The following is a 72,089-nucleotide window of genomic DNA, read 5'->3' as shown; positions in this document are numbered from 1 at the left end:
TCCATCTGCCATGTACAGATTGTCCTGATGGTAACCCTGCCATGTCCAGATGTGATGACTGTGGCGTCTTCCTGTGCCAAGAATGTCTAAATGCTCACAACAGAGTTCAGTCAATGCGACATCACCAAACTGTCAGTTTTAAGGAAATGAAAGAACAACCAGGTAAAAGTTTCAATCGTCTCCATAAGTGTGCACAACACGACCAACCTCTACAGTTCTACTGCTATACTTGTGAGAAGATCGTCTGTGTGTCCTGCACTGTAGTAGAACACAAAGAAGGGAAGGGACACAACGTCGTGTCCGTGGATGAAGCACACGAAGAAAAGGCAAAGTCCATTGACGATATATTAGTCAAGCTGAGGGAGAAGGCAGAGAAACTTGAGGAAATAAAACAAAGCCTCAAGGAAAGACATTCAAACATACAGGTGTCAAAACGGTCTGCCGTGGGTGACATCAACAAAGCCTTTGACGAATTGATCAATGAAATACAGCAGAGGAGAGGCATTCTGTTGTCAGATGTTGAAGAGAGATCCAGCAAGATTCTGAAGCCTACACAAGAGGAACAGGATTCCACCAGTAATATTCTAGCAAAAGTGACATCATCTACCGAGTTCACACGACAGATGCGCAGTGAAGCTGACAAGATAGAGGATCTACAAATGATGGGGTCTTCAGCTGCCACCTTGAGCTCCATGTTGGAGATGTCGCCAAAGGTGTCACTTAGAAGAGCTGGTGTCAGCTTTGCTTCAACTTGCTTCAGTAAAATTACCCCCTTGTTGAAGATGGCCGGCCTCGTCAAATCAGTTGTCTTTTCACCAATAGAGACTCCAAATGGAAATACATCCTTGAATGATGCAATGACTATTGAACACGAGTATGTGCTACAAGGTAATCAGTCTGTACTTTAATGTAATTCAAGTATTTTCTTAAAGACACTTGCTCTATTTTGATATTTTTGTGCATTTTGTTTCATAACTGTGCAGACATGTGACGGTTATAAACTATTCCCATATAACTGTGAACCACATGGTAATATTGGTACGTCATGTCTATTGATACTGATGTCACCCTAACACATTTGTGTCCACAGCTGCATATATGACCGGGCAGCCGTTGGGAGTAAAAGGATCGCTCGCATGTGAGTTCACCCTAAGGTTGCTTTATTGATGTGGAGAGCATCACGAAGTGCAGTACAACTGTTCACTGCAATGAAGTTCTCTCCTCACTAATTTAAGTTACTTGAATAGTTACTGTAATGTCAAATGATTCTGTATATAGATGTTTCTTTCTAAAACCTGTCACAATTTTACAACATTGAATGGTGTCTTCAAAAAGTCATGGTACACTGAAGTTGTAAATAAAAGCGACAACACCATTTCCATGATCATAAGAAACCTCTGCTAAAAGCAGACCTGTTATGTGATTCCGACAATATCACAACCATGTGTTTATGAATCACTATTTTTACGTGTCGATTCCCAAATTGAAACAGTGTGTTAACCCAGAAATATGTATTTAAAAGAACTCAGTGTCAAACCAACAAACAACAAATGGTATGCAATCAACAAGTGTATTACAACATTGAGTAGGTTTACAAATCAATACAAATTACTTCATAGCAATTACAATGACAGTACACAATATGGTGGTCGTACAATATTCAATGACAGTATATAAAATTATGACAGTGGTGAGTATCAAATACAAAATTACAGTGGTGATAGCAAAGGTCAGTGATAATAGTATAATCACCCATCGGCGACAGTGGTCAAGCTTCTGGGATGGCCTAGGCAGGGAATCCGGGGTGATGAGTGATCTTCACACGAAAGCTGGACTTGATGTAATGAAATGTGTGAGAGATACCAGAGGCACGCTCTTCCCCCTGATATCCCGTCTGACTAGCTACTGGAAATTTCCACACAGTGTCATCACAACATAGAATATTCTACTTGTTTACACTTTCTCACAATCCACGGTTTTCCGGCAGTTTACACATCACATGAGCATCTAAATATAATAACTTTCTCACTGATGCGTACATTAAATAGTACTACATTCATGACAACTAATCACTGTCCACAACGCACAATCTTTTATTGTGAGTTTTTTTCAACAGTTCAATAGTTTAAAGCCCTAAAGAACCTTAATACAAAATACAGTCCATTGAGTCTTCTTCTCATCTGTTGACCCGCCAGATCTGTTTGATAACATTTTACGCTAATTGGTTATCTGTCCCTTGGAGAGTCTTTCTGCAACTGCTTCACGTCCCTTTGGATGGTTGATCTGCCATAGACTGCTTGTGAATCAATAGCGTGTCCCAGTGTCCTCAGACCTACGTTGGAGACATAGTGAGAAGCTTCTTAATTAGCACTTCCTTGGCAGAATCTCCGCACCAACCTGTTTCTCCATAAAGTCTCCTGGCAAATCCGCAAAGGCTGCATTTTCTCCTTGCTGTACCCGCTCCAACCATTCTTCCAGCGATTCATCCGAGGCCTGATGAAAAGCTGCAGTAGATCATCTTCCAAACAGCCTTTCGTGTTTCTGGATCGCTTCATGGAAGCTGATGTACTCATCCTTCTCTAGAAACAAGGGGCGGTCGGGTAACCTGGAGGTTTAAGCGTTCGCTCGTCACGCCGAAGACCCGGGTTCGATTCCCGACTTGGGTACAATGTGTGAAGCCCATTTCTAGTGTACCCCGCCGTGATATTGCTGTAAAGTTGCTTTAAGCGGCGTAAAACCATACTCACTCACTCACTAGAAACAAGGGGAAGAAGTCAGCTGCTTCACCCATGAGACAGTAACACAGCATATCCAGCATATCCTCATTCTATTGCTGGGAGTGGTTGAAGCAGTGAAATTTCACGGAAAACAAGTGTTGCAAATCATTCGTCTGTGCCTTTTGGATCTTCATTAAGATAAACGATTTCTCAAGCAACGGTTGAAATCCCCCAAAATTGTCCGAAATGCAGACAGGATGTGTATAATCCACCTGTGTTTGTTAGAGCACTGATCCATAAGGCTTCATCCATAATAGTCTTTGTACCCCAGAGATCCACTAGCGCATTGACAGGCATTACAGGCATGACCATCATCTTCGACATTCCAAGGATGATCCTCTTTGGTATTATCATTCTGGTGGTGCCCATGGGTATGTGAGCGACATGGTGTTGCCATTATCATAGGATCTGGATTCCATCTGGACAGAAGAAGGTTCTCCACAACAGACCCAATGCTAGAGATTTTATTATCCTCCAGCAGTTCATCTCCAGGCACAAGGCTTTTCTGATGAGTGAGTTTGATTTTACGCCGCTTTTAGCAATATTCCAGCAATATCACGGCGGGGGACACAAGAAATGGGCTTCACACATCGTACCCATGTCGGCAATCGAACCCGGGTCTTCGGCGTGACGAGCGAACGCTTTAACCACAAGGCAACCCCACCGCCCAACTTTTTCTGATGACAAATACAGAGACCTTGATGCGAAGGTCTCCTGGGTGGATGAGTTTACACGTTTACCAAACCCTGGGCAGAGTTACCATGAATTGGCTGATGTTGTTTGGCCTGCCCCCAACCGTTCTCCATACCTAGGTATTAGAGCATGTCTCTGCTGGATATTCATCTGAGCTCTTTGGAGGACCAGAGGGTCAATCCCCTCAGTAGTGAGCTTTGTCCTAGAACTCCGATTGGACACATCCGTACAATGTAACTCAGATTGAGTGGTTGGCGTGGGTGCATCAGAGAGACGGCCAGTTCCAGGATTGTTAGGGCTATTGGTTTCCAGGTTGGCTTACACCCAGAGAAAACTGCCATTTCCTTGCTGAAATCCTGAGGTGAGGTTAGGTGAGATGGGAGATGAGGTTAACGTCGCGGCCAAGATTATTGCACCTATTTATCGACATGCATGCACGTATGTGTGCGTGGTTGATTGTACTACTCCAGCCAGTTTTATTGTTCTAGCTCACTGAGATACCATGCCGCAGTTTAACATGAATACCCAACTCAGACGCAGTATACTGGAGGGTAGATTAGTGTCTCGCATGCGAAACGAAATGAACAGCTGGCAGTCGTCTCTGACGCCTTTGCAGAGTTGCGTCCTTTGTGTACGCTACTAACATCCCTGAGACCTACATCCCTTCGGGCTTTCCTCCCACAACTAGAATACTGTTAAAAGCGTAATAAAACCCAAATCACTCACTGACTCATTTCATTACAAAGCATATGTTTCTAGGAATCGGAATTTGTCGTATGTTCCGACTTCACATTCATAACTAATTACTACACCCCTGCTGAAGTCAGTCTATCTGATACTAAATGTTGTCCTTCAATTGTCTAAATATGGCAGGTAGACTTTCGTTTTATTAAACTAATATTTTTTTCTGATTTACCGACATGTTATACTTTAACCCATGTAGTTTTATCCTTAATATTCACGAAAACCATAGCAATATATATATTACACTTCCATCCAACATTACGCTGACACGCCGTGATATGACTGGTCTACTGTTAAAACGGTGTTAAACCCAGTTCACACACGAATATAACATTTAGTATAGGTGTTTGTATACACGGAAACGCATTCACCTGATACGAACGATGTGTCTTCTCCCCAGGTGTGGATCTGGAATGGGACTCCAGTATTGCAAGTGAAGATCTGACGGTTTCGGGGCCAGTTGTCACCAATGACAAACAAGAACATCTTCCACCAAGGACAGGATGCCGACTACTTTCACCTCGCACTGTCCTGACATCAACACCTCTGGTCATCAGGCCAGGACAGACCATCATGTTTGGCATGGAGGTCACATACTCTGTCACAACACCAGAGGATAACAATAAACTTATCTTCGAAGCAGCTTTGACTGACAGCCCTGTTGATACTTACAACGTGCTGACAACTGGATTGAGGGCAAATTTGGAAACATGCGAGGATCATAATGGAATATGTCTAAAGGTGGACTACAAGGGACAATGTCTGTCCCATGACAACCTGACACTGAACGAGAGTGGTACAACTTACAGCCTGGGTTTGGGATTTGTTCTTGAAGAGGAAACACATACAGTCCATGTCTGGGACCGTATTCAAGAGAAACTCGTCACATCTGTAACTCCCTTCCCGTTTGTTAAACCTCTCTGGGTCATGATTGATTTTGGATCTTATCCTAACACCCAGTTAACCTGTCAATTATCATAACTAAAGGAAGAAACATGCACGGCGCAATCGAACGCTTGATCCACAAGAGAAATAAGAGACAGAGAAATAACACTTCGTCATTAATGTGACCATTGTATGTCAATTAAACCATAATGAATTGTTTGATAGGCATTACTTGGAAGTTGACGTATGACCAAGTAGACACAATATTTTAATAACAACTTCTTTAATACTGTAAAGGCGACGATTCGGTATAGATCCGGTATAAGGATCTATACTGAAACGTCGCCTTTACAGTATTAAAGAAATTGTTATCCCTAAATTGGGTCTACTTTGTAAGCCATAATGGTGTCCACGTAAACAAGGTTGTATGTATAGCAGTACATTCATGCAAATCACTGTCTTGAGTCCGGTAAGCTCATGAACAAATTTGGACATCAATAAGATGATCAATCATTTCGTCATTGATGTAGCCATTATAGGAAACGAGTAAATATGAAACGTCACAACTTCTGACATGGTTTCAGTTGTCAGTGAATAGCGGTACGTTAGCGCCCATTAGTGTGTTCATTATTTGATGTTGAAACACTTATTGTCTTTTTATGGGGTTCCAGGTTAGATTTGGTCTCTTGCGACCTATGTTGGTCGTAAGAAGCGATTTAATGGATCGGGTTGTCAGGCTCGGTGACTTGATTGATGGCATGTCACGTACCCCGCCGCCGTGGTATGTTGCTCATAATATCAACCACTGGGCTGTCTGGTCCACACTCGATTATATACCAGGAATATTGCTAAGTGCGGCGTTAAACAACTAACACACAAGTTTTGGGAGTTCACAAATGTTCAACCCATGTTGGGTTTTTTCATAGTGTTGACTGCTTGTAAAGTAATTCCATTGTTAGTTTACAGTGTCCATCTTGCAGCATATGAAACTGATGTCACAAGTATCTGGCTATGATAATTTTGGACAAATACAAACGCTGCCAATGTGTTCAAAGTTTTCTTTTGGTATAAATCGACATGTGTTGTATACATTCAGACTCTTTATGAAAAGTATTAAGTATATTTTAAGGCGCCACATATTCCACTATTTGTATTAACAAAATGGCTGCAATAATGAGGCCGATATTTCTTGCGAGATAATTTCTGAAGATATTGTACGTACGCTTTAATGACGATTGAAGCAATACAAACTTGAACCGTACAACATTTGTCGCTATTTCTACATGTGTGGTAGTATCATCATATGTATTATTCTTAATGTTGACATACATTCTTTTAACGTTTACAGTAGATTTAGAGATTGGACATCAATTTTTATAGTGTGATTATAGAAGTTTTGTCAGTTATGTTTATTTCACGGTGTTTTGACGCGGTGTTGAGGTGTTTGTTTGCCTTTTCAAGACAGCACACAGGGCTTGAATCCTCGAAGAAATGTCAGTTTGTTTTTATTTTGGAAGGTCTTTGACCCGGCGTTGCTGTGCATCATTTTTTTTAAATATAGTTTTAAATGCCTCTCGTCAAGGTTTTTCTTCGTTGCTTCGGTTTCACCAGCATTTGCTTAGTTTAATTTTAAACATATTCTCATGAAAAGGATTGGGTACAAGTTATCACAACTTAGAACGCCCTGTCCCATAGATTTACATGTATGCTTATTTACAATTAATAAATCAAATGACAGAAAGGAAAGAAAAGAAATAGAGAAACGTATATACATCCACATCAAACCTTTTACTTTATATCTGTATGTACATTCCTTCACATGATAAGGTAAAATTGCATTACCAACTAGCATCAGGTCAATATTTACATCACAAGTATCTTTCACAATTAACAATAGTGAGTGCATCAATTCGTTTCTAGCTGATTTAAATAAAGGACATTCAATGAAAAAAGTATATGAATTTTTACAGCGGCTTTCACATCGTCATTTTGGATCCACGTTTAAACCTTTTCTAAATAAGTCATTATTTAATTTACTATCATCACCGGCATTTGTTCTAAAGGGCAGTTCCTGAGTAAACCCTGATGCTTTGTGTACACACTAGTAAACTGCTGAAAGTGCAATTTTCCATGCAGGACTTTTATAAGTTTATATTCTTTGCGTTTCCAAAGCAGCAAGTCGCGTGGGGGGGGGGGGGGGGGGGGGGGAAAGCATACATCTAAGGCGCACGCCAGAAACCTTTGATTTTGGGTTCGAATCCAGGTTCGCCCGGATTATGTTTCTAGATTTTTCAGCACCATACCCGTGCTCGTGGGTTTCACCGAAGTGGTAAACGTCTGAGACCTGCATCACTTCGGGGCTTTCCTCCAACATTAAGCCGACTCGCCGTGATATAACTGGAATACTGTTAAACGCTGCATTAAACCCAACTCACTCACTCACTCATGTGGAATTTAAGGTTGGATCCATTTCCGGTATATAACTCATAGGCTGTTAAATATTTATTGTGCAATTTTGTATACACATTCAACAGTGATCAACTTGTTCTTTAGTTTATTATTTTGGTGTGGGTTTTTTTCACTTCTGCGGATGTAGATAGATGATATCATGGAATGTTCAAAGAAATCATAACTATTTTGAGCTTTTGTCAATAAAACACCTAGCCAGCTTAGTTTGGTTGTTGAAAGATTTCGCCAAAAGGAAAGGATTCTGTTGATTGTATTATATGAGCATCTATTTTCTTAGTTGAATTTATATTTTGAAAAGAAAAGAACATGAAATAAACAACTAATGTACATCCATACTATCATCTTTTATTATAGTCAATATATCTATGCTTATCAATTGTGTGGAATACAATATAAAATGTTGGTTTTTAGTTTTGTGTTATTTCGGCTCGTGGAAAGTTTGAAATAGATTGTGTGACATTAATGATTACTGATTACATTGTCGTTGAGTCGGTGAGTAGTCTTACAATGAGTGAGTGAGTGAGTTAAGATTTTAAGTCACATCGGCAATATTTCAGCCATATCGTGACTTTCAAAAGTTATATATAATAAATACATGTAAACCATAAAAACCTGTCGACAAGGGACAGTAAAATAACTAGACTTATCACAGATTAGTATGTAAAACTAGCAGGGAACCATAAAAATACATCACTAGACAGGACAATACATTATAAAATGGGCTATAGATCGCCAGCAACTGAAGGTAGATCACCATACTCGGGACCATGGGGACTTACAGTACCTTTGCTACCTGCATGGACCCCAGCAGGATTTACATCATCCCTTCAGCTGTTGGCGACGATTAGGGAATGTAGCTGTATTTAAAAGAACATATATTCTACGATTAAAACTATGATAGGAATAACAGACGTCGAATGATATGGACTTACTATGCCCTCTCAGGGGGACAATAATTTTACAGTACTTTAACCCCCGTCAAGGGCACAGCCATTAACAATCTCAGTTCACAATTAGACACTATCAAATTAAGAAACAATTATGTACATCAAAATTTATTTATCAGTTCAATTTCTTTTAAAAAGTTAATTATTAAATGAGACGAAACATTATTAAAAAGATCCATTATTGAAGTTGCACTGAAATATTTATCCCTTGTGATGGAAAAATCAATACAGTCAAGCAGAACATGCTTGACCGTGATTCTCTCATCACAAGGGATACAAAATGGAGGATCCTCGCTTTTTAAAATATATTCGTGTGTATACCTGCTATGGCCAATACGACATCGTCGCATAATGACCTCTTCAAATCTGGACTGACAGCCCAAGTGAGTGTAACCAATATTTGGTTTAATTACATGTCATTTATTGATACCGACTTGGGAGTCCCACTTCTTTTGCATAAGATCACAAATATAAGATCTGATTACAGGTTTAAAATCAGTGTATGGGATCAGAAGTGGTGTCACAGATTTGTTGAGTGCTGCTTTAGCAGCAGCATCAGCCATTGAGTTGCCTTTGATGCCCACATGACTGGGCAACCAACAAAAGACGATGTCGTATTGGCCAGTAGCAAGTTCATTAAATAATTCAATAATTTTGATTAAAAGTGGATGTTGACATGAGATGTTATGGATAGCCTGCAGGCAAGAAAGAGAATCGGAAAATAGGATAAACTTCTGATATTTTGACTGTTTACTGATATATTGTAAAGCTGTTAAAATGGCATTGGCCTCAGCTGTGAAAATAGAACTATTGTCGGGTAATCTGGAGGAGATAGTCCTGGATCCAATGACAGTGGCGCTAGCAACAGCGCCACTATCCTTGGATCCGTCAGTAAATATAGATTTGTAAGTATTATATGTGTTTCTTAATTCATTATATTTTTGTTGATAAATAAGTTGATTTGTTTCCGATTTCTTTAATTTAGTTAATGTCAGATCCACCTCTGGCTTTACCAACTGCCAAGGTGGAGAAGACAAAAGCTGCGTGGGGGCTATAGCATCAAGATTAATTTTAGCGGCAGAAATATCAGATTGAAGTCTTATTCCAAGTGGGGGGAGAACCGATGATTTTTTATTATAGAGATTTTCATAAAGGGGGTGAAAAACACAGTCATATGCTGGATTCGAGTTATTAGAGCGTAATTTAGTGACATATTGTAAGGATAATTTAATTCGGCGTTGTTTGAGGGATGGTTCATCAGCCTCAATGTACAGACTGTCAATAGGAGAAGTTCGGAAAGATCCAAGACAGAGTCTCAGACCTTGATGGTGGATAGAGTCCAAAAGTTTAAGATTACTTTTGCAGGCTCCACCATAGATGATGGAGCCATAATCAAGTTTAGAGCGAATAAGTGCTCTGTACAGTTGAAGGAGGGTTTTCTGATCCCCTCCCCACTTGGAATTTGAAACAACTTTTAGGAGATCAAGGGCCTTCAGGCATTTATTTTTCAAATATTTTATGTGAGGTAAAAACGTTAAATGGTGGTCAAAAATAAGACCCAAGAACTTAGCCTCTTTTACTACTTTTATCGGAGTGCTATCTAAAATTAAATCAGGGTCTTTATGGGGTTTGTATTTCCTACAAAAGTGGATACAATTTGTTTTGGATTTTGAAAATTTAAAACCATTTTCTAAACACCATTTATTTATCTTATTTAGACATAATTGTAATTGTCTTTCGATAGTATGCATGTTTTTACCACGACATGATATGTTAAAATCATCCACGAATAAAGATCCATCAATGGAGTCATTTAAAACCTTAGAGAGACTATTTATCTTAATACTAAATAGTGTAACAGACAAAATACTGCCCTGTGGGACACCCTGATCCTGATGATAATGATCAGACAGGGTTGAGCCCACGCGGACTTGAAATTGTCTGTCAGTTAAAAATCTGGATATGAATCGAGGCAAACGGCCTCTCAATCCAAAATCATGTAAATCTTTTAAAATCCCGTGTTTCCAGGTAGTGTCATACGCCTTTTCCAAGTCGAAAAAGATAGACACTGCATGCTGGTTATTAATTATTGCATTTTTTACAAATGACTCTAACCGAACTAAATGGTCAACAGTACTTCGATTCTTTCTAAAACCACACTGAATATTTGTAAGTAAATTATTAGATTCCAAGTACCATGTTAATCTATTGTTGACCATACGTTCCATGGTTTTGCAAACGCAGCTGGTCAGTGAAATGGGTCTATAATTTGATGGATCAGTGTGATCCCGTCCAGGTTTTGGTATGGGTACAACTATGGCATCACGCCAGGAAGAAGGAAACTCACCTGAAGTCCAGATATCATCAAAAATTAACAGAAGGGTTTCTAGACACGGTTCTGGTAAATGCTTCAGGAGTTGATAGTGTATACCATCAGCTCCTGTAGCAGTATCGTGAGCCTGATCAAGAGCAGTATGAAGCTCATGGATTGAAAATACTTCATTATAATCTTCCCCATTATCTGATTTAAAATTAATAGTTTTCTTTTCCTGCTGTTTTTGGTATATTTGGAATTTAGGTACATAGTTCGAGGAGGAAGAATGTTTTGCTAACGTTTCACCAAGTTTATTTGCAATATCCGATTTGTTAGTTAATAGGTCATCCCCATTCTTAAGATGGTGGACGCTAGATTTCGAACCCTTACCTTTAATTTTCTGTATCATATTCCATACCTTAGACATGGGCGTTCGTGAATTTATTTTTGAAACATAATCACGCCAAGATTGGCGTTTATTATGTTTAAAAGTACGCCTGGCTTTAGCATTTGAAATTTTAAAATGATTCAAATTATGGACCATCGGATGGCGACGGAAATAACGCTCAGCCTTTTACCGTGCCTTCCTAGCTTGCCTGCAGTCATTGTTAAACCATGGTTTACGGATGTGTGGATTTACAGAGGACTTTGGAATACAATCATCAGCTATTTTGTACAGTTCATCAGTGAACACCGTAATAGAATCAGGAACATCAACAAAAAGATCAGTATGTAATTTGCTCGTACAAAGTAATTTGAACAAAGGCCAGTTAGCCTTTGTGAAGTTCCATCGTGATGATGGAGGAACATCAGTTGGAATTATTGTTTGAAGAATAGTCGGGAAATGGTCACTTCCACAAAGGTCGTCGTGGACTGACCATTCGAATTCATTCAACAGATCGGAGTTGGTAAGTGATAAATCAAGAGAAGAATAAGTGCCTGTTCCAGGATGGAAATAAGTTTTAGAGTTATCATTAAAGATGCATAAATCGTTGTTCGAAATGAAATCTTCTAATAGCTTACCTTTACTGTTCGTGTCAGCACAACCCCAAAGTGAATTATGCCCATTCAAATCGCCCATAATGATACAGGGCTTGGGGAGCTGGTCATAGAGTGCCTGAAGATCAGTTTGGTGAAGAGTAGAAGATGGAGGTACATAAAGCGAACACAATGTGAAAACAATGTTGAGGCTTAAACGGACTGCAACAGCTTGAAGTGGAGTATTAAGTGGAACAGGGCTATGTATGACACCCTGCCTCACCAACACTGACGATCCTCCATTAGCCCTAGGTCCTGGAGGAGAAAAGAAGTTATATGCATCATATTGCCTCAAGTTGATTTGATCATTATCTTTAAAATACGTTTCTTGTAAACAAAATGCTGATGGTTTAAAATCCTGTATCAATAACTGTAAATCATTAAAATTATTCTTTAGTCCCCTGCAATTCCACTGAATAAGAGTATTGGAGCCATTCATGGAGGCTCAACTGGAGTTCTTGAGTGAGAGGGAGGTCCACTCCCACGAACCGGGAGTGAGGGACTGACCTCCATCGCTAGAGGCTCAAATGGATTATGAACCTCTACTGTGGTGTCAGCAAGAGAAGGCAAATCCAAGTGCTGGAGAGCCCTTATCTTTTTTAACTTCTTTTTTTCCGTTTTAGTCAGATGGGCTTCGCCCTGAATGTTTTTGGTGACTTTCACATGGCTGGGTTCTGATGGAGGTACCGTTTTCTGAGTTTGCAGAAGCTGAGGTGCTGATGTTAAATGGTCTGTCTGGGAAGCTGAAGTAGACTTCATAGATTGAGATGTCTGTGCATCGTCGATGGTAAACTGGTCATCTTTTACCCAAGAGATCAAAGTCTGGCAGGATGTAGAGGCTGTAGTAATTTTGAGAACTGGCGGCGGAGAAGAGACTGCAGCTGAATAAGTGATATTTGCGGGTGATTTTGATGGAAGTTGTACCAATTGTTTGGCAGCAGAATAAGAAATATTTTGCGTGTGCTTCAGTTTTAAGATCTGTGATTCTGATACGAACACTGGACATGATTTGGATGAGGCCACATGCTCCCCATCGCAGTTGGCACACTTGACATCATCTGTGCACTCGGAACCTTCGTGAATTCCACTGCAACGGAAGCATCTGGCCTTGCGAGTGCAAGTTTTTGCCCCGTGTCCAAACTGTTGACACTTGTAACACCGGAGAGGATTTGGAACATAAACCTCCACTCCGATGTTAAAGTAACCGGCTTTAATAGAATTTGGTATTTTAGCAAGACAAAAAGTAAAAAGATATGTGTTAGTTGGGATAAATTTTCCATCTTCTGATTTTCTACTGAACCGCTTAACAGCAGTGACCCCTTGATGTTTCAATTCAGCAGCAATCTCTTCTTCTGCCATGTCAGAAAGACAGCGTGCGCGGTCCCTGACAATGCCTCTACTTGAATTTAGTGTCCTGTGCACCGAAACAACAACCTGGGTGTTAACAAACTGCTGTAGACCCAGCAGATTGACAGATTGTTGTCTCCGTGCACATTCCACAAGGATGGAACCAGAACGAAGACGTGTAACATTGGTAACTTCTCCACAGGCACTTTGAATGCCTTTCGAGATAGCGAAAGGATTTAGTTTTAAAGGATTGCCATCAGCAGATGCGATGACAATGAATCTCGGCCAAGAATCTGCAATCTCAGTTGATGTTTCTTCTTCGTCAGACGTTAAAGAATCGACATGACGACGTTTATTTGTTTTGAAAGAACCAGATAGATTGTGGTGAGCCATGGTGTTATGTAGTGATTCAGCACCCCTGCTCCCCACCCGCCATCGAGTGTCAACAAGGACGATGTCACAGTGGAAGCCAACCTGCAACACCAGGGATACAGAGGTGCTATACTCCAGAAAATATAGACTTGAAAAGCTATGAGATCAAAAAGAATAAGCGTCAGGCTGGTTCGGCCCATAACACTTTCCCCAAGAAACACAGAATTCAGAGGTCTCTATCTCCAGATTGGCCCATGAGCCACCGCCTTCTGGCAATACGACTCTAGGCAAACAGGAACAAAACAATGATTTTGACAACAAAGTTTAGCGTGCAATTATATTCTTAATAATATAGCCATGTATTTCATGCTAGGGCATGACGTGACCAGCCGATTGATAGAATCGGGCCAATTCTACCACCCGTCTAGGCGAAGTAAGGGTCGAAGTGGTGTGTTGGGCAAAAGGAACACTTGTTCCTGGCTCCAATGCCCTCAACCACCAGAATCCCGTCCTCCGCCGACACAGGGGCGCAACCCACGGCAAACGGGTTGCCCAATTTGGTCGCCTTTTACGACCAGCAATGGGGTGCTGTGGACAAATTCTAGCCCGAGTCCACACGGGGGAAGAGCTATTAGCGTTACCCAGCACTCACCACGGGGAGGTTGCTCTTCACGAGTGCCAGTCTTACAATGAGTTTAGAAATACTATTAAAGAATATTGTAATACACTCACACACTCGACCCGTGACGACTCTTCAGCAAGAGGCGACTAACGGGATCAGGTGGTCAGGCTCGCTGACTTGGTTGATGCATGTCATCGTGTCCCAACTGCGTGGATCAATGCTCATGATGTCAGTCACTGGATTGTCTGTCCAGATTCGAGTATTTACAGACCCGCAACATATAGATGGAATATTGCTGAGTGCTCACTCACTCACTCACCGTACCTGTAAGTGAAAAACAACAGACAGACACTTGTCGGTTTGTACTCTCCGTGTTTATGCAGACTAGGGCCCTGGAAATGTTCCATTACAAAAATGAAAAATACATTCACCTACGACACATTGTACCACACAGAAACAAAGGGACATAATGCACATGTAAACGGGGAGGTTGAGCTTGTTGATATGTTAACATATTGTCATGGTTATGAAAAGTTCTTTCTGAAACGATAAACCAAAATTTGGAGCATCATTGAGGGTCGCGTATCTTGGTATACCTTACTTTGAGTAGAGTGTGTCATGTTATTCCACACCATGGAGTGTAATATAGCATGTTAAACCACAAATTCAGCGTCGCGTATCTTGCTATACGTTACTTTAAGTAGAGTGCCTCATGTTATGCCACAAAATGGAGTGCAATATATCATGTTAAACCACAAATAAATTTAGCAGTCAAATACCTAGAATATTGCTGAGTGTGGCTTTAAACAACATACAAACAAAGAATCAATTCTTTACATCTCGCCTCGTGCAGGATTTGCGTGTAAAGTTGGAAAACACTTGCAGCCTATCGTGATAAGAATAAGGACACTCTGTGGTTACACTTGACTGATCGTTAGTTATGTTATTAAGTGGTACACATTGGGGACATCTCTTCTTGACGTACATATTTCTCTATATGTTTCTATGGTTCGCGTTTCTTTTGGAGGTGAGAATTTATACTTGTGGCAGGATACGAAACGTAGCTAGTTACTTCTCGTTAGTACAGCTAATACAGTGACAAATTTCATAAAGATAGTAAAGAAGCAGCGGTGAATAGTCACGATTTCGCAGCTAACCAAATCAGAGAATCGAACCTGTATCGTCAGCGTGACCACTGTCGCATTGTCGCATACATGTATATATTAATGACTGCTTATTTTCAATATTTTAACAACGCACGATCTATGATTTACAGATAAAAGCGACAAAACCCTTTCCATATTCATAAGAAATCTCTGCTACAAGCAGAGTCGATTGTACGATCTGGACTATATCATGAGCGTGTGTTATGAATCACTATCAAACAGTTATGATGCCAGGTGTTCCTGGAAAGGTGGGCGTATCCAAGCCCGGTTTGCATCGGTCACCGATGCATCACATTTGAAAATGTCCTCCACATGTCAATATAAAACTTTTTGAAAGCTTTAGTGAGGCATTGAATGCTGTATCCTTGATTAAACAACTTCTGTTCAACAGTCGTATGACGCTCTTTGAAATCTTTGTGGAAAGAGGATGCTTCATTGTATCTCAAAAGTTGTGAAATGTAAACACCAAAGGCTTGAGCTGCTGGAATATTACTCGACATGAAGGGAAAGTGGACTACTGGAAAGTTGACTTCATAGATCATCGCGCCCAGGGATTGAACCCAGCAATAAACAACACCAATTATAAACAAAACATATTTTTATTAATGGACTTGGAAAAGCATCTCAGATGTTTACCTGTGATGTGTTAACATACTTTATTATCGACAGCAGTTCTGCATATCGGTCTATGTATCTGCATCCGCCATCTAGGACCTCCTAAAGGGGCATTCACACGGTACAACTGGTTGAATGTGAATGCCCCGTAACCGAGTGTCCAATACGCACAGAATACTTTGAAAAGGTCCCGGCGACTTAATGGATCGAGTGGTCAGTCTCAGTGACTTGGTTCAATGCGTATCATCGCGCACCGACAGCGTGAGACGTTGCTCGTTATATCAATCACTAGTGTGTCCGACTCAATTATTTACAGACCGTTGTAATACAGCTTGACATATTGAGTTCAGCGATAAAAAAATAAATTTAAAAAACTGCGGTATAATGGAACATAACTAGTTTGTTTTTGTATAAGCCTCCCATGGTTATATTTATGTGAGACTTCATACATAGAACAGTGTAAAGGATCTTTACTACAATATGGATTCAAATATTTTAAGATGCTTCAAATGTGATATACATTTTACCAATAAACGTCAAGTTACAAAACGAAACTAGACACAGCGCATGTCTGGAACCTTCCCCGTAACTATAACTACATGGATAACGACTTCCGCATTCCTGGCAGACATGTTACTACGATGGTGGTATTGATACGCATTAAAGACAGAGAGAGCTAGTGATGACTAAGAATTATATGTCCGTTCACAATACACAGTCAAGGTAAGTGATTTCAATAATCAGTGAGTTCACTTTGAATTAATTCTATAATGGCGCTTTGGAATGAATACAAAACAATTTAGGTTGTGACCAAGAACGCAAAGAACAAGAAGGACTTTTGAAGGAAACCGAAATCCTCATCTTATCTGTTTATCATATTCGAAATCGTATCCAGTGGGCGTGGTAAATGTATGCTTATGGACGACCTGCTTTTAATACAAGCTTATGTCTGTGTAAATATATTCCTTTGCCGCTCGTTACGTCGTGTAGTTAGGTTATTCATGGCTGGTAGAACGGACAGTGTTGGAGAGAATGGGTAGTTATCGACCCGGGTGACGGTTGACGAGCTAGGCATGCTCATTGACTGTGGATCGATCTGACTACCTGTGTTGACGGGAGGGCTCCTTATCTCTCGGGTCTCGGCGGGTGTCGGGTCCCCTGCCTGAGGGCGTCCTGGGTGTAGTTATTTGGTGACCGCTAGGTTGTCCGGAGTTCAGGAGTTATAAATACCTACGGCTATTCATTTTGAATGGATATTTTGCACCAGCGTGAAAAGTATTGATGTACTGGCCGGTAGACTGACAAACTTGGAATAGTACTCCCTATATGTATTTTGACAACGAATAACGTTGCAGACTATCACGGAATAACCACTTCACCTGAACAGAACTAAATATTACGCCCAATGTGTAATTTGATAACGAGTAGCACTCCATCTGACTTGGGATGACCTGTACAGATATTACAGTCAATTAATCATGAGCGACGCTCTGTCCTGATCTGGAATTTCATTGACTATTGCAGATGTCAGAAATGTCTTTTAATCAGTTGAATTTTTAAATCTAAATTTATCATACATGCTGACATTTCCTGTTTAGTTCTCACGCCTAAAAAACCTGTTTATGTGTTGAGGTGATCTTTCAGGCATATGACTGACCGACTGTCAAAGGCAAGATGACCTAGATATAGATTTGCAAAGAGTTTTCAACCAGAATAACATATTAAAATAGCATACAGTGTGCGAGCTTAGCCTCAATTTTGTAATTGATATCTTTTCCCGTAAAAACCAAGCCTCGTTCTCAAGTGCGACCTACAAACAGTAAATACAATTTGCTAGCAGATGACATATTCACTCTCTAGTCTCCGACAACTGGATAAACAGAGTTTTCTACTAAAACAAATTTTGTAATTGATATCTTTTCCCGTAAAAACCAAGCCTCGTTCTCAAGTGCGACCTACAAACAGTAGTTACAATTTGCTAGCAGATGACATATTCACTCTCTAGTCTCCGTCAACTGGATAAACAGAGTTTTCTACTAAAACAACCGTGTTTTTGTACTTTTATTAGTTTTCCATGTTACGAAATATATTCACTGAATATAATATGCTTTTCACCTTGGTGGTAAGGTTTATTCATTTCATGATGAGGACCATCTTTGATAAAATGTTCCCAACTGTATGCATACCTGACAGGGACTACATGGGCTCCCATAATTATACGATGTCTTACATTTTGTCTCAGAAGGAATACCATCATTCCAGGTTTTGTTTCTATTTCCTTTCTACCTTTTTGTCAAAATAATGTACTTATGTATGTGATAATATGAAACTATAACCTCAAAGAATATCATATTATATTGTATTACGTATAGGGAGAGAGTCTGGATGTGTCTCGAAAGTATACAAGACATCCGAAAATGCTTCATATGTAATAACTATATTTCAAGATAACCATGTCGAACTATGTATCGGCGTCCGCCATCAAGGACCTCCTCACCGAGTGCCCAATATGTACAGAACACTTTGATGAGGTCAGACGGATACCTCGTCGTATGCCCTGCTGTGTACAGTCAATATGTCAGGCTTGTCTAGAGACGTACAGCCAAGGACTCCCAACGTTATCATGTCCCATGTGTCGACACCAACATAACCTGGCGGGCGGTGTGAAGTCTCTGCCCAAAGAGCCTATCATCCTAAGACTCCTGGATCATCTGAAGATTGTAAAAGGGCTTCATCTGCCATGTACAGATTGTCCTGATGGTAACCCTGCCATGTCCAGATGTGATGACTGTGGCGTCTTCCTGTGCCAAGAATGTCTAAATGCCCACAAAAGAGTTAAGTCGATGCGAGATCACCAACCTGTCAGTTTTAAGGAAATGAAAAAACAACCAGGTAAAAGTTTCAAACGTCACCATAAGTGTGCACAACACGACCAACCTCTACAGTTCTACTGCTATACTTGTGAAAAGATCGTCTGTGTGTCCTGCACTGTAGTGGACCACAAGGAAGGGAAGGAACACAACGTTGTATCCGTGAATGAAGCACACCAAAAAAAGGCAAAGTCCATTGACGATACCTTAGTCAAGCTGAGGCAGAAGGCAGAGAGACTTGAGGAAATAAAACAAGGTCTCAAGGAAAGACATTCAAACATACAGGTGTCAAAACATGCTGCCGTGGTTGACATCAACAAAGCCTTTAACGAATTGATTGATGAAATACAGCAGAGGAGAGCCATTCTGTTGTCAGATGTTGAAAAGAGACCCAGCAAGATTCTGAAGCTGACACAGGAGGAACTGGATTCCACCAGTAATATTCTAGCAAAAGTGACATCATCTATCAAGTACACACGACAGATGCGGAGTAAAGCTGACAAGATAGAGGATCTACAAATGATGGGGTCTTCAGCTGCCACCTTGAGCGCCATGTTGGAGATGTCACCAAAGGTGTCACTTGGAAGACCTGGTGTCAGCTTTGCTTCAACTTGCTTCAGTAAAATTACCCCCTTGTTGAAGATGGCCGGTCTCGTCAAATCAGTTGTCTTTTCACCAATAGAGAATTCAAGTGAAGATGATGACCTGAACGATGCAATCACTATTGAACACGAGTATGTGCCACAAGGTAATCAGTCTGTACTTTAATTTAATTCGAGTATTTTCTTAAAGACACTTCCTCTATTTTGATATTTTTGTGCATTTTGTTTCATAACTGTGCAGACATCTGACGGTTATAAACTATCCCCATATAACTGTGAACCACATGGTAATAATAGCACGTCATGTCTATTGATACTGATGTCACCCTAACACATTTGTGTCCACAGCTGCATATATGTCCGGGCAGCCGTTGGGAGTAAAAGGATCGCTCGCATGTGAGTTCACCCTCAGGTTGCTTTATTGATGTGGAGAGCATCACGAAGTGCAGTACAACTGTTCACTGCAATGAAGTTCTCTCCTCACTAATTTAAGTTACTTGAATAGTTACTGTAATGTCAAATGAGTCTGTATAAAGATGTTTCTTTCTAAAACCTGTCACAATTTTACAAGATTGAATGGTGTCTTCAAAAAGTCATGGTACACTGAAGTTGTAAATAAAAGCGACAACGCCAGTTCAATGATCATAGGAAAGCTCTGTTAAAAGCAGATCTGTTATGTGATTCCGATAATATCACAACCATGTGTTTATGAATCACTATTTTTACGTGTCGATTTCCAAATTGAAACAGTGTGTTAACCAAGAAAAATGTATTTAAAAGAACTCAGTGTCAAACCAACAAACAAACAACAAATGGTATATAATCAACAAATGTATTACAACATTGACTAGGTTAACAAATCAATACAAATTACTTCATAGTAATTACAATGACAGTACACAATATGGTGGTCTTAAAATATTCAATGACAGTATGTAAATGATGACAGTGGTAAGTATCACATACAAAACTACAGTGGTGATAGCAAAGGTAAGTGATAACAGTATAATCAGCCATCGGCGACAGTGGTCAAGCTTTCTGGGACGGCCTAGGCAGGGAATCCGGGGTGATGAGTGATCTTCACACGAAAGCTGGACTTGATGTAATGAAATGTGTGAGAGATACTAGAGGCACGCTCTTCGCCTTATATCCTGTCTGACTAGCTACTGGAAATGTCCACACAGTGTAATCACAACATAGAATATTCTACATGTTTCTATTACACTTTATCACAATCCAGGGTTTTCCGGTAGTTTACACAACACACTAGCATATAAATATTATAACTTTCTCACCACTCCTTACATTAAATAGTACTACCTCCCTGACATACCTTCTTTTACTACAATTGTTAGTTTTTTCAACAGTTCAATAGTCTGAAGCCCTAAAGAACCTTAATACAAAATACAGTTCATTGAGTCTTCTCTTCTGTTGACCAGCCAGATCCGTTTGATAACATTGTATGTTAATTGGTTATCTGTCCCTTGGAGAGTCTTTCTGCAACTGCTTCACGTCCCTTTGGATGGTTGATCTGCCATAGACTGCTTGTGAATCAATAGCGTGTCCCAGTGTCCTCAGACCAAAGTTGGAGACATGGTGAGAAGCTTCTTAATTAGCACTTCCTTGGCAGAATCTCCCCACCAACCTGTTTTTCCATAAAGTCTCCTGGCAAATCCGTTAAAGCTGCAATTTCTCCTTGCTGTACCCGCTCCAACCATTCTTCCAGAGATTCATCCGAGGCCTGATGAAAGACTGCAGTAGATCATCTTCCAAACCGCCTTTCGCGTTTCTTGATCGTTTCATGGCAGCTGATGTACTCATCCTTCTCTAGAAGTCAGCTGCTTCACCCATGAGACAGTAACACAGCGTATCCAGCATATCCTCATTCTATTGCTGGGAGTGGTTGAAGCAGTGAAATTTTACGGAAAACAAGTGTTGCAAATCATTCGTCTGTGCCTTTTGGATCTTCATTAAGATATACGATTTGCTCAAGCAACGGTTGAAATCCCCCAAAACTGTCCGAAATGCAGACAGGATGTTTATAATCCACCTGTGTTTGATAGAGCCCTGATCCTTAAGGCTTCGTCCATAATAGTCTTTGTACCCCAGAGATCCACTAGCGCATTGACAGGCATTAGAGGCATGACCATCATCTTCGACATTCCAAGGATAATCCTCTTTGGTATTATCATTCTATTGGTGCCCATAGGTATGTGAGCGACATGGTGTTGCCATTATCATAGGATCTGGATTCCATCTGGACAGAAGAAGGTTCTCCACAACAGACCCAATGCTAGAGATTTTATTATCCTCCAGCAGTTCATCTCCAGACACGAGGCTGTGACCCTTTTTATGCCGCTTTTAGCAATATTCCACCAATACCAGGGTGGGGGACACAAGAAATGATGGGCTTCACACATTGTACCCATGTCGGGAATCGAACCCGGGGCTTTGGCGTGACGAGCGAACGCCTTAACCACTAGGCTACCCGACCGCCCCACTTTTTCTGATGACAAATACAGAGACCTTGATGCAAAGGTCTCCTGGGTGGATGGGTTTACATGTTTACCAAACCCCTGATTTTGTTTGGCCTGCCCCCAAACGTTCTCCATACCCAAGGATTAGAGCTTGTCTCTGCTGGATATTCATCTGAGCCCTTTGGATGACCCGAGGGTCAATCCCCTCAGAAGTCGGCTTTGTCCTAGAACTCCGACTGGACACTTCCGTACATGTACCTCAGATTGAGTGGTTGGCGTGGGTGCATCAGAGAGACGGCCAGTTCCATGATTTTATGGGCTACTGGTTTCCAGGTTTGCTTACCCCAGAAAAAACTGCCATTTATCGACATACATGCACGTGTGTGTGTGTGGTTGATTGTACAACTCCAGCCAGTTTTATTGTTCTAGCCCACTGAGATACCATGCTGCAGTTTAACATGAATACCCAACTCAGACGCAGTATACCGGATCCGAGCTGACATCTCCTTGCTTTAGCTCAATAATGCACAGCGCCAGACAGGATAACAACAAGTACCATCTTTTAACGTATTTTGGTATGATGCTGCCCAGCTAGGGGTAGCTCTTGTGGTAGCAGAATGGCGGGTCATCGTGTATAGGTCGCCCGACATGGGCACAACAGAGATTGATATACATTACATTTATCGTCATTACACCTTCACTATCATTTCATCAGTTCCCTTATTTTATGTCGGTAGAATATTTCCTTAGAAATCGCACTTAGAAATGTACAATTTCCATATGATAAAACATGTTGTTGAAACCAGTATATCTTGAAAGGGTAGAAAAGTGTCTCGCATGCGAAACGAAATGAACAGCTGGCGGTCGTCTAAGACGCCTTTGCAGAGTTGCGTCCCTTGTGTACGCTACATACATCCCTGAGACCTACATCCCTTCGGGCTTTCCTCCAACAACTAGAATACTGTTAAATGAATGAATGAGTATGGTTTTACGCCACTTTTAGCAATATTCCAGCAATATCACGGCGGGGGACACCAGAAATGGGCTTCACATATTTTACCCATGTCGGGAATCGAACCCGGGTCTTCGGCGTGACGAGCAAACGCTTTAACCATTAGGCTACCCGACCGCCCGAATACTGTTAAAAGCCTAATAAAACCCAAATCACTCAATGACTCATTACATTACAACGTTTCTAGTAATCGGAATTTGTCGTATGTTCCGACTTCACATTCAAAACTAATTACTACACCCCTGCTGAAGTCAGTCTATTTGATACTAAATGTTGTCCAAATATGGCAGGTAGACTTTCGTTTTATTAAACTAATATTTTTGATTTACTGACATGGTATACTTTAACCCATATAGTTTTATCCTTATTATTCACGAAAAACATAGCAATATATATATTACACTTCAATCCCACATTAAGCTGACATGCCGTGATATGACTGTTCTACTGTTAAAACAGTGTTAAACCAAATTCACACACGAATATAACATTTAGTTTAGTTGTTTGTATACACGGAAACGCATTCACCTAATACGGACGATGTGTCTTCTCCCCAGATGCGGATCTGGAATGGGACTCCAGTATTGCAAGTGACGATCTGACGGTTTCGCGGCCAGTTGTCACCAATGGCAAACAAGAACATCTTCCACCAAGGACAGGATGCCGACAACTTTCACCTCGCACTGTCCTGACATCAACACCTCTGGTCATCAGGCCAGGACAGACCATCATGTACGGCATGGAGGTCACATACTCTGTCATAACACCAGCGGATAACAATAAAATTATCTTCGAAGCAACTTTGACTGACAGCCCTTTTGATGCTTACAAGCTGCAGACAACTGGGTTGAGTGTATTGTTTGTAACATGCGCAGCTGACAATGGAATATGTCTAAAGGTGTACTACAACGGACTATATCTGTCCGATGACAACCTTACACTGAACGAGAGTAGTACAACTTACAGCCTGGATTTGGGATTCGTTCTTGAAGAGGAAACACATAAGGTCCATGTCCTGGACCTTAGTCAACAGAAACTCGTCACATCTGTAACTCCCTTCCCGTTTGATAAACCTCTCTGGGTCATGATTAATTTTGGATCTCATCCTAACACCCACTTAACCTGTAAATTATCATCACAGAAAGGAAGAAACATGCATGACGAAATCGAACGCTTGATCCACGAGTAACTGGAAAACGAGCTGATTGACGATGCCAAGCTGATAATGCAGACAGAGAAATAACACTTCGTCTTTAATGTGACCATTGTATGCCAATAAAACCATAATGAATTGTTAGATAGGCATTACATGTACTTAGAAGTTGACGGATGACAAAGTAGACACAATTTATGAATAACAACTTCTTTAATACTGTAAAGGCGACGTTTCGGTATAGTTCCTTGCTTGACAACGGTATAAGGATTTATACCTTTACAGTATTAAAGAAAGTGTTATCCATAATTTATGTCTACTTTGTAAGCCATAATGGTGTCCACGTAAGCAAGGTTGTATATATAGCTGTACATTCATTAAAATCACTGTCTTGAGTCCGGTAAGTTCATGCACAAACTTGGACAACAAGAAAATGATCAATCATTTCATCATTGATGTGGCCATTATAGGCCCAGGAAACGAGTAAATATGAAACGTCACAACTTCTGACATGGTTTCAGTTGCCAGTGAATAGCGGTACGTTAGCGCCTTTGTGTGTTCATATTTGATGTTGAACACTTATTGTCTTTTTATGGGATTCCAGGTTAGATTCGGTTTCTAGCAACCTATGCTGGTCGTAAGAAGCGACTTAATGGGTCGGGTTGTCAGGCTCGGTGACTTGGTTGATGGCATGTCACGTAACCCGACGCCGTGGAATGTTGCTCATAATATCAACCACTGGTCTGTCTGGTCCACACTCGATTATATACCAGGAATATTGCTGAGTGCGGCGTTAAACAACTAACACACAACTTTTGGGAGTTCACAAATGTTCAACCCATGTTGTTTTCTTCATAGTGTTGACTGCTTGTGAAGTAACTCCGTTGTTAGTTTCACAGTATCCATCTTGCAGCAGGTGAAACTGATATCGTTATGTATATTCTATATGAATGAGGCCAGCACAGTGTACAGCATGCGTTGCGTATTCTTACATGGTTAGTGTCACATGATCTGTAGTTGTTTGGTAATGCTTCCCGTTTCATTAGCGACGTAATTTATATAGGTGTTATTCTGTCACAAGTATCTGGCTATGATAATTTTGGACAAATACAAGCGCGGCCAATGTGTTCAAAGTTTTCCTTTGGTATTAATCGACATGTGTTGTATACATTCAGACTCTTTATGAAAAGTATTAAGTATATTTTTAGGGCGCTACATATTCCACAATTTCTATTAAAAAAAATGGCTACAATGACGAGGGCGATATTTCTTGCGAGATAATTTCTGAAGATATTGTACGTAAGCTTTAATGGCGATTGAAGCAATACAAACTTGAACCCTACAACATTTATCGCTATTTCTACATGTGTGGTAGTATCATCATATGTATTATTCTTAATGTTGACATGAATTGTTTTAACGTTTACAGTAGATTTATAGATTGGACATCAATTTGAATAATGTGATTATAGAAGTTTTGTCGGTTATGTTTACTTCACGGTGTTTTGACGTGGTGTTGATGTGTTTGTTTGCCTTTTCAAGACAGCACACAGGGCTTGAATCCTCGAAGAAATGTCGGCTTGTTTTTGTTTTATTTTGGAAGGTCTTTGACCCGGCGTTGCTGTGCATCTTTTTTTTAAAATATAGTTTTAAATGCCTCTCTTCCAGGTTTTTCTTTGTTGCTTCCGTTTCACCCGCATTTGTTTAGTTTAATTTTAAACATATTTTATTCTCATGAAAAGGATTGGGCACAAGATATCATAACTTAGAACGCCCTCTCCCATAGATTTACATGCATGCTTATTTATAGAGAAACGTATGTATAATCACATTGCTAACTCAAACCTTTTTGTTTACTTTATATGTGTATGTACATTCCTAAATATGTTTTCGTTCACATAATAAGGTAAAATTGCATTGCCAACTAGCATCAGGTCAATATTTACATCACAAGCATCTTTCACAAAAAACAATAGTGAGTGCATCAATTCGTTTCTATCTGATTTAAATAAAGGACATTCAATGAAAAAAGTATATGAATTTCCACAGGGGCTGCCACATCGGCATTTTGGATCCTCGTTTAAACCTTTTCTGAATAAGACATTTTTCAATTCACTGTCATCACCGGCATTTGTTCTAAAAGGCAGTTCCAGGGTAAACCCTGATGCTTTGTATACACACTGGTAAAATGCTAAAAGTGCAATTTTCCATGCAGGACTTTTATAAGTTCACAATGTTTTGCGTTTCCATGGTAGCAAATCGGACTCATGTGGAACTGAAGGTTTGATTTTTTTCCGGTATATAACCCATAGGCTGTTAAATATTTATTGTGCCATTTTATATGCACATTCAACAAGTGATCAACTTGTTCTGAGGTTTATTATTTTGGTTGCTTTTTTTCACTTCTGCGGATGTAGATAGATGATATCATGGAATGTTCAAAGAAATCATAACTATGTTGAGCTTTTGTCAATGAAACACCTAGCTAGTATAGTTTGGTTGTTAAAAGATTTCGCCAAAAGGAAAGGATTTTGTTGATTGTATTGTATGAGCATCTATTTGTTTAGTTGAATTTATATTTTGAAAAGAAAAGAACATGAAATAAACAACCAATGTACATCCATACTATCATCTTTTATTATAGTCAATATATCTATGCTAATTAATTGTGTGAAATAAAATATAAAATGTTGGTTTTTAGTTTTGTGTTATTTCGGCTCGTGGAAAGTTTGAAATAGGTTGTTTGATATTAATGCTTACTGTAAATAGCACAACCTTGATTGCATTGTCGTTGAGTCAGTGAGTAGTCTTACAATAAGTTTTGAAATACTATTAAAGAATATTGTAATGCACTCACTCGACACGTGAAGATCCGGGGTGAAAGGCGACTATGCTTGTGGTAAGAGGTGACTAATGGGATCGGATGGTCAGGCTCGGTGACTTGGTTGATGCATGTCATCGTGTCCCAACTGCGTTGATCGATGCTCATGATGTCAGTCACTGGATTGTCTGTCCAGATTCGATAATTTAAAGACCCGCGACATATAGCTGGAATATTGCTGAGTGCTCAATCACTCACTCACTCACTCACTCACTCACTCACTCACTCACTCACTCACACGCTCATCCATTCTACCTATAAGTGAAAAACAACAGACACTTATCGTTTTGTACTCTCCGTGTTAATCAGGTAAACTTGGGCCCTGGAAATGTTGCATTACAAAAATGAAAAATACTTTCACCTACGACACATTGCACCACACAGAAACAAAGGGGCATAATGCACATGTAAACGGGGAGGTTGAGCTTGTTGAAATGTTAACATATTGTCATGGAAATGAAAAGTTCTTTCTGAAACGATAAATCAAGATTTGGGGCATCATTGCGTGTCGTGCATTTTGCTATACCTTACTTTGAGTAGAGTGCGTCATGTTATACCACACCATGGAGTGCAATCATGTTAAACCACAAATTCAGCGTCGCGTATCTTCCGATACCTTACTTTGAGAAGAGTGTGTCAAGTTATAGGACCCATTGCGTGTCGTCTGTCTTGCTACACCTTACTTTGAGAAGAGTGTGTCAAGTTTTAGCACCCATTACGTGTCGTCTATCCATATACCTTACTTTGAGCAGCGTTTATCGTGTTATTACACAATATGGAGGGTAATATAGCATGTACTGCACGATGAGTATCACCTATCATATCATACCACAGAGAGATTTAACACATCTTATACCATACTATTGACTGACATTTCGCATAATACACCATACAATAGGCTGCCACCCCCCTTCTGTAAGCAGGATTCAGGGGTCTATTTAGAAGATATTCGGGACTCAGCAGTGTAGTACGCGGGATGTGTTACGTATTTGGTACGCATATTGAACATTTTTAAATCAATAATGGACGACGCAAACATTTCCTTTACATACACGTATATATAAAAAAAATTGAGGGGGGTATTTTTCGAGTAGGTTTACATGAAATCGGACTTTTCTCAATGTTTCTGAAATTTGTTTTATGAGTATTTAGCATTCGGGGTGAGCAATTGAGACTCGAGTGAAAAATAGATGGCATTGGGGATAAAGGGGAGGAGGGGGTTGGCACCCTCAAACAACGGTACTTTTTACAAACAAGTTATGTATCATGAGGACGGATTCAACAAAACAGTCTAAAACTGTCAAAACTGATTCACTGAATGGAATAAATACATTCTATCAAACTGTTCAACAGATGCGAAGAGATTCGACAATAACTTTGCTGTTATTCAAATTGTCTTTGTTTTTGCACATTCAGTTTCAATATTCCTAATCCTGTACATCACACATCGGACAATGTATGCTGCACACGGTGAAGCTGCTCATTGCCCCATGTTGTCCTGTTCTGAACTGTTGGAGATCGTGGCGCCACCCTCGGGAACACAGCCACGTGATGTTCAGTCGAAAAGGGAGAGTCTGTGGGCTTATCTTCTTTGGGGAAGAAAACAGACAAAGACGTTCTACAATTTTATTTGTCACTTTGAAATACCCAATGGGTTTTTTTCCCGAAGGGTTGAAATACGACAAACGCCTATTAACATATGCAATCAGTCTCATTAAAATCAGATCTGGGTTCTCTCTGCCGCTAAACAAAGATCTGAGGACATCCAATTACGGGTCACGTCAGAACGACCTTTCGTGATCTTTGACCGATAACTGAAGTGACAAACAAGAAGTCGACATCAGCAAATTAGAAAGCAGCTTTCTCTATCTTTACGGCACTCGTTTCAACCTGGCGACTTTCCTTTTTGTGACTACGCTTGAATAATATGTTGACACAGTTCTCGATTAAAATTTTGAAAACTGAACAAACGAACATTCCGGAATGTCTAATATATGGTTGAGATTGTATGGCAGTGTTTCCCACGTACTGTGCAACGCCTCCTCCGTTCAAATGTTTATCCCACGGAAGCGAGAGATAGATGATAATTTTGACAGAATCAGTCGTACGGGCCGTAACTGTCATTCGGAATACCCTGTGTTAACGTTTTCGAGGTTGCATGATCAGAAAACACATTCCGACTGTCACTTTCATGATCATTCATGACCAACTCGTGTTATTCCGGGACAAGCCGAATAGTGACTCGTGCCTCTCTCATGGCCATTTTTGCGACCGGGTTCCGTCTTAGCGCAAACGGGCATACCTAAAACAATTGTCAACTCGTTTCGTAATGGTTCACACATATTTCCCCATATATTATATATATTTCAGATGCAATTTAAAGTACATCGGGAAGTGCGGAATAATAACTGTGCCTTGGGTATATTTTTTGATGCAGGACATATATAAAATAAAAATAAAAATTCCGAGGGATTCTTTGATGAAGAACTTCAAATCACACGCGCATTCTGATTGGTTTGTCGTATTTTCGCACATAACATTAATCGATAGGGGGACGAGTCTTCTTGCAGGTTAGGAAAGGGGCGAGTGGGGACGAATGTTTCATGATCTGGTAAGCGACGCTCTGATTGTTCGGATGAATGGGCGTTCTGACATGACCCGTAATGGGATGTCTTCAGATCTTTGTTTAGCGATAGCAAGAACTAAGATATGATTTTAATGAGATTGAAATGCAATCAACTAGACCTATTTGCTATCCCGAAAGGCCACATCAAATTGTTCTTTCCTTTGTTGGAATCGCCGTCGCGGCGAGGCACTGTAGCTCACTTGATTGTCATACAACATTTGCAACATTACAGATCATACATTACAGATATGTGAAAGAAAATATAAAATATATAAAGCAAAAATAGACCCGTTCACCACTTAATTGATAAGTGTGGAATTACAAACGGTTGTATAGTCACATATGAACTGAATGAACCCTTGATTACTTTGTAGTTAATTTACTTTCATTGAAACCAGAAATAATACAAATTTCCAAACTTGCTGTCTTACAAATGGCACCAATACATCCATGATCCAATAAATAATGAGTGCATAAGTCCAATCTGTTGTCATGGAAATCGGAGAAAACATTAAATTGCTTTACAGCTAAAGACACCAGTTCATGTGTAGATTGATCTCAGTGGAAAACATGATCAAGAAATATTAAACAGTCTTTGCGTTATGCTCCATTAAATACTATTCAACCTTTTGACCATCTCGTCATGGAAACCAAATTTCAATATATTTCCCCTAAATACCAAAAAGACCAATGGTTAGCATTATTATGCCCCGTGGATGTGCCCCGGGAACAAAGGGTGACGGAAGGAAGGACGGACAGTACCCATCCAGTATCCTCTTCGTGGCAAGGGATAATAACAGGTGTTACTTTTATGACGAGGCTGATATGAGTTTTGGTGTTTAATATAGGAAGAGTTGATTTCATCACCGTGAAACTAGTCCGCGTCAATAGCTCGACCCTCCTAATGTTTTTCTGTACCTAGCTAGACTAAGCATGGGAAAATCCTTTGTGTCTTTCTGGATCTCCAAACTCAACCTGGACCAAGGCTTATATGGCCAAGGTCACTGACAGGGGTTAAGTCATATATTAAAACAACAGTAATTAATGAGGATTGATATACAGTAAACTACGTTTATAACGAACACACTTATAACGAACTGACGGATATAACGAACTGGTTTTTTACCCTGTCCATTTGCTGTATATATGCTGTATATGTGCCTTTAACGAACTACGGTTATTACGAACTAAATTACGTGGCCTTTTTAGGTTCGTTATAACCGTAGTTTACTGTAGATGCACTGCTTGTTCAGGATATCTATTAACTAATGGCAATTAAGTGATTCAGAGTCATAATCAATGTTATGGATACATGGTAATGTAATGTCATGTTCATTCAGACCAAGGATGTCGTCCTGAATCGGTCGCCACGTTACGTGCACGTGATACTACAGCATGGGTGGTGACTACGTATTTCAAGGAGTAGATATGTGGACGTTCTCAACAGAATTTGTCCCGAATGGTTTCCGGTATGACAGACCCAGACTACATCCGTGACCAAGTCGTGTTATTCCGGGACAAGCCGAATAGCGATCTTCAGGTTACGGAAAGGGACGAGTGGCGACGAATGACCCAGACTACGGAAACATGTGTTCGTGAATCTCCGGTATATGTGAAACCATAGGGACGTATATAGTCAAACACTCCCAGCTTCCATTACGAGTCATACAGCCGACTAAACTGAGGATCGGAAGGTTGTGATGTTTGACTGGGCAGATTGTGAGTTATCGTGTCCCGACCGTTGCTCATGCTGCAAATCACTGGCCTGACTGGTCCAGATTAGATTATCAACTGACATACTCGTTATGTAGCTGGAATAGTCATGACTGCGGTCTATTCAATCAGTTTTCCTTCCGGGCAGTATGCACAGGCTTCACAGCGTGTATACCCACGCTATATTTTTTAATTTCTATTTGTTTCTTGTTTAACAACCTATATACTGACGCTTTATTATTTAATTTCCATTTCCATCCGCACTCAGCAATATTCCAGCTATATGACGGCGGTCTGTAAATAATCGAGACTTGACTAGGCAATCAAATGATTGACATCATGAGCATCGATCCACGCAACTGAGATACGATGCATGCATCAACCAAGTCAGCTTACGACGCTCCGCTTTTTAACTTCATGCAGCTAATACAGTGACACGTTGATGTCAGACAGTCAAAAAGTAGTACATAGCCACGACCTGCAGCGAACCCAGCCTCGGAATCGAACCTGTATCCTTAGCGTGACCGGTGTGGCATTTTCGTACTTCTATTAATGACTAGTACTTATTTTCAAAATACTTTAACTAAGCGTGATCTATAATTATAGATGAATGAGTACAGGTATTGAACCCATTCACAGTTACAAATGAGCATACATACCCCCTAAGGTAGCTACGACTGTGGGTTAAACCTCGTCGATTGTCTGAGTGAGTTAGTTGGATCTTGCTTGTCCCTTCAAGGACACCATTTCCAAGGCCAAAGTACAAAGTAGTGTAGGTCAGTTCAAATCGAAAATAGATGCTGCGCATGCCTATAAAAGCGTCAACAGGTTTCTATGTAAGTTTCTCGGCTAGGTGTGAAAACTGTGACTTTTACCAAACATCGACAGGTAAGTAATTTCACTGACCTCATCCAGTGTCCGGTACACCGACATGTATGTACATCAGGTAATAACACTGTATAGGTACACTACAGGTAAGATATATGGTTGTCAAACAATATGTATACACGAGGGCATCGCAGGGTACACAACAGTATTATTGATCCAGGAAGTCCAACCATACAGCAGGATATTTGAGGTGATTATGTGGATATTAGATCATATTGACATGATATGACGAGCTAATTGAATAGTCCACTATACGTCAACGAGTCTAAAGACAAAAGTGTGACGACTGTAGTGCGACAGTTTGTATTTAAAGATTGGTTGAAGTTCATGTCGATCGGTAAGTATTTGGGTCACGCAGTTAGCCATGCAGTAAGCCTTGTAAGCCTTGTGGTTTTTTCCTTTCCCGTTTCGCAATCCTCGATCCGACTCTATTGTGAGTAACCATCCTAGGGGTGCTTCCATTTGCTCTGTATTTGTGGGAGGGGTTGTTTTTTTAAGAATAAATCATTGTCCTGACTGTTGGCAACAAATTAATTGTTTACTGAGCGCCATCAACTAACCTATTCTTTTTCACTTTTGACACAAAATGTGTGAAGTTATGGAATTTAAATTTAACAAAACAAAGTATTCATTTTCATCACTGCCAGCTATCAATTCATTTTGGGCATACGTTTGAACGTATGATGTAAATCTGTGTGCATGCTAGTTTATATCATATGTATTGCCATTTTATTGTAGATAAAAATTGTAGTCTGTCCCACAGGTGCTTTTGTACAATAAATTGTTACTCTATTCCTTACAACAACTTCTTCCAAATAATAATTAAACAAACGGAGGTAAAACGGAACAAACTGGTTTTAGTGTACATTTATACGATACTTAATAAAAGAGATGTGCAAATTATATTCACTACAACATGAATTCAAATGTGATATACATCTGTATAAAAACGAAAATAGACACGTCACAGGCCTGCTACCTGCCTCATGACTATAACGACAAGGGAATAACTACTTCCTTGTCCTGAGCCCTTAACTTGCCATCAGAAAGCAAACGGGCCACAAAGGCATGTTGGGACCACACATCTATTTCGATCCGACATTTATTGATCCTTGAAAATGTTTGATATTGTAGCCAGTGCAGAGTGACCTACTTTCAATACATGCATATGACTATGTCTATGCCGTGACATCTGACAGCTTTCCGCAATGCATGTAGCTACATGTAGTGAATTGTCCTCGGTTGCATGGAGTCCCGGTGCAGGCTAACAGGCTCACTGTGTTTCAAGCAAGAGCCTTTCTTAGCTCTCGGGTTGGGCAAGCTGACTGTAGTTCGATCTGACTACCATTGTTGACAGGGATGGAATCCTATCTCTCCGGGATCTACGGGTGTAAGGCTCCCTGTCTGCGGGAGTAATGGGTGTAGTGAATCGGTGACCGCTAGGTCGTCCTGTGTATATAATTGTTTAGGGATTCTGGTTTTAGTGCTTCTCAGGGATGTTTTTACCTTAGTGTGAAGTATTCATGTATTGGGCGACAGACGCTCAGAATTACATTTTCTCTGGATGCTACACAGAACGCAGGAAGAATGTGAACCATAAAATCTTTAAATGGATACTTCATGTGGACAAACCTGGAATAGTACACTCACCATGCAATTTGATAATGAAAAGGGCTCCATCCTAACTTGGAATGACTTGCATTTATATTATTAACAAGTAGATTGGTTTAATAATGAGTATAGCCCAGTCATGATTTGGAATGACTATGGCCATTGCAGATGTCAGAACGTAGGTACTCTAATCAGTTGAATATTTCAATCTAAATGTGTGCACTTCATAGTAATACATGCTTACCTGTAGAATTCGCATACCTGAAATAAAATGTGTGTGTGTGTGTGTGTGTGTGTGTGTGTGTGTGTGTGTGTGTGTGTGTGTGTGTGTGTGTGTGTGTGTGTGTGTGTGTGTGTGTAAGTGATCTTTATGGCATATGACTGGCCGACTATTAAGTCAAGGTCCCCATGACAGAAGTTTATGACCAGAAGAACATTTTATCATATAATGGGTAGGTTTCTCGGCAGGATAAAGCAAACGGATAAAAACGATATCCGTTGGGGTCATATGCGGATAGATATGCAAATATCAAAGGTCAAGTAGGGACTACTTTCACTGTTTATAAACAAACATGGCGTCGCCATCGGGAATCTGGATAAACTACAGGGATAATTGCTGTCATTATCAAAAGAACAGTCTAATATACTGAAAATCAGTGTCTAACTGTGACGTAGCTAAGGCATTTTATAAGTTTCGGCAACTTTGGAGATATAATTTGGAAACAATTTTGCGAGGGCACGAGGCCTAGCCAAGCGGGATCAGTAGCCATATCTGTGCTTGTAGACCTCTGCGGCTTGAAACCTCCTCCACAAATTAAAATAGTTGGATTTGGCCGAAATATGTTTGAATTGTTACCTTGTTTCGTTTTCTCGTTGTGTGTACATCTGACTACACTTCTTCACGTTATGACAGGACCAATCTCATTAAAATCAGATCTTAGTTATCGCTAAGCGGTAGCGAGAACTAAGATCTGATTTTAATGAGATTGTGACAGGACTGACCGACTATCAACAACATCTGACCGTGGCCGTGACGTCTCATAGACCAGGGTGAGAGTAGCTTCCCTTTGACTAAGGGCAGTTACTCTAGCGGACAGACCGATGGATTGCCGCGAAAGGCAATCAAAAACAATTGTTGTTTTGCGTATATGTTGCTTCGCCACTGTATAAGAAAGAGATTTCACTTGGAACTATATTGGCTACTGTCACTGTCCGACTGACGCATCACTTACCCTGTGACGTAATAAATATTAATGCGCGCATTCCAGGAAAACTCGCAAAGTTTCGGTAATGTTTGTAAGAGAGGGAAGCGATTTTGAAGCACAGAATTAAAGAATGACATTATATGATAAAGAGGTTATCACGCTTGTGTGTTTGGGGATGGTAAATATCCTATATTAGGAATAAACACTATGTATTTAGCTCGCTAAGGCTCGCTAAATATAATATTTATTCCTAATGCAGGATATTTACCATCCCCAAACACACTCGCGTGATAACCTCTATATATACCAGGATACTCCTGGACATACATGATTTCATGGACAAGGGTCTTGTTAAATAGGCTTTGTTTGACGTTGATCAGAGGTCAAGGTTACTGAAGGTTAAAAAGGAAATCGTTACATATAATGAGCTAGGTTTCTATAAAATAAACCAATAAAATGAACATATGATGATGTGCATTACATCCTTTAAAACCGACTTTGTGTGCGGCGTTAATCAACAGACAATGTCTCAATTCGCCATATCAAAAGAGCGAGTTGCTCTCTCTCTGTCTGAAAACACTGCAGGGAGAATAAACCACAAGGGACACAGTGTTTTTCTGTGCAATAAACAACGACCAAGAGTCGTTAATTTCTTACATGAGATACAAACATTTTTGCACAGTCTCTTTAAGGATCTTAATACAATGTACATGCGCTCAATTGGTTTACCCTTATGTAAATAATGATGACTCCCTGAATACACTCCGAAATCGGCAATGTCGGACAAGTCTATTTTATTAACAGGGGATATTTTCACAATTTTCACGTCTTTTATCTGTACCTTTTCTCCAAATACCGATTGTCATATCTCTCCCACGTTTTGATGCGATCGTTCGGCCATTGCGTTATCTGCTACACTTCCCATTAATAAATATCGTCGTCGAATTTAGGACCTCATTAAGAGCGCATGTTTGAATCTCCAGAAATGACGTCATGGTAGAACAATATTTTATCGTGAAATAAACCACGCTTCATTCTAATTGTTCTTTGCGATTTATCGTGTAGCTAGCTTATATTTTATAATATGAAAATAAATCCTAAATCAATAGCATATTATAGTCTATTATGCATTAGGAGAGTTGTGGTAATAAGCAACATTTAAAATCAATGAAACAACGAGCTCATTATTTAATGCTTCTTGCAGTTTTGAGTGGTGTACATACAATGCAAGTATGGATGTGTCTCATACGACTTTGTACCAATTGTGTCGAGACACACAGACGATTACACATGGAATCCGAAAATGCTTCAGATGTTTTAAATTTATTTCCAGATAACCATGTCGGACTATGTATCGGCGTCCGCCATCAAGGATCTTCTCACCGAGTGCCCAATATGTACAGAACACTTTGATGAGGTCAGACGAATACCTCGTCGTATGCCCTGCTGTGTACAGTCAATATGTCAGGCTTGTCTAGAGACGTACAGCCAAGGACTCCCAACGTTATCATGTCCCATGTGTCGACACCAACATAACCTGCCGGGCGGTGTGAAGTCTCTGCCCAAAGAGCCTATTATCCTAAGAATCCTGGATCATCTGAAGATTGTGAAAGGGCTCCATCTGCCATGTACAGATTGTCCTGATGGTAACCCTGCCATGTCCAGATGTGATGACTGTGGCGTCTTCCTGTGCCAAGAATGTCTAAATGCCCACAAAAGAGTTCAACCGATGCGAGATCACCAAACTGTCAGTTTTAAGGAAATGAAAGAACAACCAGGTAAAAGTTTCAATCGTCTCCATAAGTGTGCACAACATCACCAACCCCTACAGTTCTACTGCTACACTTGTGAAAAGATCGTCTGTGTGTCCTGCACTGTAGTAGAACACAAAGAAGGGAAGGGGCACAACGTCGTGTCCGTGGATGAAGCACACAAAGAAAAGGCAAAGTCCATTGACGATACCTTAGTCAAGCTGAGGGAGAAGGCAGAGGGACTTGAGGAAATAAAACAAGGTCTCCAGGACAGACATTCAAACATACAGGTGTCAAAACAGGCTGCGGTGGTTGACATCAACAAAGCCTTTGACGAATTGATTGATGAAATACAGCAGAGGAGAGGTATTCTGTTGTCAGATGTTGAAGAGCGATCCAGGAAGATTCTGAAGCTGACACAGGAGGGACTGGATTCCACCAGTAATATTCTGGCAAAAGTGACATCATCTACCGAGTACACACGACAGATGCGGAGTAAAGCTGACAAGATAGAGGATCTACAAATGATGGGGTCTTCAGCTGCCACCTTGAGCGCCATGTTGCAGATGTCACCAAAGGCGTCACTTGGAAGAGCTGGTGTCAGCTTTGCTTCAACTTGCTTCAGTAAAATTACCCCCTTGTTGAAGATGGCCGGTCTCGTCAAATCAGTTGTCTTTTCACCAATAGAGAATCCAAATGGAAATAAATCCTTCAATGATGCAATGACTATTGAACACGAGTATGTGCCAGAAGGTAATCAGTCTGTTATTATTTTTAATTCAAGTATTTTCTTAAAGACACTTCCTCTATTTTGATACTTTTGTGCTTTTTGTATCGAAACTGTGCAGACATCTGACAGTTATAAACTGTCCCAAAATTAACTGTGAAAAAATCACATGGTAATAATGGTACGTCATGTCTATTGATACTGAGGTCATCTTAACACATTTGTGTCCACAGCTGCATATATGACCGGGCAGCCGTTGGGAGTAAAAGGATCGCTCGCATGTGAGTTCTCTCCTCATTAATTTAAGTTAATTGAATTGTTACTGTGATGCCAAATGATTCTGTATAAAGATGTTTAATGTTTCTTTCTTAAAGCTGTCACAATTTTACAAGATTGAGTGGTGTCTTCAAAAAGTCATGGTACACTGAAGTTGTAAATAAAAACGACTAGGCCATTTCCATCTTCATAAGAAACCTCTGCTAAAAGCATGTCTCTTATGCGATTCCGGCAATATCACAAGCATGTGTTCATGAATCACTATTTTTAGGTGTCGATTGCCAAATGAAACAGTATGTAAATATGTATTTGGTGTCCCACGCATAATCGTAACAGTTTCCAGTAGGGTTAGAGTCACAGTTACCTCTGTTTTTGCAGCCAGGATATCAGAAACTAGCACTTTCTGTTGATCACTGATTCTCTTATAGATGCACTACACATCGCCTGTATGACCTGAAATGAGTTTGACATCGACACGGATATACAAATAATGCACAAGTACAGCACTAATGAACGTGTTTTGTAAATTAGACTGACTTCAAAGTTGTTACATTAAATATTTGATCATTCGGATAATGATAATTAATCCCCAAGGTAGCCATATCCATCAGCTACATCTTTATGTTTTTTCTGTATGCTCACAAACAATTTGTTTATCCACATAGACATGTCGCACACGTAGCCCTCATTAGATATCCGGGATTTCGTATGGAAATTACTGCTGAAAAACAAGATTCTTTTTTCTTCTGAAAAAACACCCAGCAAGAATGCAACAGTCTGGGGCATAATTATTTTTTTCAAGATTTTTCGGGGTCAATTTGGATAAAATCGTCATTTTCGTTATCAGACTGTTATACACTGACTCTTCATTTGTAAATTTTGACTGAGTCAAAAACAAAATGATTCTTCATTCCCTGCTACCTGACTTTATGCATGTACTTTCTCCCACATCCCCGGTGGTTTGTAACAGATTAACAAACTAATTTTACAGTGACACAGCTGTTGTTTCACTTTAGAATATTCAAATGGTTTTGTTCTTTCAAGTATTTCTTTCTCAAAATTTGTTGCATTTGGTTGGTTCAGCGAGGTTCTGGTTTAATGTATAAGCACATGGGGTCGAATAACGTCATCAGGCATTCCGCCACGGGGATTTCCCCTCTCCTTGATGTTTACATTTTCAATCAAAACACCGGAAGCCTATTTTCTACTTTTTATAATACCCGTCAGCAAGTGCTAAAATTATGCAAACTATTGATGAAAGAACCGTCTACCACCCCACAAAATGGTCAGTCGCCTCGCGCCATGCATTGTTAAGATCAGCTCACAATGGATCTTGTTGCACATGCATTAGTAGGAGAGAACATATTCACATACATTGAGCTACAGCTCCAAAACCAGTTTCTTTCAACAGTTCAATAGTCTGAAGCCCTAAAGAACCTTAATACAAAATTGAGTCTTCTTCTCTTCTGTTGACCAGCAAAATCTGTTTGATAACATTGTATGCTAATTGGTTATCTGTCCCTTGGAGAGTCCAGTTCAAGGACTCTGCAACTGCTTCACGTCCCTTTGGATGGTTGATCTGCAATAGACTGCTTGTGCATCAATAGCGTGTCCCAGTGTCCTCAGACCTAAGTTGGAGACATAGTGGGAAGCTTCTTAATTAGCACTTCCTTGGCAGAATCTCTGCACCAACCTGTTGCTCCATAAAATCTTCTGGCAAATCCGTGGAAAGATTGTCCGAAATGCAGACAGGATATGTAAAATCCACCTGTGTTTGTTAGAGCACTGAGCATGAGACTTCGTCCATAATAGTCTTTGTACCCCAGAGACCCACTAGCGCACTGACAGGCATTAGAGGCATGACCATCATCTTCGACATTCCAATTCTTTGGTATTATCATTCCATTGATCCCCAAGGGTATGTGAGCGACATGGTGTTGGTATTATCATAGTATCTGGATTCCATCTGGACAGGAGAAGGTTCTCCACATCAGACCCAATGCTAGAGCTTTTATTATCCTTGTTATCCTCTGGACACGAGGCTGTGACCCTTGTCTGATGAGTGAGTTTGATTTTACGCCACTTTTAGCAATATTCCAGCAATATCACGGCGGGGGACACACGAAGTGGGCTTCACACATTGTACCCATGTCGGGAATCGAACCCGGGTCTTCGACGTGACGAGCGAAACCTTTAACCACTAGGCTACCCGACCGCCCCACTTTTTCTGATGACAAATACAGAGACCTTGATGCAAAGGTCTCCTGGGTGGATGAGTTTACACATTTACCATACCCCTGGGCAGAGTTACCATGAATTGGCTGATGTTGTTTGGCCTGCTCCCAACCATTCGCTGCTGGATATTCATCTGAGCTCTTTGGAGGACCCGAAGGGCTATCCCCTCAGTAGTGGGCTTTGTCCGACTCCGACTGGACACTTCCGTACCATGTAACTCAGATTGAGTGGTTGGCATGGGTGCATCAGAGGGACGGCCAGTTCGAGGAATTTTAGAGCTACTGGTTTCCAGGTTGGCTTACTCCAGAGAAAACTGCCATATCCTTGCTGAAATCCTGAGGTAAGGTTATGTGAGATGGGGTTTAACGTCGCGTCCAAGATTATTGCACCTATTTATCGACATGCTTGGACGTGTATGTGTGTGTGTGTGTGTTCGTGTGCGTGCGTGCGTGCGTGCGTGCGTGCGTGCGTGCGTGCGTGCGTGTGTGTGTGTGTGATTGTACTACTCCGGACGGTTTTATTGTTCTAGCCCAATGAGATACCAGGCCGCAGTTTAACATGAATACCCCACTCAGACGCACTTTACGGGATCCGACCTGACCATTCCTTCTTTTAGCCCCATAATGCACAGCGCCAGGCAGGGTAACAACAAGTATAATCTTTTGACGTCTTTTGGTATGATCCAGCCCAGCTAGGGGTAGCTCTTGCGGTAGCGGAATGGCGGGCAATACCAAAGACAACCATACGCAAGTTAATCACCACAGCGCCATCCGGGTATCGTGCATGTGTCGCCCAACATAGTGGGGTGGGGTGGACACACCAGAGATTGACATTGATCGTCATTACACCTTCACTATCATTTCATTAGTTCCCTTATTTTGTCGTGAGCATAATTCCTTTAAAAGACACACACACACACACACACACACACACACACACACACACACACACACACTGACAGAACACACCGACATATCGCGATAGCATGATATATTTTGCAAGCAAATTGGATCATAACTTAAAACAGGTGCCAGTTTAAGTTATCTCTCTTAGAAATGTACAATTTCAGTATGATAAAACATGTTGTTGAAACCAGTATATCTGGAAAGGGTAGATTAGTGTCTCGCATGCGAAACGAAATGAACAGCTGGCGGTCGTCTAATACGCCCTTGCAGAGTTGCGTCCTTTGACTACGCTACATATCTATCATCGTGGGTTTGAATCCCGGTTCGCCCCGATTGTGTTCCTAGGTCTGTCAGCACCATATCGGTGCTCGAGGGTTTCACCAAAGTGGTAAACAGCTGAGACCTGCATCACATCAGGCTTTCCTCCCACAATTAGAATACTGTTAAAAGCGTAATAAAACACAAATCACTCACTGACTCATTTCACTACAAAGCATATGTTTCTAGGAATCGGAATTTGTAGTATGTTCCGACTTCACATTCAAAAGTAATTAACACACCCCTGCTGAAGTCAGTCTATCTGATACAAAATGTCCTTCAATTGTTTGAGCATTGTCCAAATATGGCAGGTAGACTTTCGTTTTATTTCACTAGTACTTTTCTGATTCACCGATATGTTATACTTTAACCTATATAGCACTATCCTTAAACTTCACGGAAACCATAGCAATATATATATAACACTTTCATCCCATATTAAGCTGACACGCCGTGATATGACTGGTTTACTGTTAAAACGGTGTTAACCCCAATTCACTCACTAATATGACATTTAGTACAGATGTTTGTATACACGGAAACGCATTCACCTGATACGAACGATGTCTTCTCCCCAGGTGCGGATCTGGAGTGGGACTCCAGTATTGCAAGTGACGGTCTGACGGTTTCGGGGCCATTTGTCACCAATGGCAAACAAGAACATCTTCCACCAAGGACAGGATGCCGACTACATGCATCTCCCACTGTCCTGACATCAACACCTCTGGTCATCAGGCCAGGACAGACCATCATGTATGGCATGGAGGTCACATACTCTGTCATAAAACCATGTGATTACAATACTTTTATCTTCGAAGCAGCTTTGACTGGCAGCCCTGTTCATGCTAACAAGACCCAAACAACTGGATTGAGTGTATTGTTTGTAACATGCGCAAAACATAATGCAATATGTCTAAAGGTGTACAACAACGGACTATATCTGTCCCATGACAACCTTACACTGAACGAGAGTGGTACAACTTACAGCCTGGATTTGGGATTCGTTCTTGAAGAGGAAACACATACAGTCCATGTCCTGGACCTTAGTAAACAGAAACTCGTCACATCTGTTACTCCCTTCCCGTTTGATAAACCTCTCTGGGTCATAGCGTATTGTGGATTTTATCCTAACACCCACTTAACCTGTGATTTATCATCACAGAAAGGAAGAAACATGCACGACGCAATCAAACGCTTGATCCACAAGAGATATAAGAGACAAAGTGGTAAATCTTCGTCATTTATGTGACCATTGTATGCCAGGGGCGAGAACCCCTTTTCGCCAAACTTCCTCCGTTGGTCGATATGACCACATCCTCCTTCTGTCTGGAAGACGTGACCTCATTAAACCATAATGAATTGTAGGCATTACTTGGAAGTTGACGGATGACAAAGTAGACGCAATTTATTAATAACAACTTCTTGAATACTGTTAAGGCGACGATTCGGTATAGATCCTTGCTTGACAACGGTATAAGGATCTATACTGAAACGTCGCCTTAACAGTATTAAAGAAAGTGTTATGCATAAATTGTGTCTACTTTGTAAGCCATAATGGTGTCCACGTAAACAAAGTTGTACATATAGCAGTACATTCATGCAAATCACTGTCTTGGGTCCGGTAAGTTCATGCACAAACTGGGCCACCAATAACATGAACAATCATTTCATCATTGATGTGGCCATTGTAGGCCCAGGAAACGAGTAAATATGAAACGTCACAACTTCTGACATGGTTTCAGTTGTCAGTGAATAGCGGTACGTTGGCGCCCATTAGTGTGTTCATTATTTGATGTTGAACACTTAATGTCTTTTTATGGGATTCGAGGTTAGATTCGGTTTCTAGCAACCTATGCTGGTCGTAAGAAGCGACTAAATGGGTCGCGTTGTCAGGCTCGGTGACTTGGTTGATGGCATGTCACGTACCCCGCCGCCGTGGATTGTTGCTCATAATATCAACCACTGGTCTGTCTGGCCCACACTCGATTATATACCAGGAATATTGCTAAGCGCGGCGTTAAACAACAAACACACAACTTTTGGGAGTTCACAAATGTTCCACCAATGTTTTTTTCATAGTGTTGACTGCTTGTGAAGTAACTCCGTTGTTAGTTTCACAGTATCCATCTTGCAGCATGTGAAACTGATATCGTTATGTATATTCTATATGAATGAGGCCAGCACAGTGTACAGCATGCGTTGTGTATTCTTACATGGTTAGTGTCACATGATCTGTAGTTGTTTGGTAATGCTTCCCATTTCAGTAGCGACGTAATTTATATAGGTGTTATTCTGTCACAAGTATCTGGCTCTGATAATTTTGGACAAATACAAGCGCTGCCAATGTGTTCATAATTTTCTTTTGGTATTAATCGACATGTGTTGTATACATTCAGACTCTTTATGAAAAGTATTAAGTATATTTTTAGGGCGCTACATATTCCACAATTTCTATAAAAAAAATGGCTACAATGACGAGGGCGATATTTCTTGCGAGATAATTTCTGAAGATATTGTACGTAAGCTTTAATGACGATTGAAGCAATACAAACTTGAACCGTACAACATTTGTCGCTATTTCTACATGTGTGGTAGTATCATCATATACATTATTCTTAATGTTGACATGAATTGTTTTAACGTTTACAGTAGATTTATAGATTGGTCATCAATTTTTATAGTGTGATTATAGAAGTTTTGTTTATTTCACGATGTTTTCACGCGGTGTTGATGTGTTTGTTTGCCTTTTCAAGACAGCACACAGGGCTTGAATCCTTGAATAATGTCGGCTTGTTTTTGTTTTGGAAGGTCTTTGACCCGGCGTTGCTGTGCATTATTTTTTTTAAATATAGTTTCAAATGCCTCTCTTCCAGGTTTTTCTTCGTTGCTTCGGTTTCACCGGCATTTGTTTAGTTTCATTTTAAACATATTTTATTCTCATGAAAAGGATTGGGCACAAGATATCATCACTTAGAACGCCCTCTCCCATAGATTAACATGCATGCTTATTTACAATTAATAAATTAAATGACAGAAAGGAAAGAAAAGAAATAGAGAAACTTATGTATATTCACATTGCTCACTCAAACCTTTTTGTTTACTTTATATGAGTATGTACATTCCTAAATATGTTTTCGTTCACATAATAAGGTAAAATTGCATTGCCAACTAGCATCAGGTCAATATTTACATCACAAGTATCTTTCACAATTAACAATAGTGAGTGCATCAATTCGTTTCTAGCTGATTTAAATAAAGGACATTCAATGAAAAAATTATATGAATTTTTACAGCGGCTTTCACATCGGCATTTTGGATCCACGTTTAAACCTTTTCTAAAGAAGTCATTATTTAATTCACTATCATCACCGGCATTTGTTCTAAAAGGCAGTTCCTGAGTAAACCCTGATGCTTTGTGTACACACTAGTAAAACGCCAGAAACCTTTGATTTTGGGTTCGAATACAGGTTCGCCCCGATTATGTTTCTAGGTTAGTCAGCACCATACCGGTGCTCGTGGGTTTCACCGAAGTGGTAATCGTCTGAGACCTGCATCACTTCGGGGTTTCCTCCCACATTAAGCTGACACGCCGTGATATAACTGTAATACTGTTAAAAGCGGCGTTAAACCCAACTCACTCACTCACTCATGTGGAATTTAAAGTTGGATTCATTTCCGGTATATAACCCATATGCTGTTAAATATTTATTGTGCCATTTTGTATACACATTCAACAAGTGATCAACTTGTTCTTTAGTTTATCATTTTGGTGGCTTTTTCACTTCTGTTGATGTAGATTGATGATATCATGGAATGTTCTAAGAAATCATAACTATTTTGAGCTTTTGTCAATGAAAAACCTAGCCAGCATTGTTTGGTTGTTCAAAGATTTCGCCAAAAGGAAAGGGTTTTGTTGATTGTACTGTATGAGCATCCATTTGCTTAGTTGAATTTATATTTTGAAAAGAAAAGTACATGAAATAAACAACCAATGTACATCCATACTATCATCTTTTATTATAATCCATATATCTATGCTTCTCAATTGTGTGAAATAAAACATAAAATGTTAGTTTTTAGTTTTGTGTTATTTCGGCTCGTGGAAAGTTTGAAATAGATTGTGTGGCATTAATGATTACTGTAAATAGCACAACCTTGATTGGGTTGTCGTTGAGTCACCGAGTAGTCTTACAATAAGTTTAGAAATACTATTAAAGAATATTGTAATACACTCACACACTCACTCGACCCGTGAACATCCGGGTTAGATTAGGTCTTCAGCAACCCATGCTTGCCGTAAAAGGCGACTATGCTTGTCGTAAGAGGCGACTAACGGGATCGGGTAGTCAGGCTCGCAGACTTGGTTGATGCATGTCATCGTGTCCCAATTGTGTGGATCGATGCTCATGATGTCAGTCACTGGATTGTCTGCCCAAATTCGATAATTTACGGTCCCGCGACATATAGCTGGCATATTGCTCACTCACTCACTCACTCACTCACTCACTCACTCACTCACTCACTCTACCTGTAAGTGAAAAACAACAGACAGACACTTGTCGGTTTGTACTCTCCGTGTTTATGTAGGCAGACTAAGGCCCTGGAAATGTTCCATTACAAAAATGAAAAATACATTCACCTACGACACATTGTACCACACAGAAACAAAGGGACACAATGCACATGTAAACGGGGAGGTTGAGCTTGTTGATATGTTAACATATTGTCATGGAAATGAAAAGTTCTTTCTGAAACGATAAATCAAAATTTGGAGCATCATTGAGGGTCGCGTATCTTGCTATACCTTACTTTGAGTAGAGTGTGTCAAGTTATAGCACTCATTGTGTATCGTCTATCTTGCTATACCTTACTTTGAGTAGAGTGTGTCAAGTTATAACACTCATTACGTGTCGTCTATCTTGCTATACCTTACTTTGAGTAAAGTGATTCATGTTATACCACGCTATGGAGTGTAATATATCATGTTAAACCACAAATTGAGTGTCATGGATCTTGCTCTAACTACTTCAAAGTGATTCATGTTATACCACACTATGGAGTGTAATATATCCTGTTAAACCACAAATTGAGTGTTGTGGATCTTGCTGTACCTTACTTTAAGTAAAGTGATTCATGTTATACCACGCTATGGAGTGTAATATATCATGTAAAACCACAAATTTAGCGTCGCAGAGGCATTGAAACATATCAAATAATGCCATACTATTGTCATTTCGCATACTATACTAGTACCCCACAAGAGGCTGCCATCCCCCATCTGGTAGCAGGATTCAGGGGTCTACTTAGAGGGTATTCGGGACTCAGCAGTATAGTACGCGGGACATGCTAAATCGTATATGGTATTCAACATTTTCAAATCAATAATGGACGACGCAAACATTTCCTTTACATACATGTATATATAAACAAAATTCGAGTAAGTTTACATAAAATCAGACTTTTTTCAATGTTTTTTGAGATTTGTTTTAGTAGTATTCAGGATTCGGGGTGAGCAAAGGAGACTCAGAGTGAACAAATAGATGGTATTCGCGATTCAGAGGGGGGGGGGGCACCCTCATACAGCGGTACAGCGGTACTCTTTAAAAACAAGTAATGTATCATGAGGACGGATTCAACAAAACAGTCTAAAACTGTCAAAACTGATTCACTGAATTGACTTAATACATTCTATCAAACTGTTCAACAGATGCTGTGATTCAAATTGTCTTTGGTTTTGCACATTCAGTTTCAATATTCCTAATCCTGTACATCACACATCGGACAATGTATGCTGCACACGGTGAAGCTGCTCATCGCCCCATGTTGTCCTGTTCTGAACTGTTGGAGATCGTGGCGCCACCCTCGGGAACAAAGTCACGTGATGTTCAGTCGAAAAGGGAGATAAGTCCTCCGTCAGAGTCAGAGTCGGTGTCATCATCTGCAGGCTTATCTTCTGCAGGGAAGAAAACAGAAAAAGACGTTCTACAATATGATTTGTCAGTCTGCAATACACAATAAAGTGTCTTTTTTTCCCGAAAGGTTGAAATATAAACAAATGAAATCAACTAGACCTATGTTTGTTTGGTTTGTTTATTGTTTAACGACACACTCAGCAATATTCCAGCTGTATGACAGCGGTCTGTACATAATAGTGTCTGGACCAGACAATCCAGTGATTTACATCATGAGCATCGATCCACCCAATTGGGATATGATGACATGCATCAACCACGTCAGCGAGCCTGACCATCCGATCCCGTTAGTCGCTTCTTACGACAAGCATAGTAGCCTTTTACGGCAAGCATGGGTTGCTGAAGACCTATTCTAACCCGGATCTTCACGGGCCACAACAAATTGTCCTTTCCTTTGTTGGAATCGCTGTAGCTGGATGCACTGTAGCTCACTTGATTGTTATTCAACATTTGCATCTTTACAGATCAGAGTATTTGCTATAAAGATACGATGTAAAAGAGAATATAAAAGAAAATAATCCAAAAGGGTAAAAAATCACCAGTTGACCACATAATTGATACCTGTGGACATACAAATGGTTCAAGGGGTATACATGACCTGGAAATGAACCCTTCATTGATTTGTACTTAAATCCATTTTGTTGTCGTGGAAACCAGAAAACATAATTACCGTATTCGACGTAATAAGCGCCCTGCTCTAATAAGCGCCAACGGCGATATGTGCTAATATATTGGCTAGTGAACAATCCGTTGCAATTAGCACCCCTTCCGATTGATCAATGTACACAAGACTTATTTATTCGTGTATAATACGTGTGTTATATGCATCCTTTATTATGGGAAATATAATTCTGGAAAAATCTATCTGTCGTATATAAACATTTCAGGCTGTCAGCATAAACCACAAAATTAACGATCTTTCAACTCTGTTGTTTTTCACCAAAATAATATTCTTATAAGAGCCCCCTATTTCTAATTTTGAGAGAGCCCAGGGCGCTTATTTTGTCGAATACGGTAATTTCCGAAATTCCCGAATGACAAATGGCACTTGTACACCCATGAACCAGTAAATACTAAACAGTTTTGAGTTAGGCTCTCGAAACAAAGCCTTCCCTTTTATATTAGTCATGTCCAGTTTGTTGTCATGGAAATCGGGAAAAACAAATGTCAACAGCTAAAGGTGCCAATTCATGTCTAGACTGATATCAGTGCAAAACATTGATGGAGAAATTTTGAACCGTCTTTGCGTTATGCTACATTCAATATACCACCAGTCCAGTCATAGAAACAGGGGGCAGGGGTGGCCCAGTCCTCTCAGGCGCCGCGATTCGCTGTGCAGAGTTGCGTCCCTTGGGCACGCAAGAAACCTATGATTGTGAGTTTGAATCCCGGATAGCCCCGATTATGTTTCTAGGTTAGCCAGCACCATACCCGTGCTCGTGGGTTTCGCCGAAGTGGTGAACGTCTGAGACCTGCATCACTGCGGGCTTTACTCCCACATTAAGCTGGCACGCCGCGATATAATTGCAATACTGTTAAAAGCGGCGTTAAACCCAACTCACTCACAAGACATAGAAAAAGGCAAAATACAAATTTCAATAACTTTCCCGATTTACCAAAAGGCCATAGGTTGGCATAATTATGTCCAGTAGGTGTGCTCCGGGAACGAAGGTGACGAACAGACGGACGGGCAGTGCCAATTCTTGTTGATACCTCAATAACTGATATACTGTTCAAAGTTGGGTTTACTCCGATTCATGCACTCTCTCAATGGTTATATACAAGGGTGATGTGTGTCTCACCTTTCTTCTCTTCCTTCTCATCAGCGTCGCCGACGTTGTCATCGTCAACGGCAACACCAGCCCCAGCTCCGAATGCGACAGTAGCCAGGCGCTCATTGCCTACGAGACACAATGTAAAAGACACTGGGTTATAATTTGTGATCGTTCAGAGCAAAATTGTTTTGATATCAGACCATTTGCTCCACAGAATCACCATATGAGCTTCTATAATATTGATTGGACCTGGTAGAATAGGCCATTCTTGCTGTAAAAGGCGACTATGCTTGTCGTAAGAGACGACTAAAGGGATCGGGTGGTCACGCTCGCTGACTTGGTTGATGCATGTCATCGTATTCCAATTGCGTGGATCGATGTTCATTGCTCATGATGTCAATCACTGGATTGTCTGGTCAAAGACCCGATTTTTTATAGACCGCCGTCATATAGTTGGAATATTGCTGAGTGCGGCGTTAAACATCAAAAAAAAAAAAAGAAGAAAGATTGTGAATTGAAAGTGGTCTAAAGCAACGAACTTATTCTCGGTGCAGAGTTTCCTCCCTTAGTCGCCCCTCCATCCGAAGCTTGAATTCGAGTCCCAAGTACTGTATGTGTACACTTTGTGAATCCCATTCACCGCTATGATTTTCTTGGAATATTATTTAGAGCGGTGTTCACTTACATTCACTCACCAAACTGCAGGAATCTGTGGAAAAAAATAATTCAGTATGCATGTTTAAGTCCGTCCCTTCGCCACTGACCTTGAGCAATGACCTCCTCGACGTCCTTGCCCTTCAGCTGACTGATGACGAGGGCGAGTCGGTCTTCCTCGGCATCCACGCCGACACTGTTGAGGATCTGTTTGATGTCCCTGGCGGAGGGGTTCTCATTCCCTCCCAGGACCGCCAGCAGGTAGGCCGCCACGTACCGCATCCTGCAACATCGTCGTGGTTACCAACATAGCCGTGTGCCAAGTTAACAAAATAGTTATAAAATGTATCTATATGTATCTAATTGGCTGCCGATCCGTACTCGGAATGTAACCACGTGATCAAACTTCAATGATGATGTTTAACGCTTGAAAAACGGATTTTTCTTGAAAAGCGTTTTTGTCATTGCTCTAAGAAAACTTCCTTATCGCTTGAATGACTTATTTATACTTTATAAGTATTTGCACACACGCAGTTATCTTCGTTGATAAATCATCGCGGTATTTCGTGATTATATTTCAAGTGTCGATGACTATTCATACATCAACTTAACTATTCATACACAAAATGATGGACAAAATCCGTCTGACATGGTCACTCATAATTAGGAAAACAATATCTCCGAAAATGCAACAAGTTATTATAGAAAAAATATGTACGCAAATCGTATTCGTGGATGAATAAGGAATCCGTCATTTATGACAGGACCCGTGAAGATCCGGGGTAGAATAGGTCTTCAGCAACCCATGATTGCCGTAAAAGGCGACTATGATTGTCGTACGAGGCGACTAACGGGATCGGGTGGTCAGGCTCGCTGACTTGGTTGATGCATGTCATCGATCCCAATTCCGTGGATCAATGCTCATGATATCAATCACTGGATTGTCTGGTCCAGACTCGACTATTTACAGACTGCCGTCATATAGCTGGAATATTGCTGAGTGTGGCGTTAAACAACAAACAAACAAACAAAGACAAACGAACAAACATTTATGACAGTGTGTGTGTGTGTGTGCGGTGGTGGGGGGGGGGGGCGTCACCAAAAACTATGACAGTCTCTCGAGGAGGGTCATACAAAATAATTTATATGTTTTGGGAGGGTCATGAAAAAGTTGACATTTTATAATAAAATATAAAGTGCTTTTGCATTTTGTCTTTTCGGGGAGGGTCATGAAAGAAATATTATAAGGACCTGGGGGAGGATCATTCACAAATATGACAATCATATTAGGGAAGGGGGAATTACGTGAGTGCATTAAGCTATACAATGTATCTAGAACAATCCATACACAAAAAGACAGACCAAATATGTCTGATATCGTCCCTCATAGTGTGGAAAACATCCATATCTCCGAAATTTTAACAATTTATTTGAATAAACAAATAAATAAATAAACAAATTGTCTATTTGGATGACTAAGTTTCGCCTGATGGCTATGTTTAACTCTTCTGGCGATAGGTGAATATACACGTGTAATACTTAGGATAATATATTCTTTTTTGTACTACATATACCAACATGTACATACAGAATATGGAAGCAATGCTTAACGATAGCCTAGTGGTTATAGCGGTCGCTCGTCAAAGGAAACTCGGGTTCGACTCCATGCATAGAAATAATAAATATGTTTTGTTTGTTTGTTTGTTGTTTAACGCCGCACTCAGCAATATTCCAGCTATATGACGGCGGTCTGTAAATAATTGAGTCTGGACCAGATAATCCAGTGGTTGTCATCATGAGCATCGATCGACGCAATTGGGATACGATGACATGTATCAACCAAGTAATAAACATGTGCACGATGGATACATTGTGAAGCCTGTCCTTGGTATCACGTGATTACAGAAATATTGATTAAACCATATTCTCTCTTTTGTCAATGTGGATTTTCCATATATTTACAATGTTAAATATGTTATCAGAACAAATCTTGACAATCTTTTACAGGCAAATAAAACAAAAACCTTGGAAAGACATTATTTTTTCGGAAGCGAACATGAAATATCCTATAGGTCCATCGTGTGAATGAATTAAATGTAGATCAGTACTGGTTATCTCCCTTTACACATAAACATTTCATGTATGGTGGAAATGCTAATTTCGGGGTGAGGTAGGTATTTTAGGAACGCTTCATCTAATGTCTTCACGATGCAATGATACATTGTCTTCTGGCGATTGTGATTGACACTGACTCGCAAAGTGAATTTCCAGTAATTTACATAGGCGGGACCAAAGGGGGGTCCAACAGGGGGTCCTGGAGGCCCGGAGTCTGGTCTAGACTCGATTGTCTTTGTCAGGCCGCGGTCATATAGCTGGAATATTGCTGAGTGTTTTGTTTTCTTGCTTGTTTGTTTGTTGTTTAACGCTGCACTCATCAATATTCCAGCTATATGGCGGCGGTCTGTAAATATTTGAGTCTGGACTTGACAATCAAATAACTGATAACATGAGCATCGATTCAAGCAATTGATATACGATGACATGCATCAACCAAGTCAGCGAGTCTGACCACCCGATCCCGTTAGTCGCCACTTCCGACAAGCATAGTCGTCTTTACGGCATGCATGGGTTGCTGAAGACATATTCCAACCCGGATCTTCACGGGTCATTGCTGAGTGTATGATGCTTTAAGAAACGAACAAGTGAACAAATGAGGTAAAATGGGGTGTTGAAGAGCAATTCTAACCCGGAGTTGTTCACAGGGTGACCTGATCCCAATACGAAACGGACACATGGTTTTTAACTGCACGTCATCCTAAAGGCCCAAAAGACAATCGCTCATAATCCCTCAGATAATATTTTTGTTGAAGCATGACCAATATTTACAGGACCGCATCCATGGTCTAGAGGGTAGACCATCTGCCCGGAGAGCGGAAGGTCTGGGATTCGATCCCCGACCGCGTCATACAACAAAAGATACAAAATGGTACTTGTTGTTACCCTGCCTGGCATTAAGGGGGCAAAACAAGGACTGGGCAGCTTGGAGTCAGTATACTGTGAAAGGAGTATCCATGTTAATCTGAGGCACGGTACCTTAGTGGGCTAGCAATATAAAGCCGACACGTGCATGAACGTTGCTAAGTAGGTGCAATAACGTCGAACGCGACGTTAACCCCACCTCACTTCACCTCACCTATTGTTACACTGTCAGTACCCCGGACCCGAGATAGCTGATTGATTACGTGACATAGCAGGCCATGTTACATACACAAAGCTATATTGTTACTTGCAGCGGTCCAAAGAACAATCGATTAAGGCTTATCAGACAAGTCGCGCAGCTAAAGCATACTCGGGACATGTACAGTTATATTGTGTACACCTGTAAAAACTATTCATATATATAAAAAAAATGACAAACCGGTGTATGATATTAATCTACTTATTTAACACCAACATTACGTGATTGGGGTGTGGTGTGGGGGGTGGCGTCCTATTCCGGGTGCTATTTCGCGTTCTTAACAATCATGAAATGGATCTATCAAGCATGCCTATACACGAAATAAACCCCAAGATCGGTTTCACAAATTCGTTCGCACAATCCTTATTCTTCAACCAGTGATTCAAAGAGCACAAAATACTACCTCCGTGTCCTTGTGACAGAGGCGAATAAAACACTGGCACCGACCTCTGCAAGGTTAAACTATGGTATAACAAGAAATCCCGTAACGACCGACATTAGCATAAGATGCGATGGGCCTGCAGCCTATATATATTGATCCGTGTTACGGACATACCTTGTTCTGAATGTTTGTTATACTCCGATTCGGCTCAGTCTCCGCCTGACCCGGCTATCCTTCAGCGCAGTGCAGAAATAAGAGACTTGTGGTATTTATAACTGCATAGCATTGCACCACCACAATTCAACAATGATGGCTTGCTCACGGTTATGCAAGCGCGGGTGGAGTTATCTCCCTTCCATAATATTATGTTCGTGGCTCTTTGCCAAAATGTGCAACACGTTTTGTCTGTCAGATAATAGGCAACAAGGTATGTTTTTGCTTGTTGACATGTAGTAACTTGTATGTAGTCTGGATGTTACAATACCTTTAAAACGAAATAAAATGCAGCGACGTGTTCAAACGTTCGCTGCACATTTAAATAATCGTTGAGCGGTTTTCGTGTTGGTTCTTTAATAATTCATGAGAATGAATTCTTGTTTACGTGCTAGTCAGGAGCAGACAGGAGTTCAGACATATAGCTGCTTCTGGAAAAAAATAGTTTGAACGAGACAAATTGGGTGATGTGAAATGGGGTTTAACATCAGGTTCAAGATTATGCATTTATATACCGACATCCATGTGTGCGTGCATGCGTGCGCGGCTGATTGTACTGGTAGGGACTAATGTCGGTTTAATAGTGCTACCCCACGGAGATATCATGTCACAGTTTAACATGGTACCTCATATAGACACAGTATAGCGCTCAGAGCCGGGCACCGTGACGATCCGAGTTAGAATATGTCTTCAACCCATTATTGCTGTAAGAGGCGAATATGCTTGTCGCAAGAGGCGACTAACGGATGGTCAAGTTCGCGGACTTGGTAGATGCATGTCATCGTTTCCGAATTGCGTGAATCAATGCTCATGACATCAATCACTGGATAGTCAAACAATAAACTCCGAACCAACTAGTCGTTGTTACTCCCTTTATGCCGAGGACAAGGCAGGGTAACAACAAGTACAATGTTTTGGTATGACGCGGCCTGGAGATGGAACCAACGTCCTTCCGCTCTCTGGGCAGACTCTCTGTCCACCACACCACGGAAACGGTCTAGCAAATGAATTAATCGATATATTATATGAGCGAGTTAATAATAAAGAATAAACAACAACATATGACAAATTACGGATAATGTCCCGTGTGAGCGAAGTAGGCAAGCCCTAAGCCTTAAATGTATTGGCAGGCCCCCTTCATATAGCTGGAATAGTACGGACTACGGAGTATGGGAGTATAAGAAACTATAAATAGTACTCATGCGTGAACGGGCGACATAACCTTAATTGTAACAAAATGCAGCGTACGAAGTTTTGGAGCGAATATTGAATCAACCGCCGTTTGGTTGTCAGTACAATTATTAACCACCAAGGCCAAGAAAAGGTATGTTTCTTGTCCACCTGGGCGTCATTTTCACCACCCAACCCGAGTCTAAACAAGGGTAGGTAACTCTAACCTTATTTCACCAGCGCACGGGGAGCGGAGAGAGGCCAATACTGGTGACGGTTCTTTTTCTCCAGAAGAATAAATGTTAATGCCATAGAAATTTCCTCATCTCAAAGATACGGAAATTTGAAAAAAACCTCATCGTCAGGTCTTTATAGGGCCAACTAAAAGACCAGAAACATTACTTCATCAGGAAGCAGTTAAAAAGACAGATGTAGTGGGATAGAGATGGAAAAGTTTGGGGTTAACAACTTAAATGTACTGCAAAACCAACTTAACGTGGGATTTGAGTTCAGGTCAATCAACGGCAGCTCCACAAAAACAGTCCATTTGGCTCAAAATGAGAACCCTAAATTGCAAAATAACTCAATCGGGAATAGTCTACTAAGTGTCAATATACACGGCAATGACTACCTTGTACCCAGCCAACAATATCTGATGTGTATTTTTTATTCCCACCACTTGAAAAAAGTTGTTAAAGCAAATATCACGTAATGTGTACAAATTAATATCTTGAAGTGAGCGGGGCACAGGTGCAAGGTGAAATTCAGCAAAGGTTGGGCCAGTTCAAAAACATTCCTTGGTTGCCTTGCTGTTGTGCAATGTGGCGTTAAGCTTATGGACAATGTTTTTCTTTCCGAAAGTCTCTGAAGATTCCGTAGTTTATGGGGAAGTGTGGGTTGTCCCAACATTCAAGGAAATAGGCGTTCTATCCAGCATGAATGCCATCAATAAGATACTTAGCCATTGTTAGCACCAAGTTGACATTTGTCACCTACTGTACGTTAACACTCACATTCCAGCTATTCGAGGAGGCCTTGAAGTAATCAAGACTGGACCAGAAAATCCAGTGATTGGTAATATAAGACACCCAATATCAGTCTGCCCACCTGAAGAGCCATAGGTTGCTAGGCACCAATTCCAACCTGTGCTCCCTTTGTTGAATATGTGGCAGTGGAGATGGTTGGCAGATTTCTCTGTACTGACCATCAGTGGCAGCACATCACTGAAGTGCTGGTAAAAGGAGGCCAAATTTTAACTGGCAGTGTCTCTAAAGTTACCAACCCCAGCTGTTGACTAACAGTTTCTGATAGTTGAGAAAGTTCGGGATGCAACAATTTCTAGGAGTCTGTGTAGGAGATATATACGAGTATGATTCAAGCTCTTATGACCAGACTTATTTTTGGAGGGCCTAGTAACGACTCCAATTCCATTTGTCTTCTAAGAACCACTTCTATGAAAAGCCAAAGTCCTAAACGTATTTCAGAGCCTATCTAAAATTCAAAAATCACTTTCATCTGGGCTTTTTCCACCATTTTTTGTTTCCAATTCAATACAGCAAATCAAAGGATAATCTGTCGTATGACTTTCACTTTTACCTAAATTCACAAGTAATTGACTCCAAAGGAAGCTGAAGATATACAATGTCATCAAACTCAATAAAACATTAACAGATTGAAGCAGTTTTTCGTCCGCTGATGCATATTGGCCCTTACAGCTAGACTACTGTACATCATGCTATTGCAGGAAATAACAAGAAAAAGTGGTGGTTCCTTTTTTTACTTGAGTAAAATATACATTTAGGAATTAGTCGAAAAGTCCGAAGCCCATGTCCTCGTCTTCTGACTCGGACTCTTCCTTCTTTTCCTCTTTCTTGGCTGAAAAAGAGAAACAAACATTTGTCAGTAATGACACTTGAGGAATCAAGAATAAAATGTGCATCTTATGTCTATCTTTCACATTTTTCTGAACGTGCAGAATGGTTGTTGTAAATATTTCTAGAGTTACCAGCAATATCTTGTATATGGGGCAGACTACAAGCAGCTATACACAGTAGTGTAATAATCTTGGATGAGACGATAAACCCCATCTCTCCTCACTTTATAATATATTAATCAACAGATAGTGAGCTAGTTTGATTTTACGCCGCTTTTAGCAATATTCCAGCAATATCACAGTGGGAGACAACAGAAATGGGCTTCAAACATTGTACCTATGTAGGGAATCTAACCCGGGTCTTCAGCGTGACGGGCGAACGCTTTAACCACCAGGCTACCCGACCGCCCTAATCAACAGATAGGGATACTGGGATATTTCATATTGTAATACCACTGGGGACAACAGTTTATCCCGACTTGTTTTTGTTTGTTGTTTAACACAGCACTCAGCAATATTCCAGCTATAGGACGGTCTGTTTATCTTGTCTGGACAAGACAATTCAGTGATTGATATCATGAGCATTGGTCCACTCAATTAGGATATGATATGTCTCAACCAAGTCAAATTATTCGATCCCGTTAGTCGTCACCTACAACAAGCATAGATGCTTTAACAACAGGCATGGGTTGCTTAAGACCTATTCAAACCAACTAGTAATATAAGGAAGAAGTGGTTACCTTCAGCAGCACCACCAGCTGCAGGCGCGGCACTGCCACCAGCTCCGGCAGCAGCAGCACCACCTGATGGCACCGAGGCAAGCTTCTTCTGGCCTGGAACAAGATTGTATTAACTGTTCAGTTTCTGGTGAACTCAGTTCATGAACTTCAGTGGGGAAATTATACGCAACAAATACTTTTTGTTGTTTCAAAGACACATCCATATTTCATAATAAGGAGCCCTGTTTCTATGCACATGCATCTGTGTTCTACCATGTTTATTTGTAACTACTCACAGGACAAACTAGTCGGATATTGGGGTCATGACTGACAGTTTCTCAAAGTCACTTGCTTGATAACGGTGTCAGAACCTACATCGAAACATCGCACCTAATTGTAATAAAGAAGTTGTTCATCCATAAATCTTATCCTTACTTAGTACTCCCAACTTCTAAATGCCTCTCAAAGAAGTGTCCCTTTCTTTTCTTTTGTTTGTTGTTTAACACAGCACTCAGCAATAATTCCAGCTATATGACAGCTGTCAGTAAATAATCGAGTCCGGACCAGACAATCCAGTGATTGACATCATGAGCATTGATCCACGCAATTGAGATCGATGACATGTACCAGCATAGGTTGCTGGGGATCCATTCTAAGCCAGGATCCCAACTGTGCTGATCAAAAGAATACATGTGTCAGGTTATCTACCTTCTTCAATGAGCTCGTCAATGTTCTTCCCCTTCAGCTCACTGATAACTTTGGTGATCTTGTCTTTTTCAGCCTCGATACCAACACTGCCGAGAATTTTTTCAATGTCTGCAGCAGATGGGTTATTGCTGCCACCAAGGTTGGCTAGCATGTAAGCGGCCACGTAACGCATTCTGAAATCAAGAAATAAGATCATAACGTAACTACAGAGCTCCAGATAAGTTTTTGGTGTTGTGGGTATTTTACCAATGCATTTTAAAATCATTGGGTATCAGTAATTCTATCTGGGTATTCAAATTTCTGTTACCCACTAGTTTTTACACATGTGAGTATTTAAGTTAAATATTTAAAAACACTATACATCTAGTCCCTGCAAACTGGTGTCGTGTGGGTTCGAGAGCTTTATACTAAAAAATACCACGATACTTCCACAAGAAAGTGTGATGGCAAATGATCATGATGTAACTGTCATCGTGGAGTTGGGCAAGGTTGACGGAATGCCCGTTTATAATTTCAAAATAAGTTGCTGATTTGCTAATCGAATACGCAGGGTTAGTTCACAATATTTTGATGATACGCACAAGTTTTATTTTTGTAGCGTATCTGTAATGTTCGTTGCGTACTTGATACACTTGGATTTTATTTTACTGCATATTTCTGCATTTCTGATGCGTATTTTATGCAGATACGCCCATTATCTGTAGCTCTGCAACTACCACCGATACACAAGTCATAACAAACTTTCAAATAAACAAAATACTGTCAAATGTCTTGGATATCAGGGTTAGAAACTAACAGTTTTTGTCCACTAGTCCTTATAATGATAACATATAGCAAAACCCTTAAAATGGGCCAATTTCTACTAGTCCTTAGGATACCTTAACTATTGGGCAGTTTGGTAAGGACTATAGGACTAGTGCCAATTTCTAATGCTGGATATCTTTTAGCCAGTAACCAAAGAGCACAAAAAGATATAGATCTATATCCATTGTAGTACTAGAGGTTAGATAATGTACCATTAGCCTTGTTTTTAACACCAAAATACTTGTTTATACCAACAGGCATTTCAGCACATACTGCCTTTTCAATGTTGAGGTTTTGATCATCTTAAATGATGTCTAATTGAAATAAGCCAGCAAAAATAAGCAGTTACATGGAGTCAGGACACTAAGCTTTTACCAGCAATTTATTTGTACAATGAGGAATTTGTAGCTTAATGTCTGATACATAAATGGGGAAACAGCTTTCACTTTGTCCAAAATAGTGATTTTGATGTAACTCTTGAATTTATATTACGAAAAAATAAGTATGATGTGAAATATAAGCCTCCTTGTATCGTGTTTGACCATTGGCGTCTACCCTGGAATTCATACATATTTATTTCACAGTGTGTGAAGTTGGATTGGCAAAGAAGTATGTATATTAATACAGCTCCAATAAATAAATAAATCATACAACAAACTGTTGGCCTAGGCTCGAACAGTTTTCATCCAGGCGTATTACCAGGATTGCGATAGTTTCCACTCTTGCTCCACGCAATTCAAATTGAACATTTGGAAAGGCTTAAGTGCAGTACTGGTGTTGTGGAAAACCCCGCAAAGTTCCATGATGATAACTTGGACGTGTTTGTAATAACACAAACTGGTATAATTCGTAAATAAGATCTATTTTCGTGAATGTGCTCCCGAACCACGTGGTCCCCATAGACAGGAATAAATGTTTTGAAAACCGTGAATATCATCAAAAATATCCTGACATATCACGAACAATTCCATTTATTGAATCTTTATCTTCAATTCAAACACGCTTTGGGTATTATTCCATTATAGATAAGCTTACTTTTAAGTCTTTCGTAGACACGAAACGTAGTGCACGCCTTGATGAGATATCGTCAATGGCGGAAAGACCAGATCGAGGCAGGTGCGACGTCATATCCGGAATTCTCGATCATTACCGTATGCAGTTTTTAATAATACTGATGTTTTTATGCTTCGCTTAGCGTGAAAAAAATGATGTTTCTAACTTTTATTTGTGACATTCAAAATATTTTTTCTTTCCTTTTTTTTAAGCGGTGAAGGTCGGAAAATAGGCTATACTCCCTTTTATGAGAAACTGTCTTTACAAGCACGGCCCGGCTTATGGTACCGGGGCCGTTATCTGTTGCGGAAAGAGAGTCTCGTGTGTAGGGACAGAACAGCGACGTACAACCAGTTTGGTTACAAATCTTTTTAATTCCATATTTTGTATCAAATTACTTCTTGTCAAACCTTTTCCTGTCTATCGTTTTGTCGATATCAATTTATGATATCAATATTGAAATAACTGATGTGAAAATATTTCCTATTCTAAGCGGAGTTGCCATAGTATATATGTAGCCACACATTGATAACGTTAGTCATTATAGGGACTGGTCATTTGTTATGGGGGGAAGGGCGTGTGTTTGTTCACAGGGCCATCATCATCATCATCATCATCATCATCATCATCATCATCATAACAACAACAACAACGAAACTCGTCTACGAGGGTTTTTTGCGAATTTGTTTATTATTATAATTATTGTTGTTGTTGCTGTTGTCATTATTATTATTATCTACACGTTCCTGTGGTTACAGTAACTCCAGGTTCCCAATACTCCGTGAATCCATGCCCGACAAGAGTAACAGCTAGGACAAAGCCTAAGTAGACAAAGGTTCATGCATGACAACTTCTTTATTATATTGTAAAATGTAGCGACTTTTCTGTATATATCCTTATACCATTGTCAAGCATGTAAAAAATGGATCAGCATGCTGTTTATGCACCGTCTTTTTACACTTTTTGCAATGAAAAACTCCTTTCTTAAAATACGTATTTTCTATAAGGTCAAACCGATTCTCAAATCCACCAGACTACGTAACTGAAATACTGAATAAAATATACGTATCTGCAGAGACTTTATAATATGGTCTTTGGTATCTGTAAAGTCACAGGATCATATGTAACTAATATTCTAAAGTAACAATCTCTCAGACGAGGTTGAAGAATGAGTATAATTCTCAATATATTTTAGTGATTATTAATCGAAGCTCATACATTTGATGACATATCAGAAGCAATATTCCGAATCCTTTTAGACACTTGTTTTTTTTCTAGAAATTTCGAGATCTTAAGTTGAAATTTCAAGTTAACATTTTTTAAATCACAACTTATCTTGAAAGCTAACTACCGTTATCGTGATATTTCAACTTAGTATGTATCTTGGATTTTCAACAGCATCTTGAAATTTCAAATTTCTTCTTGAAATCTTAACTTAGTTTCTTGAAATTTCAAAAAAACAACAACAAATAAATGGCCCTAAAAGGCTTCCGTACAATAGAAAACGTACAACTTTGTGGATATCTGGTTTATTTCATATGGCGACGTTTCGATGTAGATTCTTACACCGTTGTCGAGATAAAGTGACAACAACCAGGTGATGAGAGGTATATACGCTTGATTTGTTGTGGTAAGCAGCGGATTACACACATCCTTCACTGTTTTAGTAACAACAATCTTCAAACAGGCCAAGTCTACGTTAGAACGTCAGCTAATATACTTTGTAGGGTTATGGTGAAAACGTTTTTTACTTGGACATGAATTTTGATTTTCCTATAGCATAACCAGGGATATCTAGACTCCCCGATAAAACAAATACACTTGATATTCCGACTGACAGGATCAACATACAGGCCCGTAAATAAAGTTTTGTGTGAGGTTTAAGGAAAATGTGCGACCAGGACTTTACAATATCACAACGAGCACCAGAGGCTCGGGCAACTGAAAGATGAGCATGCATACTCCAATGGTATTCGACTAAAGAACGCTTGATGTAAACGTAATGAAGTACACCCTGCATGATGGCGGACAGACTGACACAGTTGCAGGATGCTGTGAACCAAGTATGAATTTTGAACAAAGCATGAGTACATGAATCTCCAACACAATAAGTTTTGTCCACAGTCTCGTGGCGACGACAGAATGTGTTCGTTATTTTTTCTGTCATATCCGTAATCTAAACTACCTCTGTTCCATTGTAAACATGGCCATTTGAATTAAGTCCCTTTACCGAGTCTTAGTGAGAGGTGTTTTCTGTCTGCTGTTTTATCTGTTTGTCCGACTGTTTAGAATATTGCAAGGATGTGAAAATAGTCTATGTAAGCCCAAAGAGATAATGATGTTGGCTGGTGAAATTATATGTTTACAGTTCTGTTGTTAAACGGTGACGAAATTATACCTACCAAGTATTTAGGGCTGTAGGGCTACACGTAGGCTACAGACTCAGTACAGAGCCGACAGTATTCTCGTGATGCATTGTTGTAAGAAAACATACATCTTAATGATTATGAGTATTTAATAACCTTGGCACATGCATACAATATTGATTTTCGCAACTGGTGTGATCATGTGACCGTTACATCTCATGGTGTAAATGGATTATTGTCTAGAGCAATGACAACCTTTTCTCACTCACTATGTAGTGAATTATGACTTTGGTATTGAACATATTTATGTATTCATCTCAGCATCAACCTCAGGGACAAATAGCATCAGAACATTTCCATGATTTGTCAAACCTTTGAAGGATATTCAACAAGACTGCATTTCCACGATAGCAACTAACATTTTCTGTCCACTAGTCCTTGTGACATGTATAATGATAAGATATAGCAAAACCCTTAAAAATGGCAAATCTCTTCTGTTCCTTATGATACCTTAACTATTGAGTAGTTTTGCAAGGACTATACAACTAGTGCCAATTTCTATGGCTGCATTTTGCTCAATCTCATTCAAATCAGATCTTAGTTCTCGATATAACTAAACAAAGATCTGAGGGCCTCTCATTATGAGTCACGGCAGAACGACCTTTCATCTGACCAATCAGAGCGTCGCCTACCGGATCAGGAATATGACAGTCCGAATGTGTTTTCTAATCCTGCAGCCTCGAAATGTAAGAGACGTTGCACAGACCGTGGGAAGAACTGCCATACATATATACAATCTCGACCATATGTTAGATATTTCAGAATATTTTTTTGTTCAGTTTTCAAATTTTGAATCAAGACCTTATTTTGTCAAGCATAGTATGGAATGGAAGTTGCCAGTTTGAAACTTGTCTCGTATAGCTTGAGAAAGCTACTTTCTGATTTGCGAATGTTGACTTCTTGTTAGTCATTTCATATTGGTCAGTCAAAGTCTGCGAAAGGTCATTCTGGGATGTAATGGGATGTCCTCAGATCTTTGTTCAGTGGTAGCAAGAACTATGATCTGATTTTAATGAGATTGCATTTTACTGAGTGCAGCTTATTGCGACAATTGGCTATGATACATGATACAGTTTTTTTCTGTGTCGATACAAGACGATACACTTGCTGAAATAAATTACTAACTACTTGTTTAATGACCCCCTTGTTTATGTCAGTCAACTATTGCAAATTGTGTTGTTATTCACATTTCAAGTTCTCTACTAAACATAGCTGCTACGAACATGTGTCTACAGCTAGCATTTAATTTTGAACCTCTCAGAAATATTTATTGTCAAGAAGTTTCCATGCGATTTGACGTTAATATGCTTATTGCGATACGTATGGTATCGTGACCCTTGTATCGTGATACATATCATATTGTGACCCTGCTGTAAGGTTTAACTGGGTAAATGATAGGGCTAGGACGGTACACCAACTGTGCAATCCGATACGTATCAAGATACCTTACTCACAATCCGATATTTATCACAATACTTGCATGTGCTCTTATCTGTGGTGAGTAAGCCATCTTTTTCATAGACAGGATGGCCAAATATACCTGGCACACTGATGATTTACAGTTGGCAGTGTCAAGTATGGCGCAATAGATGAAAATATTCATGTTTTCGCTATTATCTTGCACTACTGATTAGTGATTGATTGTGACTGTGATCGATACTTGTATCGAGAAGTAAAAAGAGGCGATGCATCGGTGTATCGCCCCACCACTAGTAAATGATCACTACTTATTTGTGATAGTGCCCATGGTCTCATAGCAAACATTTGGCTAATTAGGTTAAATCACTAGATAGCTTCAAGCTCGCAGTGTGAAAATTCAATCCTCCACTATTTTTAATTTTGTTTTATTAAAGGATTCACATTTTGTATGTTTGAATCGCATGTGAAATGTTATAGAAAAGCTTGAAAATAATTAAAATTAGTGTATTGATCGATAATAAAGGGCAAATTCCGCGATTTTCTGCAATTCTGTGGTAAGTTACATTTCCTGCAACTTATCCACAACTAGGAATCGCTGATAAAACATATTTCTATGTGCTGCAATATTAAAATAGTTGACTATCTTCAGTAAGATAAGCCCTGGTTTCCAATGTCACCCTGTGTGGAACTTGTGCTTCAGGGACCGTAGGTTGTGTTCCTGGACAATACCAGACCTCGTAAATGATGGCCCTTCAGTGAGTAAAAGTGTTTCCCACTAATGGAAGGGGAGACAGATTACTTTTGGCTTGGTTACCATTGGCATTGGTGTCAGCGCTACCTTCTTATTACAAGCCATAACTCGAAAACCGTTGAAAGTTTTTCAACGAAACTTGGTATTTGCATTGTTCATCAGCTTAACTGGTGCCTTTTGCTATTTTGAAAATTTTCTACATTTTATTTGCTATGTTTCCATCTGGACAATTTCGACTAAGTCTCAAACAAATCTAGTCTACGTTTCCGAGTCATAATATTAATGAATATTTTTGCATGAAACTATACATGTGCAATGACCACATGCACAACAGTTGCCTTTGCATTTTTTTCAATTTTTACTTTTTTATTTCTTGTGGGCAGGGGGAGACAAATGTTTTTATGAGTAACACACATTCTAGTTGGACCATGTGTTCTAGAGTTATCGCCCTTGCCATGATGCTCAATGTGAACTTGCTAATAATAACAAATGAACATATACCATGTAATTTATTGCTGCTTTTTTAGTATATTTAACAGTATTCCATAGCTTGAAATCAAGCCTACTGTTAATAAACTATGGCATGATTGTATTAATACCAGAAGGTTTTAGGGCCCGTGAAGATCCGGGGTGGAACAGGTCTTCAGCAACCCATGCTTGCCGTAAAAGGCTTCTATGCTTGTCGCAAGAGGCAACTAACGGGATGGTGTGGTCAGGCTCGCTGACTTGGTTGATGCATGTTATCGATCCCAATTGCGTGGAACAATGCTTATGTTGTCGATCACTGGATTGTCTGGTCCAGACTCGATTACTTACAGACCGCCGTCAAATAGCTGGAATATTGCTGAGTGCGGTGTTAAACAACAAACAAACAAACAAACAAACAGAAGGCTTTAGTAGCTCATCACAATGTTCATGTATTATGCCATGTTTTCTCCTCCTCAGCAAGCTGACAACTTCTGCAACAGTATCGGCATTTTGCAACAATGTGCTCAACCAAGTCCATTCCCCAACTTCGAAAAGCCAAGTGGAAAGTCGTCACCGGCCCCTCCACAGGATGGTATGTGATGACATCGTGTAGTTGGGTTTTGTATTTGCTCATGTGAATCTTACTGTTTTTCAAAAGGACAGAGGGCATGGGTGGCCCAGTTGTCAAAGGCGCTGCCATTTGCTGTGCAGAGTTGCTTCCCTTGGACACGCCAGCAACCTATGATTGTGGGTTCGAATCCTGGTTCACCCCGATTATGTTTCTAGGTTTATCAGCAACATACCCATGTTTGTGGGTGTCACCGAAATGGTAAACGTCTAAGACCTGCATCACTTCAGGCTTTCCTCCCACATTAAGCTGACACGCTGTGATATAACTGGAATACTGTTAAAAGCGGCATAAAACACAACTCACTCTCAAAAGGACAAGATAGGATATTGGAATGTTTAAGAAACATTTAGGAAATAAGCAATTCTTTTAGAAATTGTTATGAAAATTATCAGACGTATTCATCGTGTTCACCCGTGAAGACCTGGGTTTATAAGAGTAGGTCTTCAGCCTCCCATGCTGCTGTAAAAGGCGGTTCTGCTTGTCGTAAGAGGCGACTCACGGGATGAGGTGGGCAGGCTCGCTGACTCGGTTGATGCATGTCATCTTATCCTAATTGCGTAGATTGATGCTCATGATGTCAATCACTGGATTGTCTGGCCCGGGCTTGATTCTTTACAGACTATAGCTGGAATATTGCTGAGTGCGGTGTTAAACAACACACACATACAAATTATATGAATGAGAATTAAACGTTCTTTTTTCAACAGTTGCTATGTAGCAAGGCCTGGAGTCATCTCATGGATGACTTGTCAACTTGCTGTAGAGGTTAACCTCTTTGGTCATGTGGACAATGTGTCCAACCTCGGATCTGAAGGTCCGTGGTTTGAATCCAATGACAAGGGGCTAAGCATATTAAGTTTGAGCAAAATAAGTCTCGGTACTGGCCTTCTGACTACCGTGCCTTCTGTTGACAAGGGAATATTTAGCAGAGTACGGAATCATCGAGTCAATGACATCTTCACCTTGTCACCTTGCTGATGAGGTTAACTTCTTTGGTCATGTAGACAAGGCGTCCCACCTCGGATCAGAAGGTCCATGGTTTGAATCCCATCACAGGACTCAGAAATTTTATGGCCGCCACAGATGCTCGCAATTTCAACTTTATTCTGAATTTGTGAATTTGTTGGCGGATCTATTTTAAGTGTACTACAAGTGTAAACAACTTGTATCATTGCAATGTGTGAGACAAGGCGAAGATCGTGAGATTGGCCGAGCGCGCTCCCCCCTCGGTTAAACAGCTCATCGTCTATAACGCCCACCAATTATTTGGACCTCATTGGTAGCGTTGTAGCGAGGGACCACTGTATATAAATTTCAAAACTAATGAGACCATTGAGTGGATCGATTCTCACGATGTCAATCACTGGATTGTCTGGTCTAGACTCTATTATTTATAGACCACCGTCATATAGCTGGATTATTGCTGAGTGCGGCGTTAAACACGAACAGTAGCTATTGTTGAGGCATTAAATTTAGGGAATATTAACAGGTTCTTGTAAAGTTGTGTGACAGAATATTTTATATATTTTTGTGTCTGTCTATCATGGTCAATTTGTTCCTTTTTGTCATGGCTGCTATGTCATTTTATATTTGACAGATTATGCAGTACTGTTCTCAAAGCTGATCGCGCGTACAGCCAAGGACATCGATGTTCTCATTGACTCCCTGCCCAATGAGGACTCTTCCTATGATCTGCAGGTAGGCAGACCTAACTTGTAGCTTGTTTGAGGCATGTAATGGGTACAGTTAAAGTCATTTGCCAATTACAACAGCAACTGTAAAAGTGCTCAAAGACAATCTAAAAAAAAAATCAAGATGTTTTGCTCTGAATGTGATACCTCTCTGCGTTAACATTTGAGGACCCCCTCCATAGAAGGTTGAACCCTGAACAAACTTTGACCTCCAAATAAAAATGTAAGGATGTGTCAATCAGATAATCAGCTTTCTAAAATAATTTGGCTTCATTTCAATACCGCCTCGTTTTCGATCTCTGCCAAAGAATCAAGTCACCAAGTCTGACTACCAGATCCAGACCTGTGAAGATCCGGGTTAGAATAGGTCTTCAGCAACCCATACTTGCCATAAAACCGACTATGCTTGTCGTAAGAGGCGACTAACGGGATCGGGTGGGCAGGCTCGCTGACTTGGTTGATGCATGTTATCGATCTCAATTGCGTGGATCGATGCTCATGATGTCAATCACTGGATTGTCTGATCCAGACTCGATTAATTACAGACTGCCATCATATAGCTGGAATATTGCTGAGTGCGGCGTAAAACAACAAACCAACCAACCGGATCCATTTCATTGCCTTTAAAGATAAGCATAGGTTTCTGGGCACATTAATAAACTTCATTTTGACCAATAAGTTTCTCACTGCAAAATCTCTCCATTTCAAATATAGTAGAATCTGCCTGTTATCAATGTAATTTTATGTTATCAATCAGCCATAAATTCGTTATACACAGTGTAAGACCACGTAATTCAAAGTATTTTATCTACCAATGTTTTAACCGCAGAATATTTGTATTTTTTAATTTATGGCTAATCTTGTCAACAATCACCAATGACTAAAGGGATGGTATAAATCCTCCTGGGGGTCCAAGCAGGTAGCAAAGGTACTGTAAGTCCCCATGGTCCCTGGTATGGTGGCCTAACTTTAGTTGTTGGTGATCTCAAACCTGATTTTATAATGTGTCTTCTGTCATAATCTGATCATGTTATTGTTCTGAAACTAGTGCTGGTTGTTTTACTGTCCTTCGACAGTGTTTTATGTGTAATATTAATGCATAACTTGTTCAAGTCACGATATGGCTGAAATATTGCCGATGTGATTTTAAATATTGGCTCACTCACTCACTCACTCACTCACTCACTCACTCACTCACTCACTCACTCACTCACTCACTCACTCACTCACTCACTCACTCACTATACACAGAAGTAATAAATGAATGTTGTGTCCTGTTATCCATACTAATGTGATTGTGTATACATGGGCTGCAATGAATACATTTTGAGGCGAGTGTGATACATATCACGAATATAGGGTAACGAATATGAATATTTATTCACAAATACAATAACAAGTTACTTCCATGGTTACATGCTCATGGTAATCAGCTGGTATTGTCTTTGTATTGGGGAAAAACATTGTGTCAGTGTAAAACTTGAGTTTATTAAAAATGTATGTAAATGTACGTCCTGTAATTGCTCAGGTTGAAACATTTCAAATATATTTTGTGAAGCAAACAAGCAAAAGATCGCAACAATGACGCTTATTCTATAGCCTCATGTTTTGGTTGACAGTACCATTAGGGGCCTTGTTATACTGATGACACTACTGCATGGCTTGTATTTATATTCCATTTTGCATATCTTGCTTTGATAAATAACTGACGAATAAATAAATACTCTTTTCCAAAATATCATACATATTTGATTGTAGTGACCACGAATAGCAAATTCAATTCATAAAGGTATACGGATCAATTCACTGAATATCCGAGTGAATCGTAACAGCCCTAGCGTATACCAAGTTCACTTCATTTTCTTCATCTCTTGAGTCCCTCCCCAGCTCCCCCTGACACGAGGGGTGCAGGTTTGTAGTACATATTGTTATGATATACTAAGGATGCTTAAATGATTAGTAATGAGTAATGATTGCGATGAAAATCATCATGAGACGACCCCACTGATGCTATCATTTCCTGTACCGTTGTGTAGCATGTGTGTGTTGAGCTGTTCCTCCTACCCTTGTGCCCCCCTCCGTTCAAGATGTCAACTTGTACACATAACAACATGATAGTTTCTTAAACAGCTTTTTCCTGTGATGGGAATAAAATTAACAAAGAGGAGATATTGTTGGGTACAGGGTATTCATTGCCGTGTACCATACTGACATTTCCCAATATTGAGTTATTTTGCAATTCATCATTCTCATTTGGAGCAAAGTCACGTGATAACAATGAAGAAAATAATTTTATTCGGACATGTAATAATAAAAAACCCTATATTTTTAGTGAGGTCAATGATTGTTATATGATGATAACCAACTTTTGTTGTGTGATTGTGTGTTTAATGGAAAATAATTGTAAAAAGACGGGTGCCAAAATGATGGTTGACAGACTATAGTCCTCTAGATCTAGACTTTATAAATTACGAATTTCTAAATCTTCCTTTCTTTGATGTATGTTTTCAGACAGCCAGTCTGAGGAAATTAGAGGTGGAGAACCAGGATGCAGCGCGGAAGTTAGAGGACGTGGTTCATCGGGGCGAAGTGCTGCTAAAACAGATACAACAGGCGCTGCACGACATCGCACAGGCGCAGCTGTCGTGTCAGGCCATGGAGACCACGTGACCCATGGCAACAGCCTGGCGTGCCGTGTGATGTGAGATGCAGGTCATCAGGAACCATCCACGAGGAGTGACATTGGCGTGTCACACAGTACTTGGTGACTGCCAATACTCTTCCTGAACACGATCTTCTAGATTGACAAGAATGTGGATTCAAGGCTACATTGGTAGACTGTCTTAAAGTCAAGATACGATACACTAACTCCTCACAACTGGACTGCAGACCAATTCAGAGACATTGAGCAACATTGGTTGGTCAAAATTGAACATCTGTTGATAACATCGGTCAACCAGAGACGATGGTATCATATATTCCAATTTTCATTATCGTACCATGAATGCATGTCTTTATGATCTGAAAAGAAATCATTTTATAAACAGGGACTGCTTTCAAAGGTAACTTTCAGGGGTCAGTGACTGGGTCATCTGAGGTGCTGCAATTCTCTGTGCAGAGTTGCTTCCCTTACAAAAGATCACTTTCAGGTTGGTCTAGTTGTTCTGACAGCACTTGGGGGGAGTGGGTGGGTGGGTGTTAGCCTAGCGGTTAAAGCGTTCACTTGTCACGACGAAGTCCCGAGTTCCATTTCCAACGTGGGTACAATGTGTGAAGCCCATTTCTGGTGTCCCCTGTCGTGATATTGCTGGAATTTGCAATGGGGGCGTAAAACCATACTCATTCACTCACTCTGACGGCACTAATTGGAGCAAAAATGTAAACATAGGAACATTTACTGTTGCTTTGTTAACTGATGTCTGTATATTTTGTGTTTCAAAACCTTGAATATGAAGTTCACCAGAGACCATATTCGGGGGTTATATGCATGCTTTCCTTAATCAGATGAAGAGCTTTGAGGAAAACCTGTGTCAGATATTATTAAATAGGTTATGTTATCTTTGCATAAACACAAGGGGTGGTCAGGTAGCCTAGAGGTTAAAGCGTTCACTCGTCATGCTGAAGGCCCAGGTTCGATTCCCGACATGGGTACAATGTGTGAAGCCCATTTCTTGTGTCCCCCGCCGTGATATTGCTGGAATAATTCTAAAAGCGGCGTAAAACCAAACTCACTCACTCACTCACACAATTTCAAGGGACTTCATAACTATGTAAACAAGATGATATTTATTTACACATTTCATTTTTAGTCAAAGGAGAAATAACTTCAATAGCCTGTAACTTCTGTTTTATTAAAATGATGTAATCTCCATGTTGGATCACTAAACCTTTGCAAAGAGTAAGACTTTATGCAAACCTGTAAGTTTATACAGTTTGGTGGTAATGTTGTATTTGGACTACCAGAAGCCTGATGTTGGAGATGTTATCATTTGTCAGTCTATTAAGCAGTCTATGCGTGCTTCAGTGAATAGTCTCCCGTACAAGTGTTCGAACAGTCTGGTACTGCATTGGTCACATGTGATCATGTTTGTCATATGTACAATTTTTCATCATCCAATAAACATCACATCATTTGTTGTGCTTTGTATGAAAGTTTTATACCATGCAATATAATGGTTGGTTGGTTGGTTGTTTAACGCCACGCTCAGCAATATTCCAGCTATATGACGGCAGTCTGTCAATAATCATGTCTGGACCAGACAATCCAGTGATTGATATCATGAGCATCGATCCACGCAATTGGGATAAATGACATGCATCAACCAAGTCAGCGAGCCTGACAACCCGATCCGTTAATCGCATCTTACGACAAGTATCTATACGCCGTTTATGGCAAGCATGGGTTGCTGAAGACCGGATCTACCCCAGATCTGCAATAAAATAATTAAGACTAATGTATAAATCATGTAATTGATACATAATTTGCAGGCTTCCTCGTAGCTCCGCCAGTGGCTATTAAGAGTTATGTCCCTTCTATGTCCTCTATTTAACTGATCAAGATCTATATTATAATAAAACAGGGCTTTCCCCGCGAAGTGCATCAAATCACTTGAGCACCTTGATTATAGAAATGAAAAGATTTGCAAAATATCTGGCGACGCCCAGTTGAGGGTCCACATGCTTTGCAAATCCTGCAGTCGACCGAAATCTTCACGTTGAAATCCATGTTGTTTACGAGCCGGATGTCTAGTTCGTTACCCGATTTTTGATGGGACTATGCATTGACTCGTTAGTCCAGCCAAAATGTAACTCCGGAATTCCAGCCCAGTTCTGCAAGTAAGGGAACTGCACTTTTATAGTAAGTTAACGCCTTTGCCTCGGGAAGATGGTGAAAGTGAAATAT

The 72,089-nt window shown here is 40.2% G+C and overlaps 7 protein-coding genes across 9 annotated transcripts in view; 4 read left to right on the top strand and 3 right to left on the bottom strand.

The window, feature by feature from the left end:
- The window catches only part of LOC124137792 (tripartite motif-containing protein 45-like), a 9,963-nt gene extending 4,568 nt beyond the window's left edge, over window positions 1-5,395 (top strand). The window contains exons 2-4 of the mRNA XM_048385363.1: window positions 1-888; window positions 1,091-1,138; window positions 4,615-5,395. The exon at window positions 1-888 is cut by the window's left edge and continues 283 nt beyond it. Of these exons, the coding sequence (XP_048241320.1) occupies window positions 1-888; window positions 1,091-1,138; window positions 4,615-5,195 (1,517 nt within the window). The 3' untranslated portion in view covers window positions 5,196-5,395. The remainder of the gene's footprint in view (window positions 889-1,090; window positions 1,139-4,614) is intronic.
- A 6,907-nt stretch (window positions 5,396-12,302) lies between these two features.
- LOC125374428 lies at window positions 12,303-13,607 on the bottom strand. The gene has a single exon (XM_048385307.1). The coding sequence runs from the start codon at window positions 13,605-13,607 to the stop codon at window positions 12,303-12,305; it is 1,305 nt and encodes a 434-aa protein (XP_048241264.1).
- A 4,803-nt stretch (window positions 13,608-18,410) lies between these two features.
- Window positions 18,411-44,597, top strand: LOC124137787. Of its 2 annotated transcripts, XM_046504227.2 has the most exons (4): window positions 32,129-32,211; window positions 36,361-37,531; window positions 37,739-37,786; window positions 41,818-44,597. In XM_046504227.2, the coding sequence occupies exons 2-4, from the start codon at window positions 36,367-36,369 to the stop codon at window positions 42,486-42,488; spliced, it is 1,884 nt and encodes a 627-aa protein (XP_046360183.2). In that variant the 5' UTR covers window positions 32,129-32,211; window positions 36,361-36,366; the 3' UTR covers window positions 42,489-44,597. The 2 variants fall into 2 exon arrangements, with proteins under 2 accessions (XP_048241249.1, XP_046360183.2); XM_048385292.1 differs by lacking the exons at window positions 32,129-32,211; window positions 36,361-37,531 and adding an exon at window positions 18,411-19,607.
- LOC125374417 lies at window positions 19,816-24,288 on the top strand. Its single transcript, XM_048385293.1, has 2 exons — window positions 19,816-19,857; window positions 23,508-24,288. Exons 1-2 carry the CDS (start codon window positions 19,818-19,820, stop codon window positions 24,137-24,139), a joined length of 672 nt encoding a protein of 223 aa, XP_048241250.1. The 5' UTR covers window positions 19,816-19,817; the 3' UTR covers window positions 24,140-24,288.
- On the bottom strand, window positions 28,382-53,606 carry LOC124137791 (60S acidic ribosomal protein P2-like). 2 transcript variants are annotated; one of them, XM_048385294.1, is made up of 5 exons: window positions 53,435-53,606; window positions 49,751-49,923; window positions 49,014-49,112; window positions 47,100-47,192; window positions 28,382-28,514 (listed from the first exon to the last, which is right to left on the bottom strand). In XM_048385294.1, the coding sequence occupies exons 2-4, from the start codon at window positions 49,920-49,922 to the stop codon at window positions 47,125-47,127; spliced, it is 339 nt and encodes a 112-aa protein (XP_048241251.1). In that variant the 5' UTR covers window position 49,923; window positions 53,435-53,606; the 3' UTR covers window positions 28,382-28,514; window positions 47,100-47,124. The 2 variants fall into 2 exon arrangements, with proteins under 2 accessions (XP_048241251.1, XP_046360187.1); XM_046504231.2 differs by lacking the exon at window positions 28,382-28,514 and having other exon boundaries at window positions 45,799-47,192; window positions 53,435-53,605.
- A 2,798-nt stretch (window positions 53,607-56,404) lies between these two features.
- LOC124137793 (60S acidic ribosomal protein P2-like) lies at window positions 56,405-59,936 on the bottom strand. The gene is made up of 4 exons (XM_046504233.2): window positions 59,783-59,936; window positions 57,944-58,116; window positions 57,257-57,349; window positions 56,405-56,518 (listed from the first exon to the last, which is right to left on the bottom strand). The coding sequence occupies exons 2-4, from the start codon at window positions 58,113-58,115 to the stop codon at window positions 56,448-56,450; spliced, it is 336 nt and encodes a 111-aa protein (XP_046360189.1). The 5' UTR covers window position 58,116; window positions 59,783-59,936; the 3' UTR covers window positions 56,405-56,447.
- Window positions 59,937-61,779: 1,843 nt separating this feature from the next.
- On the top strand, window positions 61,780-71,319 carry LOC124137794 (mediator of RNA polymerase II transcription subunit 21-like). Its single transcript, XM_046504235.2, has 4 exons — window positions 61,780-61,863; window positions 65,342-65,456; window positions 67,093-67,193; window positions 69,698-71,319. The coding sequence occupies exons 1-4, from the start codon at window positions 61,819-61,821 to the stop codon at window positions 69,854-69,856; spliced, it is 420 nt and encodes a 139-aa protein (XP_046360191.2). The 5' UTR covers window positions 61,780-61,818; the 3' UTR covers window positions 69,857-71,319.
- Window positions 71,320-72,089: the final 770 nt, after the last annotated feature.

Source organism: Haliotis rufescens, unplaced genomic scaffold, assembly GCF_023055435.1.
Source record: "Haliotis rufescens isolate VD_foot unplaced genomic scaffold, xgHalRufe1.0.p SCAF_57, whole genome shotgun sequence".
NCBI classification, from domain to species: Eukaryota; Metazoa; Mollusca; class Gastropoda; order Lepetellida; family Haliotidae; genus Haliotis; species Haliotis rufescens.
This window is presented reverse-complemented; position numbering and strand designations above follow the sequence as displayed.

Bases quoted from the DNA above. Each gene is read 5' to 3' on its own strand.
- LOC125374428 (XM_048385307.1), bottom strand. From the start codon at position 13,607: ATGGCTCACCACAATCTATCTGGTTCTTTCAAAACAAATAAACGTCGT.
- LOC124137787 (XM_048385292.1), top strand. From the start codon at position 18,443: ATGTCGAACTATGTATCGGCGTCCGCCATCAAGGACCTCCTCACCGAG. The intron at 19,608-37,738 runs GTAATCAGTCTG...TTGTGTCCACAG, and splicing joins ACACGAGTATGTGCCACAAG to CTGCATATATGACCGGGCAG. The intron at 37,787-41,817 runs GTGAGTTCTCTC...TCTTCTCCCCAG, and splicing joins AGTAAAAGGATCGCTCGCAT to GTGCGGATCTGGAGTGGGAC.
- LOC125374417 (XM_048385293.1), top strand. From the start codon at position 19,818: ATGTCCGGGCAGCCGTTGGGAGTAAAAGGATCGCTCGCAT. The intron at 19,858-23,507 runs GTGAGTTCACCC...TCTTCTCCCCAG, and splicing joins AGTAAAAGGATCGCTCGCAT to ATGCGGATCTGGAATGGGAC.
- LOC124137791 (XM_048385294.1), bottom strand. From the start codon at position 49,922: ATGCGGTACGTGGCGGCCTACCTGCTGGCGGTCCTGGGAGGGAATGAG. The intron at 49,113-49,750 runs GTCAGTGGCGAA...TGTGTCTCGTAG, and splicing joins CGAGGAGGTCATTGCTCAAG to GCAATGAGCGCCTGGCTACT. The intron at 47,193-49,013 runs GTGAGACACACA...TCTTCCCTGCAG, and splicing joins TGAGAAGGAAGAGAAGAAAG to AAGATAAGCCTGCAGATGAT.
- LOC124137793 (XM_046504233.2), bottom strand. From the start codon at position 58,115: ATGCGTTACGTGGCCGCTTACATGCTAGCCAACCTTGGTGGCAGCAAT. The intron at 57,350-57,943 runs GTAGATAACCTG...ATCTTGTTCCAG, and splicing joins TGACGAGCTCATTGAAGAAG to GCCAGAAGAAGCTTGCCTCG. The intron at 56,519-57,256 runs GTAACCACTTCT...TCTCTTTTTCAG, and splicing joins AGCTGGTGGTGCTGCTGAAG to CCAAGAAAGAGGAAAAGAAG.
- LOC124137794 (XM_046504235.2), top strand. From the start codon at position 61,819: ATGATGGCGGACAGACTGACACAGTTGCAGGATGCTGTGAACCAA. The intron at 61,864-65,341 runs GTATGAATTTTG...TCTCCTCCTCAG, and splicing joins TGCAGGATGCTGTGAACCAA to CAAGCTGACAACTTCTGCAA. The intron at 65,457-67,092 runs GTATGTGATGAC...TATATTTGACAG, and splicing joins ACCGGCCCCTCCACAGGATG to ATTATGCAGTACTGTTCTCA.